General features: G+C 47.7%; 4 protein-coding genes across 4 annotated transcripts; 3 read left to right on the forward strand and 1 right to left on the reverse strand.

The window, feature by feature from the left end:
- The first annotated feature begins 13,205 nt into the window (after window positions 1–13,205).
- LOC144113589 (uncharacterized) lies at window positions 13,206–18,093 on the forward strand. Its single transcript, XM_077646758.1, has 3 exons — window positions 13,206–13,281; window positions 13,453–13,625; window positions 17,878–18,093. The coding sequence occupies exons 1-3, from the start codon at window positions 13,206–13,208 to the stop codon at window positions 18,091–18,093; spliced, it is 465 nt and encodes a 154-aa protein (XP_077502884.1).
- A 4,865-nt stretch (window positions 18,094–22,958) lies between these two features.
- Window positions 22,959–43,975, reverse strand: LOC144113596 (uncharacterized). The gene is made up of 6 exons (XM_077646768.1): window positions 43,834–43,975; window positions 42,668–42,888; window positions 38,102–38,312; window positions 36,111–36,555; window positions 23,234–23,389; window positions 22,959–23,141 (listed from the first exon to the last, which is right to left on the reverse strand). The coding sequence occupies exons 4-6, from the start codon at window positions 36,348–36,350 to the stop codon at window positions 22,959–22,961; spliced, it is 579 nt and encodes a 192-aa protein (XP_077502894.1). The 5' UTR covers window positions 36,351–36,555; window positions 38,102–38,312; window positions 42,668–42,888; window positions 43,834–43,975.
- LOC144116325 (uncharacterized) lies at window positions 24,023–31,855 on the forward strand. The gene is made up of 2 exons (XM_077651069.1): window positions 24,023–24,121; window positions 30,008–31,855. Exons 1-2 carry the CDS (start codon window positions 24,023–24,025, stop codon window positions 31,691–31,693), a joined length of 1,785 nt encoding a protein of 594 aa, XP_077507195.1. The 3' UTR covers window positions 31,694–31,855.
- LOC144116341 (uncharacterized) lies at window positions 32,507–33,566 on the forward strand (the record flags this gene model as incomplete). The annotated part of the gene is made up of 1 exon (XM_077651087.1): window positions 32,507–33,566. A coding segment is annotated over one exon (771 nt), but the record flags the coding sequence as incomplete, so codon positions are not given.
- Window positions 43,976–71,349: the final 27,374 nt, after the last annotated feature.

Below are 71,349 nucleotides of genomic sequence, written 5' to 3' on the forward strand. Positions count from 1 at the left end.
GGAGAAGGGCTGCGGCGTGTTGGAGGAGAACGGGAGCGGCGGCCTAATGGGGAAGGTGAGCGGCTGGAACCACGAGCGTGCGGAGCGGGCTCGTCAGGGTGCGGATCGGGTCGTGGTGTGAAGCGGTGCGGGCCGTAGTCGGTGCGGCGGTCGACGAAGGAGTAGGGGCGAGGTGGCGGGGACCAACGGCTGCGGCAGTGACGGGAGATGTGTCCGACGCGAGAGCAGGTAAAACAGATCGGCCTGTCATCAGAGGTACGCCATTCGGCAGGATTGCGATATCGGTACCGAGGCGAGAAGCTGCGACTGTAAGTGGCAGCTGCGATCACTGCAGGGTCCGGGCTGGCATGAGCGTTGTCCACGACGCGAGGAGAAGGGACGGCCAAGTTCGCAACCTCCTGGCGAACGACGGCTTGGATGAGGGCCAAGGTGTTGTCCGGCAGTGGCAAGTAAGAAACAGCGGCGTCATCGCCTCCAGTTCGCGGCGCACGATACGGGTTAAGTTAGCCGGGTCGGAAGGCTGCCGCAATGTTGGCAGATCTTCACAGGAGGAGCTAGCAGCAGTGTTCGGCAGCCGGTCAAAACGGTGAGAAATGCGCCGGTGTTTGGCTTGCTCGAAACGGCGGCACACCTCAAGAACAGAAGCGACCGTGGAACAGTCTTTGCATAGAAGCAGATTAAAGGCATCGTCGGCAATACCTTTCAGTATGTGGCCAACTCGATCTGCTTCGGACATGTCTTTATCAACTTTACGGCACAAGGCGAGGACGTCTTGTATGTAGGCTATGTATGGCTCGGAGGAAGTTTGGGCGCGGGACGCGAGTGCCTTCTTGGCGGCGAGTTGGCGGCCGATGGGTTTTCCGAAGAGGTCGCGGAGGTTCTGTTTACATATTCCCATGAGGTCAAGTCATCTTCGTGGGTTTCGAACCACACTCTCGCGGTGCCGGTCAGGTAAAATATCACATTAGCGAGCATCAGCGTTGGATCCCACCTGTTGTGCGTGCTGACGCGTTCGTAAGGGGCCAGCCAGTCGTCCACATCAACGTCGTCTGTGCCGCAGAACGTGCCCGGTTCGCGGTGGTGGGCGACGACGACCGCTGGCGGTGTTGACGGAGAGGGAGATAGCTCGGACTCGGTAGACATGTTGGCGAGACGGCGGCCACGACGGAGAGCCAGCTTGAGGTCGGGGATCGAATTTAGCAACCTCCACCAAATGATACGTGGCGGCTAGAAGCAGCAGTAGAAGGAGCAGAGGTAACCTGCTACGCAAGGAACCGATGGCTTGGAGTAGACTCTCAGCACACAAGCGCGCACCTCAGCGTCGTCTTCGTTACCAACCACTTCGTCGTCCTCCCAGCGTCCGTAATCACCAAAAATTGAAGAAACACACTCTCGAAAAAGGCTGGTCCGCCCGTCGTAACGTCGTGAATTAAATCCTGTTATGTTTTTCAATTTCTGATGATTTTATATTATATTGATCAACCAGCTGCCAAGAAATCACATTTGGTATATATCTATAATCAGACATGGGAGTAATAAATTATTTCTGTCAGTAACTTTTAATGGAATTCATTACTTTTCTAGGCTGGTAGTTTAGTAATGTAATAAATGGCTTTGGAGCAGCATTTTCCGGCAAAAGTAATTCAGTACTAGTGAAATTACTTCCGCTGAATAATGATTCCGCGCTGCTCGTTGTACCGGCCATGCTTTGGCCTCGCGTTTACGGAGTTCAGCATCTAGAAAGCACGAAAAACGCGTGACCAGCAACAGCAAGCACTCCAGTTGCCAGCGAAGAGACGCACGAGAGGTGATAGGCGCACGAGCATCAGTACCGCCTATGTGAAGTCTGTAGGACTGCAAAGCATCTTCCAGCACTGCCTACGGTCGTACACACAGATGCGCCGCAAGGCCACGAGAGCTTCAGATAGAGAGAGAGAGAGAGAGAGAGAGAGAGAGAGAGAGAGGGACCCTTTAATGAAAAAAGCAGAGAATTTAGCCGACATTTAAAAATCGTTGCCATGCTACTCTGCGTGGGGAAAGGAATTTAGCAGGTAGAGACGGAAGGAGAGGAGTGCGAGAAAGGTTAAATTAAAGAAAGAAAAAAAGGGGGAACATAAAATGCGGCCGTTAAATTACTAAGGGGCATCGGCGAGAAATGATGTAACATATGAAATGATGACGTGCAAAGTCTGATAAATAGCCAAACAAAGTTTTGTGAGAAAAATGCATGAGAGCAACATGCTAGATGAAATTAGAGCTTGTCGAGATGTCCAATTTCCTTTTAATACGCAAACAAAAAGTTCATTGCATGTCCTTGTCGCCTGGGGCAGGTTAAGGAACCAAAAACACTGTCCATTGTTAGAGGCACTGGGGAGAGCTTTTCTATGCCCTGCTAATAGTACGCACACTCGTCAGCATACGCAGGGCTCTCAAGCGGGATATGTTCCACAGATTCGATCGAGCCGCAGTTGACACAAAGCGGGCTGTTCGTTTGACTGAAACTGTATCGCAAGGCGTTCGTACAAGCAGCGTTCAGGCGAAGTAGGTGTTAAGTGTTTCCAGGTGCCGAGGAATTTCGGGTGGTAGTCTTGATCTCAGATGTGGGTCGACTGAGTAAAGAAATTGGTACAAGCTCCAGAGCCAATATATTTCTTCTGAAGCAAATCTTTTAGCTATTTGGGACGCATCAGATTTTGTGAAGAAGGTCCGAATGTATAGGCGATGTTGGTGGCCTTTACGGGCCGCTGTGATACAAGCACAATGTGGCCAGAATGCCACATTGTGCTTGTATCCACTGAAATGTTATGCAGTGGCCTGCGACAATAGCCAAATAATGTAGATACCCGATGTCAAGGAGAATGGGCCGATGATTGGTGTTCTTCAGCCCGTTGGTCAGTATCTGCAGGGATGCTTTTGAGTCGGTGAAGATAACCCACCGACTGGGGGATCGGCGCAGGATATAGGAAACAGCTTCATTAATGCCATGAAGCTCAGCTGTCGTGAGGAAGTCTTCCGCTGTAGGCGGTAAGAAACGGCATGGCTGGTTGAGGGCACATAAACACCACAGGAAGAAGTTTCTTGAGTAGTTGAACTGTCGGTAAAGACGTGAGGGTGCTGCGTATATTCCTCGGCTAAGTAGGCTAGAGTAGCTTGCAGTAGCGGTGCCTGTGGCATGCGGCTCTACACACCTGGAATAAGCTTCATCTTTACAGGCGAGAGTGTCCAGGGGAAAAAGAGAGAGGTAGTAGTTTCTGTGGCTGAATAATTGTGGGGATGGGCAGGAGCTGCACAGCTTGGCCAAAGCCAGAGTTGCAGTGAGTTAGGTGGACACAGTGTAGGAAGTGTTTCTTCCCTTGGATGACATGGTGGAGCTGGGTGCGCATAGTTGTCTGGGCGGCAATCACATCTAGCCGGAGACAGCCTGCTTCCGCCACTGTTGCTGATGCAAAGGAACCCATTGGGAGGCCAAGGCATATACGCAAGCAGTTGTTCCGCGCGGCCTCGAGGATCTTCTTGCTTGTTGGAGATAATCTTTGAAGCACCGGTGGACAGTAACGCAAAATTCCTTCAACGTAGGCTTTTTCAAGCAGGACTAATGACCCGCAGTTGCTGCCCCACCGTGTTCTCGCCATGAATCTGAAAACTTGCGATGCTGCGCTGATCATCTCACGAAGTTTTTTTTTAATTTTTTTATTTTTATTTCAATACCCTAAAGGCCCAATGCGGGCATTACATAGGGGGGGATTCATCAAGGAAAACTTAAATATACAACACAAAACATAAACGGCTGAACACAGAAATAAACAAGTTAAGAAGTAGGGTACAAGATAATAGGAAAAAGTGGCTATGAACAGATGCTTGGAAAAATGCACATGTAACAAATCCCACAAATCAAAATTTGAGGTGACCACGAGAGATTGCTGTCTATGACAACACCTAGGAATCGCTATGATCGCACATAAGGTGGTGACCGTCCACCTAGGAGGAGAGGATATCGAGCCATCGTTTCTCTTGTAAAAGCCATGGCAACACTTTTTTCCGGCGACAGAGGAATACGTAGGGGGCCCAGGTACATCGAGATGTGCAGTAACGCTCTCCGCAGACGTTGCTGGGTAATATAGTGTGAACTTGACGCGCCCTAGATGCAGATGCCGTCTGCATAAATCGTTATGCGCACTCCTCGCTGAAGGTTTCTCGTTAGGTGTATAAGGGTAATATTGAACAGGAGAGGGCTGAGCCCCGCTACCTGAGGTGCGCCCTTCTCCACTGCGTGAAAGAGTGTACGGGCCATCTGGAGTGCTCATGAAAATTTGCCATTCTTTCAGACTGTGTCCAATCCACTTGAACAGCTTTCCTCCGAGGCCAAGACTCGCCAAGGCAGCGAGATTTTCTTGGTGAAAAACAGAGTCAAAAGCGACCTTGATGTCAAGGAAAACGGCTGTCGGTATGCACCTAGCATGAAGGTACTCTTCTATTGATGAGACGAGGGCAATAACATGAACAGTCGCAGACCTACTTCAACGGAACCCGTTCATTTCTTCGGGTACTCTTTGCGGCTTTCAAGGAACCAGATAAGTTTGCAGATTATTCGCTCCATTAGCTTACCAACGCAGCTCAGTAGAGCGATAGGCCGGAAGGCCTCGTAGCTTGTTGGCTGCTGACAAGGTTTCAAAAACAGACACAATTTTCGCCAGCTTCCATTCTGTGGGGACCTCACCAGTCATCCACGAAGAATTGTAATATTCCAGAAGTCGAAGACGGGAATTGTGGGGTAGCTTTGCGATTGCGTCATTGGTCACCTCATCGTGACCAGGAAACGTGCGTCTGTGTGATTCCGTGATAGCTGCAGATAGCTTTTCAGTTGTGAAAGGCAGGTCCAACGCTGGCACTGCAGCCTGTGAGAGGCCTGAGTGACCATTTGCGGACAGTTTCAAAAGCCCTGACCCCGCTGACAGTATATCCTACAGTACTCTTCTGAGACTTCTTTTAGGGTTTTTTTTGTTCAAGCGGATAGAGTGCAGTGAAGGGGTGAAGCTTTTGAAGTCGTGTACGCATACCTCTAACGATCCGCGAAATTTTGGTTACTGGTTGGCCCACATCCAGCATAGAACAAAAGTCACGCCACCTTTGCCGGCCGAGTTTGCCCAGATGGCGCCGAATGTGACATTGCGCCCGTCTGCAGGCACGTAGGTCTTCAATGTTTTTTGTGCGCAAAGCTTTCATTTCAGCTCGCCTACAAATAGCGCACAGCCTTTGAAATACCTAATCTTTTGAAGGTTGCCTACCATTTTTAGCTATAATTCTTTTACTTTCTCTCAGGCAATGAGCCATTGTCGATACCATTTCCTCATTCCGGGTTGCGACATTAATTGCTCAGCTGGCAGCGTCCTTGTAGGCATACCAGTCTGTAGATGTTATAAGGAGTTTCTTTGGCGCCGTCTGCACGTGGACAGCAGATATGAGGACTGGGTAATGATCATTTCCACGTGTTTCCAAATCAGTGCACCAGGCAAAGTTGTGGGCAAATGAACTTGTTACAAAGGTCACGGCGATGCTGCTGGCAGTCGTGAGGCCCCGGAGGTAGGTTATGCTGCCGTCATCGAGCGGTTCAATCGAATGTGTTGAGAGAAGTTCTGCAAGCTTGGCTCCTCGGGCACATGTATGTGAGCGGCCCCAAATTTCATGGCGCGCAATGAAGTCTCCGCAAATCATATGCGGAGAGGGCGTCCTTCCTATCAAGTTTTCAAGCCTCGGAGCGTCGAATGGCTTGCCTGGCTCGAGATATACTCCAATGAGAGTGTACACTTGTCTGCCAATTAGCGTTACGGCGCACACGTACGCGTTGTCGCTGTGAGGCGGAACATCAACCAAGGAGGCCGGGATATCCATGTGAAAGCCTATTAGCATTCGGCTGACATCATCTGGCCGTTTTGAATGCTGAAAATACTATCCGTGCAGTCTAAAATTCCCCTCGACGTGGGACTCTAAGATCACTATGAAAGGTAAGTGGTACGCTCGTACGAGCTGCTAGAAATCGAAGAGCTTCGAGCGTAAACCACGAGCGTTCCACTGGAAAATGGTGCATGTGCGAAATATGTTTTCGATGGTCAGCTGCGGTGAAGCTGTCGCTGCGGAAGCCATGATTATTGCTGTCTAGTATTGCGACCCTGCAGACAGTAGGAGGCCGACACCAACGGCTCCATTGCAAGTAGAGCCTCTACTTCTGGGAGTCCTCGTGAGGACGGGCTGGCGCGGATAAGAGCTTTGATGGCTGCAAACCGCATCGGAATCAGTGGGCACGTGATGTCCTGTTCTGTTCCGCCGTTTTGCTGCCTTTCGGTGATCATCCTGTCAGGTAGCAGCGCCTTAGGCTGGGAGCGAGAGTGGCCGTTTGTCGGGACTTGTGTCGAGTGCTCCGACAGCTTTGAAGGAGGCGGTGAGCGGCGGGCTTTCCACGTTTCTTTTTTACTGCTGCTGCGTATGTGTTTCCAGCTCTCTTGTCTTGCTGCGTTGATGCACCTTGGTTATTCTGTGGCGTATTCGTGAAAACCATGTCAGGGCTAGGCGATGGTTCATATCGTTTGGGCAGTTTCCCTTGAACTTGCTCCGTAGTGCGTGCAAGTGTAGGAGCTTTATTTTTAATGCACCCTCCGTATGAAGCAGGGTGCGGTCCATTGCAGTTCGCGCAGTTAGGTTGCGATCTGGATGTCGATTCTTTGTGCAAATGGGGGACAGCACAAATTTTGCAGCGAACAGGCCCTGTGCAATGCCTCGAGATATGGCCATGCCATTGTGTTGCCACCCCAACATATTCTATTACAGAGTAACTGCAGAATCCAATTGTTACCCTTTTAGGTAGCATTGAATACTTAGCGAATTCCAAGATAAGTGTTCTGCGACGTACCTCTGATCTTGCCACCATCTTCAGGAACGTGAGCGGTGAGCCGCCTTGCTCAGATGACGCCTTGGTCGCGTAGGTACTCTTGTAGGTCTTCATTTGAGTACGTGATTTTAACATCTTGAATTTTTCCATAATTAGCCATGTATGGGTAAGGTACGCGGGCCTCCACAACCACTCCAGCCAGTGTAGTGACTGCGAGCAGGCGGTTGGCAACTTGCAGTGTTGACATTTTAACCATGAGGCTTCCATCTTAGTTAATTCGGTGGCTGAGAACTTCTTTTTGAGCCGGCGTTACAGCCGGAGACGCTATACGATGTTGGGGTTCACTTTCCATAAGCTTCCTCCTTCCAAGGTAGGCCTGAAGACCACAGGAACACCAGCAGGTCTTTTTTTCTTATAGGATACAACCATGAAGGATGCCTGGCCCATCTCCTCTGCATTATCGCCCAAGGGCTCGCAGATGGCTTGTTCTTCCCACAGTCTCTCGCTTGCCGGGCCTTGGTCTGCGGCCTGGGCTACAGTAGCCACCGGAGCAGCGGTTGCCACTGCTTCCGTGAGTGCAGCACGGAGCGCAGCCGGCGGGGAAGTTCCACGGCGGGGCGGGTACGGCGCCCAGACGATCGCTTGACAGGCTTCTCCCGGTGAGCCGGGAGGTCGTCGCACAGCGAATTACACAAGCCAGGAAAGAGTGCTCACATACTGTAGAGAAACACGCAAAATTCAGGAGACCTGCATCACCGTGGTATGCCGGTATTGCACCAAGGCACAAACACACTGCGAGTTCTTGAGCGAGTGCATCACTCTATAGACTGCTTCACGTATAATTGTCATGTCGCCACTATGACGTGAAGTCTCAGCTGGCGTCTAACAAGCTTGGTAGTGAGTTTTCGGGAGAACTGCCTTCTGTGGCCGGATTTACAGCCCTATTTTAAACTCAAGGGCAACATACACAATAGCGCCACCTCGACATGCAGTTTACATCGGCCAACATGCTCCCAGAGAACGAGTCGATTGAATAGCAGAATTGGCAGCTTGTCTGCGCCCCGGCGCCTTTCCGAGGCGAAGAGCGCAACAAACTGTCGAGGCGCTCCCGCTGCTTACACGAACGACAAATTCTGAACGATGAACTTCTGATTGAAGAGTGATGAAATAACACTTGTTTGCGATTATGTTGACCTCATATGCGCCAGCAAAGCGGCTGTACAAGGGACTAGGGATAGCTTTCATCAAAGTAGGTGAACTCTGAGACGCCATTTTGAATGCCAGTGGCAGCACGAACAAAGAACTCTCGGAATTTTCTTGGAAGCACGAACAATGGGTCGAAACTAAAGAAGTTATTTAAAAGTACTTTTCATTACTTTGGAAAGCAATTGTAATGTACTGTCATTACTTTGTGAGGGCGTTAATTTGTAATGCTATTTAATTACTTTTGCGGGATTTCTGGGGAAGTAATTAGTAATATAATTTGATTACTTTTCAAACGTAAGTTTGCCATGTATGATATAAACTGTTCTTATAGAAATGACTTTAATGGACTACCGAATGGCGATGAGTCCATATTCAACGATGAAGTCTTGATACGTCGTCCCCGCCTTTGACCCCAATGTAAGTCAGGTTAAGGCGCGCTGCCTACGGAGGCCACCCGTTTCCTTTTCGAGCCTGCCTCTGAGAATGAATGTTGTTAACGCAGCGCAAAGTGTCGTGATATGCGCGGAGAACGACTGGGCGTCACACGCTCTGTGCGCTGTTGAGAGTTTCATCTCTTTTGTCTGCAAAGGTAGCTCTTGCACTACTGCAAGAGCTACCTTTGTGACCCATGCTTTGTATCTTTTTTTTTTGCTGCGGACACGTATGAGTGTTCGAGATGGCTCGCAAGTAATTTTTTTTTTAAAGCCAACTTTGCTCCTCTGCTTCGAGGTTCTTTTCCGAGCCGGTGTGGAATCTTTTTCAAAGCAAAGGCGGTGCGGGACTTATCAGTGGTTCCGCCTTTTATGGCCGAAGGAGGCGCGTCGCGCGCCTTTCAGTTGCCCGTGGTCCGAAGTCTAACCTTTCTGGCGGGCCGCAGGCGCAGTGCACATCCATGGATGGTTCTAAATTGATCCACGATTGGTTAGCAAGTCCAGCATTGTTGGACATCAATTTTAATTGTGAGGCGACTGTGGAATATTGTAAGTGTACTGTAATGGAAATATTGAAGCTAATGACCCACCCTTCCGATGTGTATCAAAACCTTTCTTTTAAAGTTCGTAAATCACTCGCATCGAATAGTCAACACTGCCGCAGGAAACCATGAGAGAACGTTTTTGTCGATAACAAGAACGTTAATAGAAAAAAATGCCAGCCTGCCGACGGGAGATCTGCGCGTATATTAATTGTATATTGATTGTTATAGCAGAATTTTTCTATATATGAAAAAAAAATGCGTTCGTAAACAATTTCCCTTTGAAAAATGCGTTTGTCCAGAATATCTGGACATGGAAAATAGGCGAGATGACCTGATCTTACATCTCCGCCCAAATACCGAAGCTTACCTGAGGAGTTGCAAACGAAGTTGGGAATGGAGCGCCAACTGTCGATCGCAAATAGTGTGTCCCGAATGAATCATTTTCCAGCAGCGTGTTGATGAACCAAGATGCCAGGGTCTCTTCGCACCGCTTCTCCAGCCATCATACCGATTGGTTGCCCATTGCATCACCATACACCTTGACCGATCGCATTGATCGCCATCGAAGAATTCCCAACCCATCGTAATTTACCTGCCTTCAAACATGGGTAGTTGAGACTACCGCTATGCACGGCAGGCGCATCGGTACCTCGTCCAAACCTGTGGCACCTACCGTGTTGGAACAAGCGGGTGTGGCAGAGAACCATCCTAACGATCAGATTCCCAAGCGTTATATCAATGAGTAAATCCGCTATACGAAGTAGAGAATGAGCGTCGAACTTCGTGAACATGTGAATAAAAGTACATGAGCGAACGGTTAACACACAAATGAATGGGCCGAATGGAGAAGTGATTTTAATTAGTGTTCATTCTGATGTCAATATACTATGAGTGCCGGTGACTATTGCACCACGCTCTATTTGCTTCTTAATCTACGCGCACTTATTTATTTGCAGTGTTTTATCAAAAAGCAAATGACTTCATGATCTGCCTATGCCTCTCGTGCAAAAATGAAAACTTCAATATGAAAAATGTTATCCAAAGACTAGCATGTGTGGCAGCAGGATAACTTGTAGAGATCAAAAAATCAATGGCCGTCGGCTCTTCAAGTTTTTTTTTTCTTTTGCATGATTTCAAATGCAATCATTGAGACTCAATGTGTGCGAAATTCTTGCGATTTCATTCAAATTTAATTCTCTCTCTCTCTCTCTCTCTCTCTCTCTCTATATATATATATATATATATATATATATATATATATATATATATATATATATATATATATATATATATATATATATATATATATATATATATATATATATATATATATATATATATATATATATATATATATATATATATATCACCTGCTTTGAAGCTACGTTTGTCTCTGCTAGAGTAAAGGGTGTCGCAGTTCTTTCCAAGAGTACGCGAGAATGACGTGACACACAGCTTGCACTTCTCTTATTTTTTCATTGTGTGCGGGCCAGTGTGCGGTCCTGTGCAAGCGGTATTCTTGAGTTCGTAGAAGAGAAGCACCGGTTTTTTTTTTTTAGGCGTCCCGTGTAAGAGGCAAGGAGACCACGCTGCCACTATCCAGATTTCTGCTCACAGCATCTACACTCTGCACATACTAAAAATTTGTAATGCGAAATTCTCAAAGATTGAGTCGATGCACAACTATATGAAGTAATCGAACGGTGAAGGTGCTCATTGTAGAGGGGGTTCAATGAAAATTGAAAGCTGGTTTTCGGGAAAAGGAAATGGCGCAGTATCTGGCTCACATATCAGCGGACACCTGAACCGTGCCGTAAAAGAAGGGAGGGATAAAGGAGGGAGTGAAAGTAGAAAGAGGTGCCGTAGTGGAGGGCTTCGGAATAATTTCGGCCACCTGGGGATCTTTAACGTGCACTGACATCGCACAGGGCACGGGCGCCCTTTCCGTTTCGCCCCCATCAGAGGGGGTTCGTATTAATTTTTTTTTGCCTTGTTAAGCCGCGTCATGTTACATCCACAATATAGATTTTTCTGTGACGACTTTTTTTTTTTTGATCGCACAACTCGAGCTGTTGGGCGAGTTGGTCGGCGATATTCCTTAGAGGTTCACTGCTTTTATGTTATACTTCATTGTTTACTGCTGTTGTTGATCTACGTTTAATGAATAATTTTCTTCATCGGAAGAATCGACATCTCAACACGTGTGGTTGGTCGCTCTTGAAACTTCTTCCTTTCCAGATGAAAAGTGCTCGCGCTTAATGCCATTGCTTCTTCGGAAGGCTAAACATGCGTTGTTGCGTATAGACTGCGAAAGCGGCGTTATTTACACGACATAAGTAGTCACAGGTAGCTCAAATAGAACCTCACTGTTTTTTTTCTAGCATTGAGCCTCCAGGTCGCAATGATTCCACTCGGAATCATTATTATTTGCAAAATATTTTGGCTCTCATAAATGTGTTTTTCTGCAAGAATTTATTTTCAAGGAGTAACATGAGGCTTACTTGTACCCATCCATGTGATTTGAGAAAAACTAAAATGGTTTTCTTTCTTCTACATGGTGCAATGGGGGACTTAGCGCCGTGGGCGATGACGACAGCAATGCGTACGCAGTTTCTATATCCTTTTCCTGCCTACTAGCATATGTCGGTCAGGTGAAAAGTTGCTAACATATATTGACCAATTGCTAAATGCCCGAACTACTGCAAAAAAAGAAGCGAGACTTTCTCACTCAAGTCACGACAGGCTACCTTTAAATTTGATTATTCCGATCGAAATCACTGGGCCTGAAAGGGTTAAGGTTTCCTTCTTCCACCCCATAATTGTTGTGCTAGCATGTTCTCTTATTTTTTGGACGACAGTGTATCAGTGGCATGCTCATATGCCTTTTTATTAACAAATTAATAAGCGCGGCTTTATTCTTTCATATTTACAATTATCAACAGTAGCATTTATTTTCGGGCTTCGTTGCTGTCATCATTTCATTGTGCGCTCACGTACTGTCAGGACGCAATAAGATGTATTAAATGAAGAACTACATTCTGAAGGATCCTACATAATGTGAAATATTAGATTTGTACGAAGGTCAGACATACAATACGAGATTTATATTGGCATGCGGCGAATGTAGGCTTGAGATCGGCAGCTGCGTAGATTACCTGTATCCTGTGCTCTCGCTATTGAGCAATGACAATGCAAATTTCTCATCTAGGAGTGAGCAATGAGGGGCTAGTTGGTATGACATGGTTATAAAAACCTAAAACTACACAAAAGTGGTCCGGACGACCGCAGTCCTGTCCTTCTCTTCTGTGTCCTGTCCCCTGCGTAGCTTTATGTTTTTATAATTCCTCACCTAGCAACGGTCTATACTCTCATATGGGGAATAGGAACGCCAAAGAAGCCACCAGAAAAGGTATACTATATGTTTTGAGTACCGCCATCAAATAAAAAGATTGTACTCGGCTTTCCAAATGAAGAGAGGAAATAAAATTTCATGCCGATAAAAAAATATGAAGCGTGTAATTGACACTTTGCCAATAGACGTCGGGAGAAGAACAGCAACAACTTTTCCGCTGCTGGCCCGAAAGACGCGGGTTCGATCTCGGCCGTGGCGGTGGAATTTCGATGGAGGCGAAATTCTACAGGCCCGTGTACTGTGCGATGGAAGTGCACGTTAAAGAACCCCAGGTGTTCGAAATTCCCGGAGCCCTTCACTACGGCGTCTCTCATAGCCTGAGTCGCTTTGGGACGTTAAACTCCCATAAACCATAAACCATTTCATTGCCGCATGTCACTGGCTTTCACCCAACAGCCCTATTTATAGAAGCCTTCAGCGAGAGAAATCATTCTTCGATAGAAGTCCACATTAACACGGCTGAAGCACAATGGCCAACTACGGATGTATGACCTGCATTTCTGAACTACCTCTATAGTAGACAGGTGAGTTGCAAATCTGCACCAGCGATGCCTAAGCGCTAGCCGTACAGGAAAAGCAGTTGCATTGATAGACCCAGTGGATTTTCAACATGTGTAAAATCTGTTATGCCCAGAAGTTATTGCATTCAGTCCAATGAAAATTAGGGTGCAGAGGCAGGAACTCGCCAAACGACTCGGTTCTTGCACACGACTCTTGGAGCGCCGGTAATGCGCTCTCGATCAAGGGACAACTTCCTGTGGCTCTGCGGTCGCAGCTACGAACGCGAGCCTTCGGCTTACAGAGGTGCGCTGTCTTAACGGGCTCACAGTTCAATCGTACAGGTCTACAATCTGGAGGCTCTAGCTTGTAGCTTCTACTAAAGCGTGATAGGAACCTGTCCCGTAGTATCTAACTTTCCTAAGTGTGCTCGGAATGTGAGCAAAGTTCTCGTAAATAGCCGAAATTTCCTCGCAGTGAGCCATTACAGGCCACCATGCCACTGGGTGCTGTGTCACGGAGAGCGCATACCACCCAACGTTGTGCCCAGTGGCGAGGACAAGGGTGGAAGCGCCATATTCATGGCGCGCGCCGTGCACGAAGGTGACGTGATACCCGACAAGGTGGTGCCATCTCGGGGCTTCTGCTACGTGCCGTACACACACACACACACACACACACACACACACACACACACACACACACACACACACACACACACACACACACACACACACGCACACGCACACGCACACACACACACACACACACACACACACACACACACACACACACACACACACACACACACACACACACACACACACACACACACACACACACACAAGGGCCGCCGCGTCTGGAAGATGTTGAAGTAACGAGCGTTAGCTGCTTGGTTTACTAGATGAAGAAAGCGAAGAATGCGCCGCTCGTCTCGAGAAACGGAATGCAATACCTTTTGAAACGGGTTGGATTGCTACCATTCTCGGCTACGCGCGCATGCCGCCTAGCGGAACGATTAGGGTGCCTCAATGAGCGCGGCACCCCAGGAACGCTCGCCGCCTAGCGCCATCTATCAGAGAAATTACGATGCACGTCTACCCATTGTCGAGCTGCACCCCCTCATGATACATCCCAAACGGAATTTGTTTCGTTTGTGGGGGGGGGGGGGGTCAAGGTGGGCCTACAATTCGGCTTGCGGTGCAATATGGTAACGCTTACATTAGTAATTGCATGTATACAATGTTTACCTAATATTTAATTGTGGTTTTAGTTCTATACCACGACCTATGGGTTTTATTTGCCTACCAAACTCTGTACACAACTGTCCCCGAATGGGTGCCCGTTGTCGGAGTATATACAGCACAACGAATGCAGACATGTACAGCGGTCCCGTAACGGGAGTTTTCCTACGCGTTTTAGGATATTTTTTTGGTAAGGGGAGAGAGAACGGGATGAGAGGGCACAACCAATTTTAATGGCCGCCATCTCAGATTCGAGAAACCGAAACTATGCCGCCATTTCGTCCCCTGACGTCGTACTCCACCTTATTTGACCGCGACGTCATCATTGGCACGTGGCAGGTGGTTGTTTTTATACGATGCTATTGTAAATGGCACTACAAGTCTCAATGCGAGATGCGCTGTTTTCTAGTTGCAGCCACAGATGGCGCTGTGATCTCAGGGTGATACGAGACCTCACGAAGCGAACGATGGAAACTCTAATAAAAAAAGATTTCGCTACATATCAAAAGAATGGACTACTACCTTCAATATTAGCGTAAAAGTGTCTTGCAATTTTCCAATTTTAAAAATTTTTGCCCCAAATTGCTTGACATGTCCCCCCCCCCCCCAATTTTCGGCAGTGAGATCTAGGTGTAAGACATGTGCGCGCCTGTGCCTGTACCCAGATGCACAATGTTGTCACTGTGATCGTATCTTTATTTGCACACACATAATCATGCACCAAGTGATTCCGATGAGAGCCTGTTGCAACCTGCTTGTCTCGCCCTTTCCCGGTTGAGCGCTGCCTCGTTTTTCGATTCTGACTTCGCGCAGTGATCACATGGCCTTGCAACGTCATTGCCCTCTCAACCATTCAACGAATTGTGTGACTAACGCAGGGCATGAAACCTTACGATGCGCGGCGCCGCGGTGGGCAGGTAGCAATCGAATGGAATTCGATTGAATTAATTTAATTGCCACCTGCCATCCTGGGCACGTTGTAATGACGTCACAAGGTCACGCCACCTATCACAAGTGATCAGATACTTCTGTTAACGACGCGGGACGCGAAATCGCACGATGAAGTATAATGCTCCCGCATTTAAAAATTACGGCTTCGCGGATTGAGTGCAGTATGATTTGCCCCCTATGAAACACCCTGTTGTCGCCTGCATCCGTCCCGAGTCTTATGCGGTTTTTCTTCGTTATGTCTTACTAAGTGGCCTACAACTATATCTTCATACAAGATCTGCGAAGCCCTTCACGCGGCATGCAAATATAAAGCGACATATTTTGATTGCGTTATCCTTTCCACGGTGTCCACTTCTTTGCGCATTTGTAGTGAGGGAGTGTGCGTAGCTGCACAAAGTTATCCAATTCATTTCATATCACTTCTAGTAAGTTCTATAGTCCTTTGCATTTTTCATTTCCTTTTCTACTCTATGGACGAGGCACGGCCCTTGCTTAGAAGCCTCTCTTACTGTTAGAGGTATACGGGATATATGCGGTACCACGACATATAGCATCAGTGGTCGTGTGCTTGGAGATATACACTGCCCCTGAAGCCCAAAAAGAGTAATATTTAGTCCCTGCAGCTCCGAGAATGGTTTTCTTCCACCACGCATATTAACTATTTGAACGACCAAGTTACGCAGGAATAAAATTTTTAAAAATGTTCTCTACATTATACCAGCTTATCTATTCACATTCCAAACCAGCCGCCGCGGTGGCTGAGTGGTTACGGCGCTCGGCTGCTGACCCAAAAGACGCAGGTTCGATCCCGGCCGCGGCGGTCAAACTTCGATGGAAGCGAAATTCTAGAGGCCCGTGCACTGTGCGATGTCAGTGCACGTTAAAGAAGCCCAGGTGGTCGAAATTTCACTACGGCGTCCCTCATAGCCTGAGTCGCTTAGGGACGTTAAACCCCTATAAACCAAACCGAACATTCAAAACCCAATATCAGAATTTTTAGCCCGCTATAATTTGAGAAATCTGTTGGTCGCCATTAGGAACTATTAGCATTTGATTTAATTTTTTGCAGCTAGTCCAAGTTCTGTGAACAACCAAATCGAAGGTCTCGCACGAATTCTAGGGCCCAGCGACAGTACATGTTTTTGTCCGACAGATGTCATGCAACTAGTCCCACAAAAGCTGTCAGAAAATGAGCTACAAGGAAATTTTGGACGCTAGCTGAAAGTTGCACAATCATGCCCCTTTCTCTCGATAAAGTTTCCTCAAAGTGACGGGAAATGTTTTGATCCAGAAGCACTGGCTACTGCCAGCACGTTGACATCAAGGCTTGTATGCAAGCACTGTGCAGTAATGAGTACAGGGGGTGGAAATAGTATGTCGTGAATCCTTGACTCCGGGCAATAAATGGCCAGCGGACGTACTGAACTGCATTTCGAAACACCATTAATGCAGGCACTGCGTAACCACGGTATGGAAAAGTCATATGCAAAGGTGTTAGAAAATATCAGACACTACACAGCGACCATAGTCCTCCTGAGGGAGAGTGATAAAATACCTATCGGGGAAGTGGATCTCTCTGCTGGCATTTACCGCTTGTTTACAAGAGCTTTTAAGTGGGTGAGGTTGGGAGGAAGTTAATGGAGGACCCTTTAGTGACCTCAGATTTGCTTAATCCATCGCCCTGCTATTCAGGGTGCTGTAAAATTTTACACAAATTTTAAAAATAGGTTTTTTGAGTTAGAAGGACGCTTTTTTCGGCATAGCGTTGTCAGTGGTTTAGTACATCAGAATACAGCTAAGATGTGCTAACTAGCAGACTGGTTAACTAATAATGAATAGTTGACTTTTTAACTATTACTGTTAGACTCCTTAATTATTGGCAGGTGTGTAGCCCACCATAAGCAATACTGATATCAGTTTTTAGAATATCGAAAATGTGTTTACCCTCGGCACTGTGGCCCAACAAATTTTGGCTATTTCGATGAGTTACGTGCACCGGAGAGGTTGCTTTACCTACAAGCATCTCGAAAACGCACTTTTTTTTGCGCCATGTAGCCAAAATTTGCTCGGCCACAGCGTCAAGGGTAATCGCATTTTAAAAATTCTGAAAACTGATATGGATATCACTTAAGGTGAACTACACGCCTGTCAATAATTAAGGAGCCAAACAGTAATAGCTCAAAAGTTAACTATCCAATACATTTACCCAGCCTGCTACTTAGCACATCTTAGTCTTATTCCGATGTACTACATCGCTGACAATGCAATGCAGAAAAAAGCATTATTCTAACTCAAAAAGCCTATTTTTAAAAATTATGTAAACTCTCAGGTGAAACACCCTTAACTTGGCACAAGAGTTGCAGAACATGATTGAGGATCTAAACACTCAGAGGAACGGTGCAACTAAAGAACACCAAGAAATCTCACAGAAACCAGGTTAATTAGGAGATCAATGGGAGAGGCCTTTGTTCTGCAGTGGATGTAGTTAGGCTAATGATGATACCTAACCGAGCGAGAGACCGCACTACACCTGACAACGCAGTGGATTGTTACCCGCGGTCCACTCACAAGGCGGTTGTTCGGTGTAAGATAGACAACTTTAGGCGCAGGTGTGGAAGAAAGTTTGGTGCTGTTAATAAGCTCTAGTTAATTCACAGTGAAATGAAAGGACCGTCAATGCACTCTGCGTCCAAAATCTTTTTCGCAGGTGCTAGTCTCCGACGGCGCTTCACTGGCCTGGCTGCCAAGCTCTGGCGGTGATGTGCCAAGCGGAGCCATTCAAGGGGGCGTGACTTTGTCTGGAGAGCCTCTCTATGTTGGCCGTGGCCGCCACGAGGGCAATCTGACCATCGGCAAGTTCCACCCGTCTCGCAAGACCGTTCACGTACTTTTTGGTGGCGTCGAATATGGTTACAGTCAGTAAGAGATACTCGTCCGTGAGACAATCAACTTCCGAAAAGCAACGCAAAGACTGACAGAGTTCCAGGGAACACTGCGTCATCCTCCTGGAGGTCACTGACGAACGGTCGTTAACGAATCACAGCACTCATTTTGTGAGCCCAGACCAAGTCTAGGCAATGCAATGTACAGCGCTGCACAGATGTGGTAATTGAAGGCAGCCTCTGTTTACGTTATCGTTGCAATGAGAAAAAAAAATACTACAGAGCTGTCTTGCTGAGTGCTGCTTTGCTCTCCCTACCTGGGCTATAAATTATGAAAAAGAAATCCACTCGAAAGAAAATGACATGTAACGGTGGACTGTTTAATGAATGCTGTCAAGTTTAGTTTTTCTTTCAACGTACCGCATGTTGATTGTTCGTTCGGGCCTAATTGAACGCATAGTCTATTTTCCCTTCACAATTATGGAAGACTTGTCATTCGAAGTTACAAGCTACAATGCACATCACCAGCTGCCAAAAGTAAGCAAGCTTTGAAGATGTACAGACCATGATACTGACCCCTGAGAAAAAAAAAACCTGCCACGAGGAAATCAAAAGCTTTCCAGGCATTCTTTCACATCCACGAGAGGAGCCTTAAAACGTAGTGCTTTATAGATTCTGGAGCAGTTAAGTCTTCAAATGCTTAATGAAAGTGATAGCGGGGGGTCATTGACACCCTTGGACTAATCCCACGCCCTGGCGGTTTCATCGGCCGGCCCATCGTTGCGGCGTCTAAAAAGCACGCAGTCGGGCACGAAACGCTGCGCTACCTTGCGAGTATTACTTAACCATGAAGACATCTGCAGTGATGACAAGATTTGTTCCATGTAGAAATAGAGCGATGAAATATAATGTGACAAAGGGGAATCAGAATTATCCAAAGTATAATGTCAAAGGTGCGAATTTTACTGCAGATATGCTCACAGACATGCTGTAGTTAGACCAGATAAAATGGGCCGCACACCAAAACTTTTTCTAACTACATCCCAAACAGATGCAGCATTCTCTAGCTGTCGACATATACAGGCATTCTGTACTGCAATAGCAGCTTTAGGGGTGACTGCCATTATTTGTGGCATGTATTTGATTGTAATAACTTTTTTAGCAATCCAAATAACTATAATACTTCCATTTTTCTGTCTTCCTTCTCTTTTGCACTATCATTATCACTCTATACTGTGTGGGGTGATGTACCCGCGGCAGCTGCGGCTTGCTTGGAGAAGGCAGTCTTTTCCGCTAATATTGTGATCAGCGGTACAATCCTTGTGCAAACTGCTCAGTGCATGCTCCTTGATAAAATATAAAAAAGTGTGATCTTGGGCTTGCTTCAGCTATGGTGACAAGTTGACTTTCAGCAGTTAAATTTGGATGGTCCGATCAGACTTTGTCTAAGTAAAATCTACATGGATATTGAACAAGACCATGGCGAAGGGCTCTGGATAGACTCGAGTGCCTGCGGTTCTTCAACATGTGCTGACAATGCATAGCCGATGGGCGTTTTTTGCCTTCGGCTTTTCTGAAACTGCACCTGCCATGCCAGGAGCTCCATTCCAGAAGAAAGTGCAAATGAGATACAAAAGGCTTAAACCACACAGAGCTTCAACGCGATATTAGTTTCAAGCCGGGTACAACACCGCCTGTAAAGTGCCCATGTAAACTAGTTCGCTCCTTCCGTTTAGAGGCACGTCTGTATAACGTACGCTCATTGGTACACAGAGCACTGGCAGGTACCCTGTGCCCCCTCTCCACCTTCATGGCAGTCTTCGCTATGCTGGCTCTGAACACTTGCTTAATCAATCAGTTTGGTGCACCTTTCCGTGCTGGATATCTAGTTAACCCGTCATCGTACGCGACTCCTAGCACCCCCGAAAAACAAGCGAAAGAAAATGGCTGAGGTTTAACTAAGTTATCGCTAATGAGACAAGCGAAAGACCGGCCTCCATCACTCCCCCCAGTCAAGAACGAACAGCTCCGACTGAAGCGCCCGCTATATACGGCCAATCAAGTGGTCATGTCACGTGGTATAGCGGAGGCTTGGCGCAGCGTCGAGCGGCGCGTCTGGCGTGGCGGAGCTCGACTCCAGCTGTGGCCAGTCACGTGGTATGACGTCAGGCTTGTGAAGCCTGGCTCAGGGCCAAAATGAAACCTTGTTGATCTGAAAGTTGCAGCTAAGAGAAAGGAGCTGTTGCTCCAAACAAAGCCCTTCCTTTTCCACTCCAGCTCTATGTCCTTGTCACTGTGACGTAATTCTGTAGCCAGCTTTGGGGAGGACGTGGGGAAGTCTGCGGTTGCCATAAGGGCTGGTGCTTAACTTAGGGGCTGAAACTGGGTTACCAAAGGCAAGAGCTCCGTTCCTATAAGCGTTCTTGCAGTCATGACCATTAACCAACTAGCTCAACTCACTGGTTTACTGTTTTACTCTCGTAGGCAGTTGAGGGAGACAGTCGTTCTTCCCAGGGCCGCATGTCGAGAGAAAACGGATGAAAGAACTGGAACTGAGGCCGAGCCCGAACATTAAAGGGAAGCTGAAACGGTTTTCAAATCGCATGAAACGCTGTAGTTGGAAAGAAAGGACCTTGAAAATCATGTGTGTAATTTTTTTTCCCAATTCTGTCCGCAAACAGAGCTGCAATCGCTTCTTAAAAACCCGCCGCCGGCACGCCCTCGTCGCTTCCGGAAGCGCCGGGTGGGGGGACGGCAGAGACGGAGAACTGGCGGGAGTGACGCCATTCACGGAGAGTCGGCCGGCTGTCCGGCTGCGCTTGCTCCGCTGCGGCCCGCGCTTTGGCTAACGACAGATCAAAGCAACCTTCTGCCAGTGCCGTTTGCTTTCTCTCGTTCCAGCGTTCCGTGTAAGAAGCCTGCATATAAACCAGTTTTGGTATGGTACTCTTTTCGAACAGCGCTCAGCACACAGCTTGGTAGAATCTGTCGGTTGTTCTCCCCCAGCCTCTTCCACGTTAACCAAACAATCTGGTGGTACGCAGCATGCCGAAACTGCCTGCACAAAATATGTGATGAAATATTTCTCTTTTCGTTATATTACTTCCTTACCTGTTTGCAACTCTTTGCCTTTTCCAGCTGGTTCACATCCACGCTGAGCTAAGGCCACTTCCAGCACTGTCTTTAAGGCACACAGTCTTGAACTTTTTTGAGGTCGTTACGCACTGTGTGCCTTTTTGCTTTTTCCTGATTGCTTGCACCTCATGGCAGTATAAGCAATTCTCTTAATCTTTCATCAGCGCGCAGCACATGCAGCTGCACCTAACTGAACAAAAAACCGATTATATAAGCCTAGTATACTTGAGAAAAGAAAACATTCGCATTCATGAGTGCTTGGTCATGGCTGACGATCGACAATGATGTCAGAATTCATACAAATTTGTCCTTGAGTCAGAACGGCAAAGTGGTCGAACAGCGGTATGCATATATCTGCCACAAGTAATTCTGCTCGTTATCTCGATACACAGCAGCAGCAACTATATCTCGCAGCATACTAGTTTTGATGAGCAGCACTGCGAGCTCCGAAATTTCCGGCTTGCTTAGCTTCTTATCACAGGCGGTGGCACCAGTTTTCTGCTTAGTCTGTAGTTCTCAACAATTTCGGAATAGGTTTGCCCGCACTCGTCTAAATTCAGACAGTCCGGCAGTTCCACAGTTACCCAGAAGCAGAGAATATGGGAATGCGCTGTCTACACCGGAGTCGACGAAGATATTGATAGCAGAGAAAGCTGGGAAGCCCTGCTGCACAGCGAAGAACCCGCTCGGCAGAAACAAGCCAATCCGCCTGGCGGCTAATGCCGCGAAGAGACAAAATCTATTTGTTAGCCTTTAGTCACGGAGGCTCCGGCCCCCGCCCTCCAGGCCTGCGTGCCAGGGGCGGTGAGTAGTAAGGGGTCTCCATTTCCGGTGGAAATAAAAGCTGTCATCCACCCATCCATCCAATCGAGATTTTCAACACGTGAAAATGTCGCGAATTGACTTTCGCTGCCGGCGCACTCCGCGGCGTCGATCGTTGGTTCCGCCGTTTTCTAAAGCTGCTGATGGCTCGAACATGCATGGTGAAAGTCCAAACTGTTCAACACTGCTTGAATTATCCATAATTTCTAAAACGTAGTCCTTAAAAGCCCGCTGAAGCACCGTGCTACGCAGCAAAGCCGTCGGTGCCGGCCGATCATCTCCAAGGATGACGTCATTACGGTCCCGACCAACTGCGGGCAAGAGCGGCGTTCGCTCGGCGCCCTTAGGCGATGGGGTGTGTTTTCTTCTGAAAACAACTCTTTGCATTTATTTCCGCTCTTTTTGAATGAGATATTCTGTTTCTGTGGACTAAAAGCTACAAAATGACGTAGAGAACTCATTTTTTTCGAAAAGTTCTTCAGCTTCCTTTTAAAGGTTATTTGAACGCATAGAGTAATCCCGAAGTAATAACTCACCAGTATCCACCCATGTGCAGCTGTATGGCTACAAAGGGAAGCTAAACAGCAATTTCCAGAACTTCGCAGTTGATGAAAAATTCGTCCTGTCACGAAGATCGAACACGGAACCAGTTCCTGTCCACGGCAGGCAGTCTACCATCTCGGCTAACCTGGAAGCCTAGCAGACGGCAGGGCCAGTCCGTGTGGACCAACGATTTGAAGGGCTGAGCACGGGTTGCGCTAAGTGTAATTACCCCCTCACTGTACATTTCGTTCAATGCCAGTGATATATTAGCAGGGCTAACATTATGAGACTGGCTTACCTCCAGACGTCGCACACTCGAGAATAGCGTGCTTGTGCGGTCCATGACGCTTGACGTTACTTTGCTGGTCTTCCACAGTGGTCTTCCCACCACCAAGGCTATCAAAACTCAAGCCCAGATATTGTTGGGTGGGTTTTTAATAATGGTTGTTCTTACAAGAGCAGTTGATTGTAACCAGCTAAGAGATATGCTTGGCGACATCAGCAAAGAGGAACGTCTGGTCAGCGCCGTGTTAAGCAGTGGATCATAAGGCTCCAGAAGGTCGTGCATGGGTGTCTGCATCTCGATGAGCTGCAGGAAACATCATGGCGAGAAAACACGCTTAACGTGAGCTGGTTCTACAATGACCTCGTTCTCAGCAAAATATCAGTGCGATTCATTACCCAGCGGCTTAGCGGAGGTGCGGGCATCAGGTGGTAGCGCATGGCTTCGATGAGCAGCTCCTTGCTCTCCTCACTCGTGCGGACCAGTGGCTCCTCACCCAGTTTGGATAGCAGGAACTCTCGTCGCATCAGTGGTAGGCGCCAGCGTTGCAGCACCTGGCATTACAGAAATGGAAGCATCTCAGCACCCATCATCAACACTAAGTAGGGGTGTGCGAATATTCGAAATTTCGAATACGAATCGAATATGTTTGATATTCGATTCGTATTCGGATTCGAAAATTGATATTCAATACTTGCCAGCGATCGTACACTGTGCATACCTTCAAAAATTCGACTGTGGCAAAACCACAATATCTGGGAAAATTAGCCGATAATCGAGTTAAAAATTCCAGGAAAACAATACAGAGGTCTTGTCCGCTTCCTTCTCCGCCGTTTATCACGCGGGCCGACCGCATCCCGACGCAGCAAGGCTTCACCTCGTGAGAATTTCCCCAAGTGGGCTTTCTCACATATCACCCGCGCTGCGAACGATAGCCGACGGCCCGTTTCGAGCAATCGCAACGCGAAATCGCGCTTTTTTTTAATCCTTCGGTAATACGTTACATATTTAATGCCCACATCCGAAGAATGCGTCCTGTCGCCTTCATAACTCTCCGAGCGCGACTTCCGCCGTCCCGTTTTGTAAATTATGGTATGCGGGAAAGCCTACTTGCGAAATGCCGGGGAGCCCAACGTTACTAGATTCTTTCCAGTTCTCAAACTGTGGAGCCCGCCTGACGCCTTTCTATGGCGAGCCGCGTGGAGGCGCGCGCGACGGCGTTTGCCCGGCAAGGCGTCGAACCGGCCGCCCCCGCCGGTGTGGGCTGCGAGCGGCCACGAGCGGCAGTGTGTCCGTTTGGCAACGTTTGCGCTCGTATGCGCAGATGCGTAGAGTTTGTGCACCGTGCTTGCAACCGCATGAATCATGCCGCGCTGTTTCGTGCCAGGTTGTAAGAGCGGTTATGATTCTGTGCGATCTGCTGGAGAGAAGAGACATTTTTTCAGACCGCCCCGCGACGCTGAACGCCTTCAACTATGGGAGCGCGCAGTACCAAGTGTCGTGCGCGGCTGGCTTGGACACATCCGGAGCCTCAAGTAATCACGTACGGAACGCCGCCTGTATGTGGACAAGAGTGCGTACGCTGTGATCCATTTCCTTTTGACTCCACATGGAACTAACGAGTCAAGCGGACGGCGACGGAGGGGAGTTCGGGGTGCGCAGACGACCCAGCTTGGCCGGGCCCCATTGTTCGCAGCCCGCTCCGAGAAGCAGCAACGAAGGCGCATCGCCTTTCATCCCTACCGCGGCGACGCTGCCCAAGGCCATTACCCGGGCGGCGGTCGTTCAGTGTGTGGCTAGGAGGCAATTTTGAAGACGCGTTCCTCATGTTCACTGTGAGCGCTTATCAGCTCCATATGACTGCCAGGCACTTCCTGTGCACGTGAGGCATCAGGAAGAATTGGGGAGCGGCGGCGCCTTAAGTGGCACGGCTTTCGACAATCTGTGCGGCCCTCGCATGCTCTTTAAGCGAGTAATCATGCCGCCCCGCGGGGGAGGATGGAGTGATCCGAGAGGGGAATTGTTAGTATTCGTGACAGCGACCTGTCCCCTCTCCCCAATCTTTGATTGGGCGTGTTTTACGCTCCTCTGTCTCTTTTTCAATGTGTTTTCCTCTCCCATGTGTTTTATTGGATGTGTTTTCCTTTCCCCGGTCCTTGATTGGATGCGTGCTTGTGTTTTGACCTAATTGGTTGGTGTCCCCACTGAGGGCGGGGACTTAGGGATTAAAAGAAGACGTTTTGGTGGGACCGGGGGTTGATTTCGTCTGGTCACTCTGCGGATCAATCACTATGTACATAGTTGTTCTCCTTGTTGTACCTTCCGTTCTGTCTTAACTATTTTATGTGTGATTAAACAGTTTACTTCCTGAAGTTCCACGAGTAATGTGACTGAGCAAGTTTAGAACCTCAAGACGTCGGCATCCAACAACTTCTACCTTTCCCCTTCGGGCTGACATCAAGGAAGAGAAAGGGGTAAAAGGAACACAACTGGCGCAGTCGACAGAAATGCGACGTCTTCCTACTCGAGGCAACTGAAGGAGGGCGGAAGTACAAGGCGGCGGACGGCACGTCCAGAGGAGAAGATTTCAAGAGTGACAGCTGGTCAACGCCGACGTGACGGTGAAGGTCCAAGTCAGCGGGCAGCTGAAGGAACCAGGTGACCAGAGTCAAGGAGGGCGCTGTTGATCAGGAGGAGCCGACGACGACGCGGATCAAGGAGACGAGTTCCAACCGGGACCGTGCGGCGCAGCGACCAACTTCCGGGCCAGTCTTCCATGCTGGGGCACCGGCAGCCTCGTAAAGCGGAGCTTCGGTAGCCAGGCGAGTACCTTTCTGTTTCTGTCGGGCTTGTGCTTATGCCAAAGCCTTGGGTTTTGAGAAGCGACAGTGTTAAACAGAAAGAGATGGAGAACGGGGCAGGAAACGGAGAGTTGGCAGCCGCGGGTCAGGCAAATGAGGGTCCGACGCACCCTCTGACAGTTAGCGCGCCGGTGCAACAAATGACCGAGTTGCAAGTGCAATTACGAATTGCTGAACTAGCGGTGGAAAAGGAGCGGTTGGCTTTGGAAAATGCAAGGCTGAATCTTAAGCAGAGCGGAACAGCGGGTGGGCTTGGTGAGAGCGCGGGAGCGAGCGGAAGAATGGACGAGGACAGAAGGTTGAAATTTGCTAACCTTATGAAAGGCGTCCTCACGCCGATGCCGCTTCAAGAAGCCCTGGTACCAGGGTGGTTCGAGGACGTAGAGGCCACGTTGGGGTCATACGAAGCTCCAACCCAGTGGTGGGCTGGACTAGTTTTGCCACACCTAAGCGAGAGGGCACGCATGCTACTCACGCGGTTGTCCGCAGAGGAAAGGAGCGAATACGCACTCCTGAAAGCTCAAGTGTTAGACGGCTTGAGGCTCACTGCCGCCGAATACAAGCGTCTTTACTCATCCGCGAACAAAAACCCAAATGAGACGTGGGAGCAGTTTGCGGTACGCCTGCAGAACTACCTGGAATACTATTTAAACAGCTGTCAGGTAACTTCGTTAGAGGAGTTCAAACTGCTAGCCGTCGCGGACCGACTAAAGGAAGCCCTCAGTGCAGAGGCGAGAGCGCACGTTGCTCTAAATGATAAGCCAGGGTTCCTAAAACCTAGTGAGATTGTCACGCTGGCAGAAAACCACGACGAAAGCCGAAGATATAAGGTCGGGAAAGCAGCGAGCGCGGCGGTGGCGACGAACGAGGCAGTCGAGGTAACACAGCGCGACGGAACCCAGTCCCGACCAAACAACACGCGGCCCCGGGGACGTGGACAGTGTTTCCATTGCCACGGGCATGGGCACATCGCAAGATTTTGCCCGAAAAGACAAACCGCGGAAAAGCCAGACATGGGGGGCGGACGCGCAGACCAGAAATCAGTAATCGCCCGAATATCGGTCCCCTTGCATGACAGGGAGACAGTGCACGGCTCAGTGGAAAGGCAGCCCGCGGAGGAGAAGGTCAGCGCCGGAGAGGTGACATTGTTGAGTAGCGGGAACGCTATAAGTGCGCGCATTGACTCAGGGGCCGACATCACGGTCATCCGCAGGTCGCTCGTGCCGCGATATGAATGCGCGGGGGCAACAATAAAACTCACCGGGGCTTTCGGAAAGCAGGTTGTCGCGGAGCTGGCGTACGTTCCCCTAGTAACAACTCAGGGAGCACCGCGAGTATCATTTGACCCGTCGGAGCGGGGCATACTGTGTGCAGTCACAGACGAGCTTATAACTGGGATAAGCGCGTTAATCACTCCCGAAGACTATGAGCAGCTTCTGAGCGATCGTGTCCATGCGCAAGAACAGGGAGAAGCCGAGGGTTCTGACGAAGAAATCGAAGAGAGGGAGAAGCGGGTTGACGAGGTTCTAGCGGGCGCGGTAGCAGCAGATTGCAGCGAAGGGGAAACCGCGGTGGCACAGACGACGCGGCAACGGTTTCGCGAGGCGCAGATTGGAGACGAATCACTCCAGGAAGCGTGGGCTCAGGCTAGAGAGGGAACACACGGCATGGCGGTCCGGGACGAGCTTTTGTTCCACCAGGAGCCTGTTGCTGGGCATCCATGTACTCAGCTTGTCCTCCCAACCGAGCGACGCGCAGAGGTGTTAAAAATAGCGCAGCGCCGAGATCTAGAGGCACTGATCGAGGAGAATGGCCAGGTTTTCAGCAGTAGGCCCGGCAAATGCACGCTAGGAGCGCACAAAATCGTGCTAAAGGAGGGTGCTCAGCCACGGGCTGGCCATGCGTACAAGGTCCCGATGGCGTATCGGAAGGAAGTGGAGAGGCAAGTAGATGAGCTCCTGGAGTGGGGACTAATATATCCCGTTGAGAGTCCTCATGCTCACCCAGTGGTTTGCGTCGCTAAAAAAAGATGGGGGGCTGCGCCTGTGCTGCGATTATCGGAAGTTGAATGCGATAACCGAGCAGGACGCCTTTCCGATGAGCCTACCGTCCGAGCTGCTGTTCCGAGTAGCGAAGGCCAACTTCATCAGCCTAATAGACAGGCTGAGAGGCTATTGGCAAATATCCCTTGACGAGCAGGCACAGGCCCTCACGGCATTCGTCACTCCGGTGGGGCCGTACGCATGGAGGGTCATGCCCTTCGGCCTTCGAAATGCGAGTTCGACATTTCAGAGGGTCATAAACCAGGTACTAGCACCGCACCGCGAGTACGCATGCGCCTACATAGATGACCTCGCGATTTATTCAGACACCTGGGAGGAGCATTTGAGGCACGTTCGGGCGGTGCCCGCTTCGATCGCAGCCGCCGGGTTCACCGTGAACGCAGGCAAATGTCATTTCGCGAGACGAGAAGTCGAATTTTTGGGCCATGTGGTTGGGTCGGGGAAGCACAGCGCTAATCCAGGAAAGGTCAAGGCAATAGACGAGATGCCGAGGCCCCAAACAAAGAAGGAGCTCAGAAGCTTTCCGGGCTTAGCTAACTATTACCGACAATATGTCCCCGACTATTCTCGCGTCGTGCTCCCACTGACGAGCTTAACTAACAGGCGGACACCGCAGCGGCTCCCATGGGATGACGAGGCGCAGAAAGCTTTTGATGAGGTGAAAGCTTGCTTGAAGAGCGCATCCTCACTTCATGCGCCTGACCCAAGTAAGGAGTTCGTGCTCGCAACCGATGCTTCGGACTACGCGGTGGGTGCCTGCCTTGCCCAGTGCGATGACGAGGGCCGCGAGCAGCCTATCGCTTTTCTGAGCAAAAAGCTAAGCCCGGCTCAGACCCGCTGGGCGACTATCGAGAAGGAGGCTTATGCCATCATTTGGGCATTAGGGCGACTTGAAGTCTGGTTGTGTGGCGCACAAATTAGGGTCATAACGGACCATAACCCGCTCAAATATTTGACTCTGAGTAGTCCGCACAGCGCCAAGCTGACACGCTGGGCACTCGCTCTGCAGAGATTCAATATCCGGGTCGAGCACAAAAAGGGGGAGCAAAACGCTAATGCCGATGCAATGTCGCGACTCGTAGCTGCCAACTAGAGGCGTGGGGGTATCCAGGGCCTGGAGTTATGTCATGTATGGAGGTGTACCCTGAGGCTTTGGCAACGCATATGGTTCGGCAGCGGCAGATGGTGCTTCTTCGGCTCCGGGCCCGCGGCACGTTGGTCTGTTTTGGTTTTCTGTGTGTGCTTCATTCCAAGATGTTATGCAGCACACTTGGTGGGGAGGTGTCGTGCGCGGCTGGCTTGGACACATCCGGAGCCTCAAGTAATCACGTACGGAACGCCGCCTGTATGTGGACAAGAGTGCGTACGCTGTGATCCATTTCCTTTTGACTCCACATGGAACTAACGAGTCAAGCGGACGGCGACGGAGGGGAGTTCGGGGTGCGCAGACGACCCAGCTTGGCCGGGCCCCATTGTTCGCAGCCCGCTCCGAGAAGCAGCAACGAAGGCGCATCGCCTTTCATCCCTACCGCGGCGACGCTGCCCAAGGCCATTACCCGGGCGGCGGTCGTTCAGTGTGTGGCTAGGAGGCAATTTTGAAGACGCGTTCCTCATGTTCACTGTGAGCGCTTATCAGCTCCATATGACTGCCAGGCACTTCCTGTGCACGTGAGGCATCAGGAAGAATTGGGGAGCGGCGGCGCCTTAAGTGGCACGGCTTTCGACAATCTGTGCGGCCCTCGCATGCTCTTTAAGCGAGTAATCATGCCGCCCCGCGGGGGAGGATGGAGTGATCCGAGAGGGGAATTGTTAGTATTCGTGACAGTGACCTGTCCCCTCTCCCCAATCTTTGATTGGGCGTGTTTTACGCTCCTCTGTCTCTTTTTCAATGTGTTTTCCTCTCCCATGTGTTTTATTGGATGTGTTTTCCTTTCCCCGGTCCTTGATTGGATGCGTGCTTGTGTTTTGACCTAATTGGTTGGTGTCCCCACTGAGGGCGGGGACTTAGGGATTAAAAGAAGACGTTTTGGTGGGACCGGGGGTTGATTTCGTCTGGTCACTCTGCGGATCAATCACTATGTACATAGTTGTTCTCCTTGTTGTACCTTCCGTTCTGTCTTAACTATTTTATGTGTGATTAAACAGTTTACTTCCTGAAGTTCCACGAGTAATGTGACTGAGCAAGTTTAGAACCTCAAGACGTCGGCATCCAACAACTTCTACCTTTCCCCTTCGGGCTGACATCAAGGAAGAGAAAGGGGTAAAAGGAACACAACTACCAAGGCTGGACAAAAAGCTTTCAAGCTCGTGTTCCGTTTGTGATCTTCACTTCCAGGATGACGACATTTTGAAGGTCTTCGAGCACAACATTTCTGGTGAAGTGGTCGCGATACCGCGCGACAAATGGGCGCTGAAAGACAACGCCGTGCCTCGCGTGTTCCCGAATTGCCCGAAGTATCTTTCTAAACCGACACGGAAACGTAAAGCACCTTCTCGCAGACTCTCTCCTGCAAAAAGCAAACGCCGAAAAGAACAAGGTGAGCGTACGAGTGCAGCATTCGGAGATAGCTACGACGAAACAGAAAACGGTGTGTCGCTGGATGGTACTGAATCTTTGTTTGACATGCTGGCTCGGATGTACAAGCTCAGCATAAGAAACAATATTCCCCGTGTGGAAACGTCCGTGGCGCTGTCGGAAAACCTCGATTTGACCGTGTGTGCAAATGGTCGACTCGTGCCACGTAGTGTCTACGCCGGGAAGCAGGGCATTGAGTTGAAGTCATTTGATGACTTGAAGTGCTTGATACATTATCTGAAAAAGCTGAGGCTGTGCCAGGGATGCCCTGCTACAAAGTACCCCAAAATCACATCATCAGTGGTGTCAATAAAACAAGGTGAAACGTGGAGGCGCAACACATGCACTATATTGAGCCTTATTGCTACATGTGCTCAATGCCGAACCTTGGACAAGCTTTTTTTGCAACGGACAAAGCAGCAAAAGGAATGCAAGAAAAAGCAGAGGGCCTGCTTGAAGTCGCTGCGACGCAAAGCAATTCGTGCAACCTCAAGGCGAGAAAAACTGAAAGAAGAGCTTGTTTTGATGAAGCGGAAGCTTAGCGCAATCCCTGAGGAGACAATTGACAGCACCCTTAGCGTTCTTCCAGCCAGACAGCAGTTAGCCTTCAAGACAGCTTTCATGGCAGCGAAAGCAAAGTCAAGAAATGGGAGGCGGTATGATGCCGAGTGGCTGATGACATGTCTGCTACTGCACATCTCAAGTCCAAAAGCCTACACTTTAATTGCTGACATGCAGCTGCTACCGCTGCCATCAAAGGCTCGCCTTCGCCAAATAATAAAGGGAATTCCATGCAAATATGGTTTCAACCAAGTTGCACTGAACAGCATCAAAGGCCATTTCTGTGATAAAAGCCATCTAAGACGGCTAGGAGTATTGCTCCTTGATGAGGTAAAGTTAAAGCAGGGTATCTCCTTCAATAAAGCCTCATGCAAGATGGGTGGATTCGTGGACTATGGCGACGTTACAGCACCAAACGCAAATCAAGTTGCCGACCACGCATTGGTACTGATGTTCGTGCCTCTGTTTGAAGACTGGGTGCAACCAATCGCAAGCTTTGTGACAAAAGGAGCAGTACCCGCAAAAGTTCTTGCAGAACTCGTAATGAGTGCTATCCTGGAACTTCACAAGAACAATGCGTCAGTCCTGGCTGTGATCAGTGACGGGGCTGGTAACAACAAATCTATGTGGAGCCAGTTTGGAGTGTCAGGCAAAATGGATGCACCTCACCACTTTATTGAGCATCCATGGGAGCCATCGCAAAACATCTACTTCGTATGCGATGTGCCACATATCGTCAAGTGTATCCGAAATCACCTGAGGAAGCACACCTACGCAATGGTAAAGAAAAAAGCATGAGCAAATGTTCAGTGCAGTTTAACAGTTGGATTTTGTTTCTTACAGGCAGGCGACCTTCGCATCAATTTCCGGCATTATGTGACCCTGTATGAAGCAGAGAAAATAAGCATGTGCGAGTTGTGCCAAAACTGACCGAAGCACATGTTGCCCCTGATAACCTGCGCAAAATAAGCGTCAGACTAGCTACACAGGTAGACCTTGTTTTTGTAAAAGCATGCTGTTTTTATTTTCTGTCCTTATATGTGAAAAAATGCAATTCTTTTTTTCTGCAGCTCTTTAGCCGTGGGACGGCTATTGGAATACGCGTGTACAGGGAAGCAAAAGCCGCTGGCTTACAAGATTCAGAAGGCACTGAGGCCTTCACAAGAATGCTGAACGACGTATTTGATGCGCTCAACATCAAGCTTCCATCTAGGGGAATCAGGTGCTATTCCAAAGAGATAGAGGCAAGCAGCTCAGCTGCACTTCCTGGAGCCTAGGCTTATACTATTACATACGCCTTTGCGTGTCTGCATGGTTTGATTATTCACAATTTTTTTCAGATCATGAAGCAGTTCCTGGAAGTCTTGAACGTGACTGAGCGAAATGCAGTTGAGAAGGGCACAAGGCTCTTTGCCTCTCAGCTGACAACGGAGTCCCTACGTGTCACATTGATGTCGACGCTAGATATTATCAATTATCTCTTCGACAAGGGCGCATATTACGTACTCACCGCCAAGCTTAACCAGGACCCGTTGGAGGTAACATGAATTTTTTCACTTTTAGTTTGGACTTTAGAGACATTACGCACTTTTACTCAAATGCTTGTGATTTCTCTTTCAGCGGCATTTTGGCCTCGCTCGTTCATTTGGAGGTGATGAGTCGCACCCTACCGTCATGAACTTCTCGCAGATATTTCGCCTGCTGAGCCTGTACACGCCCATCAAGACAGCACTACGTGGAAGTGTTCAAGGCGAACCGAATGCTGTACTTGTCAGTGTAGAAGAAACATTGAAGACTGCTGCAGAGGCTCATCGATCAAACAAAGCTAGCTTGCGCAATGAGATTGAGGCTAGGCTGTTGGAAATGACAACGTTTCCATGTGTTACCCCTGACCAAATGAGCGATGAGCACAGCTACTTCAGAGGTTCACCAGATGACAGTGTTGTTTATTACTTATCTGGGTATGTTGAACACAAAGTAAGCGAGCGCACAGAGTGCCAGTTGTGCCTGCATGACATTAGCTCAGCAGCTCCTGTCGTCGGTTCTGACGCGTACTTGACCAGGTATCGGAGCTTTAAGGAAGGCAGCCTGAGGCACCCCAGCATCAAGATGCTACACTTTGTGAGGGTTGTAAATGAATCAGTGTCACTTTCTCTTGATGAGGAAGGTCTCTGCGGGGACCTGTTTTGGAAGGTCCTGGACGAGCTGGATGAGTGCTACCTAACGCGGCTAGGTTGTGATCAGCACAAGCCCACGTTCACGTGCCAAGTGCTATATTTTTTCATTGTCACGCGGATGCATTTCTATGCCAGGGATGTCAACCGGCGCCTTCAAACCCGTGAGAAAGTCGCCATCGCCAGCAAAAAAGCTCGTCTATTGTGAAGCAATGCTTAACAGTTTCATTGTGGGTGCGTCCTTTGTGCCTGGCAATAAATGCTTTTCATGCTACTGAGAAAAGGCAAGTTTCTTTGCTTTGCTTATTTTTCATTTTGAGTAGTATATGCATGCAAACAACGGCAGTGAATGAGTTTCGGGGCAGCATCGCTGCTGGTGCTTTCTCCTGTTCATTCCGTCAGTTATAGCCTCGCCCCAATGTTCAAAGAGGTCCCTAATTACTGTAAAAATCTGAGGAGCAGTGCATGACAATTTCAAGGCAAAGAATGCCATCTATAATACACAAACCGGCAGCGCTTCGCGCTGCGTAGCGCAGGGCACCGGGCTAACCGTGGCCGCCACGCCATCTGGCGAGCGGAAACGAAAATGGGCCACACATTGACGGCCGCCGCGGTGGGGAGTTTGACAACTGAAGGGATCTAGTAACGTTGGGGGAGCCTCCTGAAGGGGCGCGTCGAGTAGTCACAATAGGGCAAGCGATCCTGTTGAAATCTCGCCTATTGCATGGTGCATTGTAACCTGCACACCTTTTTAGCGGGCGTAACGGCAGGCGTGGCAACAATCGGAAGGCCTCTGTCCCTAGGGCAAAAAAATAGCCTGGCTGCGTAGCTTCGGTTTCTGAGCTTCACCGCTGCCCCGCGGCAACTTCAAATGTCAACCCGAGTCCAATCCCAGCTCCGCACAGCTTATTTCTTTTTCCTTTTTAGAAACCGCCTCGCCGCTCCGACGCCAGTGTGTGTTCCCCAGCCCTTTCAATTGCTTGAATTTGTGTTGTTCTTCCAGCACTCCAAAACGGGTGGCTCATCACGGGCTTACAGGTGTTAGCGTGATGCAGCTGCCTCATGAGGCCTTACTGTATCTTCAGCATTTTCGGCAGCATTTTTTAAGGGGGGGGGGGGCACGGGCAATTTTATTAACAGAGGCCTTCGGATGAACTGGGCATTTCTTCTGGTCCCTTGAACTACAAATGAATGAGGTTTAATAGTCATGTTATTTTTTTGTTGCCAGTCTTGTCGTTCTATGAATTTTGTTTTGCATGACCTCATTATAGTTTGCATACTTCTATGCTGTCTAATCAAGTAGTATACATTTCTGTGAACATCATGTCTTTTTATATGGTACTGAGGCAGTTTAGTTTTGTTTATTTTAGTTGCAAAGACTGTACACTATTTTGAAAAAAATAAGGCCAACAACGTTTGCTTGCTGATCGTTTTCTGAAAATTTTTTTTGTACTGAACAGATATTCGATATTTGATTCGATATTCGAAGCCATTTTTTCTTCATATTCGTATTCGATTCGTATTCGAACATTTCAATATTCGCACACCCCTAACATTAAGTGTTTACTCGCACATAACTTGTTCCTGCTTTTTTTCACAATCACTCTCTCCAAACTCAAGGTTCGACTAGCATACGCAAAAATTCTGGACAAAATCATTTTAAAACGAGAAAAAGTTTATGAACGTAATTTTTTCATACAAGATTTCAGTATAACAATCAATATATCCACCGATCATCCGTCGCAGTCTTAAACTTTTTTTGCTATTACCACTTTTCCTATAGACAAAAGCATTCCCTTTTGTGTTCCAATGAAAGCCTTTATGTTTGATGCAATCGATGGAAACATGTTAATGTTCTACTCTTACACATCAGAAAAATGGTTCATTATCTTCAATATTTCCACAACAGTATCTAACAATTTTTCAATATTCAAAATCTTTGTCTGAAAACACTGGGCATGTCGGGACATGAGAATCAATTTATAAAGTGCTTGGCAGCCAAATAGGAACCGACGTGTCCTGCAATCTAACAGACTGCGCAAAGGGAATGAATTTCTGCAAAGCAGGTAAATGGACTTTGCTGTACAAATCTCAATCACTTATGTTAGGGTCAGCCAATAGAACTTGATTTTATCAACTAGATGCATCCACAGAATTTACACCAAACCAATTTTAAACCAAATGGGTCGGAGGTGTATTTGCTCAAATGCTTAGCACCTGACCACTTCATCAGCGGCGCTGTGTCTACACAAAATCCAAACCGAGTAAATTAGTACCACTGAAAGCGGATTATCAGCTACATTTCCCGATTTTCGCTGGGATGTATCATTTTCCCAGAAAAGAAATTTACGTCTCCATAAATCTGAGGAGACACCTTAGTTCGTGCGAATCCCACCACGTGGCACACAGCCCTGTAAAGGAAGCAATTGCCGCATCGCATTGGCTTCTAGTTTTCTCGATAACACCAAGGACACAGCGTTATGCTCTACTTATTGTTTTTCTCGTGGCATATATTTATTTTTACATGCTGATGCCTTGCATAAGGTTATGGTGAAGAGGATTCTCAACAAAACTGGACTGCCTGCGTGGAGAAGGATTGTCGTAGTTTGATTTCTGCCTCCTTTATCACTTGTATTATCGATTGGTCACTTTTACGGGAGCTGTCCACTTGTGTCCCAAAGAATGATAATAAATGGGTGTTGATCTAGACTCAGAACCAGTGGAAAAAAAAAAATTAACACTCTGGTTTAAGCATGGTCAGTTCTTCAACTAGTAGATTACGTTAACAAGAAGTAAACCAAGCTAGCTAGTCAACACACTGTAAAAGTATGTAACGAAGGAACTGTTATGTATACGCACAGCGGCAAAGCCCCCAATCTTCGTGTCATGCCATATCTCTGTATTCTCGTCACTTAACAAGGCCCTGCAGCTAGCGCCACCTTCTCAGGAGCAACCAAAACTCAATCCTGAATAAACCTGATTTCTTTTTTGGTTCTGATTTCGCACAGTGCCCAAGCATGTCAGAAACAATAGATGCTTACGTGCGGACAACTGGAGACAAAGGGACGCAAGGCCTCTGGGGCTATGAACAAGTTGTCTATTCCAGTGTCAGGGGCACTTGCGATGAGACTCTTCAACTGCGGCTGGCTGGAGAGGCGAAGCCTTTCCCAACCTTCCGGTAACGTCTGTAGTCGGAGCTCGTAGTGGAGGACGAGATCGTCTGCCGTCTGGGGCCAGTTGACCAAGTTCACGACGTAGTCGCTTTTGATCCCAGTCACCATTGCGTGAGCATCAGCGAGGAACTCTGGGCGGCAGAGGTGGACGGCGGGCAAGAGTCGAAGGCAACCCAGGCCGCAAAAACGGCAGCAACGACGTGGTCTCCCGCAGAGGACATCGCAACCAGGGGCAAAACTCCCGGCTGTAGAATGTGGTCTTCTAACCCGCAGAAGTGGCCCAGGCCACCCAGTTCGTGCATCACCTTGAGATCTGCAGTGGGTAAGAAATAAGAGACAAAAAATGATGGTCGACCAGCGTAGTTAGGCGAGATGAGAATTAGGTGCGCTAGCAGTTCGCTTTTCACTTCCGTTCTGGTCTTCAGATAGTGTGTTCACGGATGGCAGTCGCTGAGATAGCGATAATGGGTTAATGTCCATATACACAACACAGCGAGCCATGAAAAGAAAAATGATAGGTGTAATGTTAGAAGAGGCCCGAAAGGGTAAGAGTGAGTGAGGGAACAAGCACGGGTTAATGACATTCTAGTCGAAATCAAGAGGAAAAAATCAGCTTGTGCAGTGCATGTAATGTGAAGGGAAGATAACCGCTGGTCCTTAAGGGTAACAGAGTTGATTCAAAGGGAAAGCAAACGCATCAGGAGGCGGCAGGGAGTTAGGCGGGCGGATAAGATTAAAGGGGCTGCGAAACACCACTTGAATGGATGCCGGTTACGTTTCAAATGGGTTCTTTATGTCACACAGATGCTGACACAAAAAGAATTACGAAAATCGATGCATAGGAACGGGAGTTATTCAATGAAGAAATTTCAAAATACAAGCAAACAAAATGCTGCCCTCAACTCGATTTTCGCGCAGCTTCCCATTCCCATTTCACTCTCCCAATGACGACACCCAGGGCGACCAATCAAAACAGCCTATCTTAGCACGCACATGGCGGAAGTTTGCACTCCATGGTTGCCTGTTCTCTGTAACTCGTTCATGCCAAGGCTGGCAGCGCTGTTTGCATGGTTGCAACAACCATGCGAATGCCTAGCTGAACCAGCGATACTTCACCATCACGTCGTCGGCGCAGAAGGGAACACTGATCAGTCACGTTCCCTTACTTATGGATCCGAACTCGAGCGCGAGATACTGCGACGGTGTGACAGCCTGCGCAAGATATCAGACACATATAGTATAGCGCGTACAGCTACTGCTTACTGCCAACCATCGCCCGTCGCTCGCTCCTAGCGCGCTGGTTGGCCACGGTGAGCAAGGAGTGCACGGAGTGCAAGGAGTGCAAGGAGGGAACGTGGCGCCATCAGGTGCCACCGGCCAGTGATTTTCCACAAACTGACGATGCGCACTACCTGCTAAATGTGAAACGAACGCATCCTACCATGGGACCGAAATGAACGCTTATAGAGTGCAATGGCTCGATCGGATCGATTCCGCAAAGCCGCTCTCAGATACATAGAGAGTAGCCATAAGTGTTTAGTGCTAGGTCGTAGGATGTTTACAGAGCAAAAAGTAGTCAGAGCCTCTGGTGGCGTGTTTTTGTTTTACTTGATTTACAGTGCTTTTATCTAGGGCAAATGAACTGGTTTTGTTAATGTAATATAAACACAAAAACTTGACAAAACATATGTCTAGTTATTAATCCAATTCGCAGTATATTAGCTAGTGCCACCTTCGCAGCAGCAACCAAAACTCAATCCTGAATAAACTAGATTTACTTTTTGGTTCTCTTTTCAGCTGGTCAATGTCATCAGTTTCTCGGACAGCGCCCAAGCATGCCAGAAACGATAGATGCTTACTTGCGGACATCTGCAGACCAATGCACGCAAGACCTCTGTGGCTATGAACAAGTTGTCTATTGCTATGGCACGGGCACCTCCGATGAGTCTATTCAACTGCGGCTGGCTGGAGACACCAAGTCTTTCCCAGCCTTCCGGGAACTTCTGGAATAGCAGGTCATGAGGTCGTGGAAGTTTACGAGGAGTCCCAGTTCATGCGTCATTTTGAGGTCTGCAGTAGGTAAGAAAAAAAATATGACGGTCGATTAGCGTAGTTGGGCGAGATGCAAATTAGGTGCGCTAGCAGTTTGGCTTTCACTTCAGTTTCGGTGCTTAGATTTAGTGTTCACGGATGGCAGTTGCTGAGTTAGCGATAATGGGTTAATGTCTATATATGCAATGCAGCGAGCGATGAAAAGAAAAACGATATGTGTAATGTTATAAGAGACCGGAAGTGGCCAGACTCTGAGGGAACAAACGCGGGTTATTCACATCTTAGTCGAAATGAAGAGGAAGAATTGGCCTTGTGCAGGGCATGTAATGCGAAGGGAAGATAACCGCTGGTCCTTAAGGGTAACGGAATGGATTCCAAGACAAGGCAACCGCAGCAGGGGGTGGTAGGAAGTTTAAGAAGAATGCGGGGATACGATGGCCGCAGCTGTCAAAGCACAGGTTAATTCGAGAGACATGGGAGAGGCCTTTACCCTTGCAGTGGGCGTAGTGAGGCTGATGATGATGATGCAGCGTATGCTTAATCCCGTGTAGCCGCTGCTCATGTATGCGCCCTGTGCCGAGTCGCCATTGCTCGCCAGCCAAAAAAGTCCACGTTCAACACAGGCAGCAGCGCTTTTAAAATTATGGCATTAAAATTTTGCTGACAGGGAGATTCTGAAGCTAAAGTACCAAAAAAAAAACAAGAGTGCCGTGAAAGGCTGTGACCAGTGCGTAAACAGAAAGCCACACATAACATAGGTGGGAGGTGCAGCAAATTAGCTAGCCCCACCTTCGCAGCAGCAACCAAAACTTAATCCTGAATAAATAAGATTTTCTGTTTGGTTATCATTTCGGCTGGTCCAAGACGTCAGTTTCTCGCACAGTGCCCAAGCATGCCAAAAATCCTGCATATATAACCTGCAAATCCTGCAAAATAACTGCATATATTTGCAACCAATCAGGTAAATGAAGCATGTAATTTCCCATTCCATGCCAAGTCAAGCAAAAAGGAGAAAGAGTGGCCAAATTGTGACATACAGCATACCATATGAGAAATGCTACAATCGAGGTGTTGAAGCGAAACTATTTGAGATGCACGAAGCATATTAGTCTATGAGTGGTCAAATTAATCAAGTCACACCTTTCAAGGCAAAGACTAAAATTTACACTAAACACAGCACGCATAGCACATTTAGCAGTGTACTGTTCACTCCAGCATGTTTTGTCCTTGTTGCAACAGATATTCTTAATAATGAGTATGAACGCACATGACCCCCTTTCACAAAATATGCCTTGAAGTTTGGGCCTGCCTTGTCCCTTCAATTTGAGATAGTGGAAGTCTTTTTCTAGTGCAATTTTAAGGGGGGACACGGGTCTTTGCAGCCGAAAAATCGGGAAAGAAATCAGTTTTTCAATTTTGGACTATTTGTTACCATGAGGCCATTCTCTATATGTGGGTGAAGTTTCCAAGAGGACAAACCCACAGTTTTTCAGAAAAAGCCAAATAACGGGAGTATTCTGACCGAAAGTCTCTCGAAAGTACCTCAAAAATGCTCATTTTGTGCCGTGCACCATTTTCAAATGACACGCCGGAAAGCCGCCATCTTGGTCTCATTTGAAAGAGTGTGTCGTCCTCTTTCTCTCCATCAGAGCTGCACGAGCAGCGTTGTTTTGTTAGCCATGAAAAGGAAAAAAAGGAAAGACAGAATCTCGCTGTGCCATCGGTCATTGCTCATCACATGTCAAAACCGGCGCAGCTCATTGGCCCGCGTCGCCGACGGATGCGACGCCATTTTGAAAAAGTCTCAGCCTGATTTCGGAAGCGAGCTATGTCTCCACCGTACCGAAAGTTCCGCAGTGTGCACAAGTTCGGTAAAAGGTGTAAAAAGCCTTCTAACAAGCAAAAGTATGCAGTGGAAGGTCGTCTGTGCGCTCTTGAAGCAGGTGATCGAAGCGAGACAGTTGAAAGTGTCGCGACGGGTGTCTCTGCGGCCGATTCCGATGACACGGGTGGCCGCCAGCAACGAATGTGCGTCGACACGACGTTTATGAGGCCCCAAGACTTGGAGCGACTACAAGAACGATGGTTTGGTTTATGGGGGTTTAACGTCCCAAAGCGACTCAGGCTATGAGAGATGCCATAGTGAAGGGCTCCGGAAATTTCGACCACCTGGGGTTCTTTAACGTGCACTGACATCGCACAGTACACGGGCCTCTAGAATTTCGCCTCTATCGAAATTCGACTGCCGCGGCCGGGATCGAACCCGCGTCTTTTGGGCCGGCAGCCGAGCGCCGTAACCACTCAGCCACCGCGGCGGCACGACTACAAGAACGAGCTAATGCCCGAATTTCAGAGCTCTCTTCTATATCTGCGACCGAGCGCAAGCTGCAGACTCTTTGCACTGAGAGAGGCGACAGAGGCCCGGCGGCGATGGCAGCAGCAACATACACGATCGTCGATCTGTCAGCAATCAACTGGCTGCTCGAAAAAAACCATGTGCTGCCAGTGTGGTGGCGACGTGTCCATCCAGAAAAGCACTCGCGAATATGGTGTTGCTGTACAGTTGCACTCGGAGTGTTCTGTTTGCGGCAATGTCGTGCGCGAGTGGAGTTCCCAGCGTCTACCTGGAACCGCAAAGTACAATCCATTCCAGGTAAATATTCTTGCTGCCTGGGCTGCGCTAACTACAGGGAACGGCCAAACAGCACTGAATGACTTTTTTCCAACCATGGGAATCTCCCACAGGGGTCTTCACAACAAGACCTACCAAGCACACCTCAAGTCCAAGTTGAAGCCTGCCGCGACGCTAGCTGTTGAAAGTGTGCCGACTGATTGTGCTTCCTCAATGAAAGAACTATACAGAGAACTGAATTTCAGTAATCCCGGAAATATTGCAGGCTGTTTTGATGCAACGTGGATGACGAGAGGGCACCAGTCCCACATTGGTGTGGGCTCTGTCATAGAGCTTTGTTAGACTATGTAGTGCTGTGCAACTACTCCCTTGGCTGCAAAAATGCACCCAAGGAGGAGGACCCCCAGTACAACGCTTGGAAGGCACAGCATGTATGCCAAAAGAATACAAATTCAAAATCCGGGCAGATGGAGGCGGATGCAGCTCTGATGCTCTTCCAACGATCATTGGAGCGGCACAGCCTGCGCTACACCACAATGCTCTGCGCAGTAATGGCCACATATTATCATGTGACGTCGACCAACAAGCGCCCAAACCATGGCCTATGCCCACAAGGCACCAACTCGTGGTGTAAACACAATGCTGCCATTATAAGGGGACAGCAGCCACCGAAACACCGTTAAAACCTGCCCGACCGGCCAGCCAAGCATTGCTACCTGCGTACAAGTGCCTTGCTCACAAAGACTTACTCAGCAGATGCCAACGAGGACAAACGCAGAATGCAAATGAGGCACTGCATTCAGTGATTTGGTCCTTTATGCCAAAGACAAAGCATGCTTCGCTGATATCTGCTGAAGCGGCTGTCGCTGAGGCAGTCATGTGCTTTAATTCTGGGACACAGGAGGCTGCGTCATGCATTCTGCAAGAGCTCCAAGTGGAACAAAACCACATAACCAGCCAGAGGGCACAGGAGAAAGACTCTCGCCGAGCTATAGGCTCCGAGCGGAAGCGTGCAGCCTCAGCCTGCTTCATCTGCCTGCAAAGCGACGTCACCAAAGAAAAACTGAAGAACGTTACTCGCCTAGGGCATTCTGAAGCTAGACGCTACTTTTCTTTGCACAACTGTGCATAAAGAAAGCATTGAAAGCATTGTAATTTGTTTTTTGCAATTTTCTCAGTTTGATAATTTTCGTCACATGGCAATCTACTGACAAGCCTATCTCTGCTTCGGCTCATCAGATTTTGGTAACTTTTGTGTCGTTTAGTACCTAAATAGGGTGAATGCAATAAAGGTTTCAGATGGTGCCAGGTGTAAACACTAAAATTTCAGTTCTTCAACCACAACTTTGGATGACCACAACTTTTGAACTAGAAGAGCTAGAAACATGCTATTACCCTTGCTGCAATCCTTGATCCTTCTAGAAACTAGCAACATAGAGATTATGAGAATCTCTTCAGCAGCTTTCTCTAGAACCATGTCAAAAGCTCTTCTCATAAAAAACTACATACAATAGAAAGAAAAAAAATTCTAGCACCTAATTTCATATTTGAGATCAGCATGCAGAAATATATGTACCTACACATTTTCAAGGCAATAACTTCAATATTAAAAATTTTTTCACAAAGACCCATGTCCCCCCTAACCAACCATACAGTCCTTTACTCTGTTTGCCAACATAAATTTGGGAAAGCCTAAACAGAGGGATAAAAGAGGAGGAAGTGGTCCACAAGCAAAACTCACGCGAGGAAGCTCCGTCTCGAGCCTCATTCTCGCCCTCATTTCAAGAAGAAGGCGGCCACCACAGTTGTTGAGGCGGGATGGGCCAGCAGCGCGTTTCTCAAACTCGAAGAACCGAGCCCACAGAGCTTCCCGCCACTCGACTTGCATCAAAATGGGCTTGTTTTTGGCGTGGAACTCCTTGAGCCTTCAGAGTTCTTCCTCCGGTTCTTCAAGCCTCTGGTCTGAAAAGGCAGGAGGCAGCATATATGATTGGTTTATGGGGGTTTAACGTCCCAAAGCAACTCGGGCTATGAGGGACGCCCTAGTGATGGACTCCGGAAATTTCGACCACCTGGGATTCTTCAACGTGCACTGACATCGCACAGTACACGGGCCTCTAGAATTTCGCCTCCATCGAAATTCGACCGCCGCGGCCGGGATCGAACCCGCGTCTTTTGGGTCAGCAGCTGAGCGACGTAACCACTGAACCACCACGGCGGCCTACTTGTTTTAAGGACAACGTAAATTCAGACCAAATTCTGCGACCACTAATAGAAGGAGCTGTTAATAACTTAAGCCAAAAAATGCCAATCGACATTCTTATGAAATCAAATTGACAAAAAAAGTCTTCACACCCCATTCAATCGTTACTTTTCAGAATCAGGAAATTTGCATCACACTTTTTCCTGGATAATATGTTTTTCTCAACAAGAATTTACTGTACTGGTTATGTCAAAGACTAGATGCTTTCTTCACTGGCCAAGGACTGTGCATGTCACGACCACTTTTGCCAAGATATTCTTTTAGCTTCCTGGAGTGACAGATTAACAAATCCGACTGGCTGCCACTACGAAGTTGCAACACTGTTCGAGCCAAACCAAAGTAAAAGCAGTGCAGACACCCTATAGGAGTAAATGCTGCTTTTAAAACACTAATCACAGGTCGAACATTGACTGCAACACTACCTGTTGCGACATATGGCACGTGCGCATGGGTCACCTGAGGCAGTGCCCCGAAGACCTATGCTAACATCGCTGTGAATGTGAGGGCGTACAGTGGCTACACAGATCTAGAATTCCTAGCCTGCGGTGCAAAGCGAAAGCAAAAAAATTTTTTGTTTGGCGGGCACCGAGTGTTAATCTGTACTAGAATACATGGCACCCTTTACTCTTTCAAAAGGTTCTCACCCTCTCCTGCCGTTCTCTGTCCTTCTCGAGATTGTAGGCATCATGCGGTGAGCAGAGGTGCTCCAGGAAGTCTATTGCCGATTCACTTAGGAACTGTTCCTGCCGACCAGTGTGCCTGCTGATATACGTCTTGATCTCTTCTTCAAGCTGGAACAAAAAGAAAAAAAAACTCAAGAAACCCAAGACACTAATAACAGCACTGAATGCAACAGCCGAGAAACAAGCTCAACAACTGATCAAGCATGCGCGATCCTCCACAAGCGGCGACTTCGAAGATGCCCGACCTCGGGCAAGAATTTTTCGATGGAAGTGGGCTGGTTCGTATGGGGACTATACAGTCAAAACTCGATTTAACGAAACCCGATTTAACGAAAATCTCGATTTAACGAAGGTATCCTAATTCCCCCTCAGACGCCCATAGGGTTCAATGCTTTGACTAACCCGAACTAACGAAACCGATTCCGTGATCTGTCCCGATTTAACGAACCTTTTTTCGAGAAATAAAGGTGAAAAAGTGTTAATTTTTGGTCTATTTTTGGTCTATTTTGTAGACAGCACCCCAAAATTTATTGATAGCGAGTCAGCGGTAACACCGCGGAGCATCTTCATCCCGTCGCTTTTTTCAAACTGCGCGGCGCAAAACGAGTTTTAATTTTGAGCCGAGCTCACAAGATGGCGCCTGCAGTAAAAAAGTTTCGTGCCACATTTCATAGATGGCGCTGTTGCAATTCGCGTGTTTTTTTTTGTGTGTGTTTGTGTGTTGTGCTCTGTGTTCGCTCTTGTGCGGATTTCCCCGTGCCTTTGAACGCACGTCTTTGTCAAGCTCAGCTTGTTAGGCCTCCATCAGTCTAGCCGTCGATAATTGTCAACTGCTTCAGGACTGCCGGTTTCGGGACACTAGGCCCTGAAACTGCCGAAGCTGGTCCGGACTGCGCGAGCGCCGTGCACGAGGATGAAGATGCCTGGGAACACCTTCGCTCAGTGGATGAAGTGCCCACAGGCATAAGTTTCTCAGACTACGTGAACGCCGACGCAAACGCAGCCACAACGGAAGTTTTGACTGATGCCGATATGTTGCGGCTTGTAGGAAGCGTGGAGGGAGTGGCGGCTGAAGACGCTGCCGACGACCCTGCAGGTGCCGAAGCTCCCGTGCCGACACCAGGTCAGGTGATGGATGCTCTCGATCTGCTGCGACATTTTGCCGGCGCACACGAGGGGACGGAAGACGCGCTGGACGCACTTCAGACCTACGAGAAATCGGTGCGGCCGTTGCTCACAAAGCGCACGAAGGCAAAGATCACCGACTTCTTTGGCGGAAAATAAAATTTGTAGTCCCCTCGGGCCTTTCTTGTCGAGTAAAAATTTTTGTTGTCTCTTTTCATACACGCTAGCGGCGCCGGTCGTGGTGTTGGCGCCACCCACTCGAAAGTAGCGCGGGGGGTCATGACGATGACCATAGGGACCCCCAAAGATTGCGCTAGTTGTATGATTACCAACTTTGGCGCCAATTTGTCATTAGCTTTGTGGCTTGCCGTCCCATCGGCGGTATTTAGGGAAGATTGTTGCGCCGCTAGCCGAACCGTCCTTTGGGTCGGTGCTACCGGCGTGAATACGTAACACGCGAGTGCGACGAAAAGTGGAAATGGTACGTGCTAACCGAAACGACCGCGATAAGCTGGTAAGGTTAATGCGGATGCAAAATGCATTATGTTCAATGGGTGCTCAGTCGGGGACTTGACTTTACTACTTTTAAAACGAAAGTACTGTTTAAGCGGGTACGTTTTAACGAGGTTTTACTGTAATCGAATGTACTGAATTATGTGCCCAAGAAATGCCTCACTCAATTTAACGAAGTTCTCGATTTAACGAAATAATTCACGGCTCCCCTCAACTTCGTTAAATCGAGTTTTAACTGTACTTCGTTTCATATATAAGGTGCAACACTGAAAGGTACGGAAGTAGTGCAAGTGAAAAGAAAAGAGAGGCTCGCTACTACGCACTTGTTTTCTGCTCGAGTGGTCTAAGAAACGAGAAAGCGACAGTGTCATCAGCAACAACAGTGCATTTACTCAAGCTCATGACAAACGATAACTGGTATAAAGATATATCGCTAGTAACAACAAATTCTTCAGACTTATCAATTCTTCCATTGCCGCCATGCAAAAACAAACCATACATAACGGTAAAATTATTGCCACAATAAAGCCTACAGCTATAGGATTCTGGCGATCCGGTAGGTGTTCACCAATAGAATGTCTGAAATCTGATGAAAAAAACAAAATATTTTGAAGCGAATGCCATGAAAACTCTGCAAAATCCATGAGGGGCTTTGCGTACAGCCTTGGGAACACAGCGCTATCGTCAGTGCAATCGCTGGAAGGAGGAGGGAAGAGCTTGCTTGGGCGCCGCCACACAACGCTTTTTCACACAAATGTAGTTTTCGTCATTTGTGCATATGTGAACTCTGCAAAAATTGGAGCGACTTCTCCCGCCAAACTGACCATGTAATTGTTGAGCAGCTCAGGGGCTCCATTGATAAAAACATTCTCGCAGCTGCTTGAAAAAACGCACCACATATCTCCACTCACGTCCAGTGATAACAGCATATATTTGCAACCAATCAGCTAAATGAAGCATGCAATTTCCCATTACATGCCAAATCAAGCAAAAAGGAGAAAGAGTGGCCAAATTGTGACAATATAGCATACCATATGAGAAATGCTGCAATAGAGCTGTTGAAGTGAAACTATTTGAGATGCATGAAGCATATTAGTCTATGAGTGGTCAAATTAATGAAGGCACACCTTTGAAGGCAGAGACTAAAATTTACACTAAACACAGCACGCATAGCACATTTAGCAGTGTACTGTTCACTCCAGCATGTTTTGTCCTTGTTGCAACAGATATTCTTAACAACGAGTATGAATGCACATGCCCCCTTTCAGAAACTATGCCTTGAAGTTTAAGCCTGCCCTGTCCCTTTAATTTGAGATAGTGGAAGTCTTTTTCTAGTGCAGCTTTAACCAACCATACTGTCCTTTATTTTGTTTGCCAACATAAATTCGGGAAAGCCTAAACAGAGAGATAAAAGAGGAGGAGGTCGTCCCCGAGCAAAACTCACACGAGGAAGCTCCGTCTCGAGCCTCTTTCGCGCCCTCATTTCAAGAAGGCACCCACCACGGTGGTTGAGGCGGGAGTGGTCAGCGGCGCACTTCTCAAACTCGAGGAAGCGAGCCCACAGAGCTTCCCGCCGCTCGACTTGCATCAAAATGGGCTTGTTTTTGGCGTGGAACTCCTTGAGCCTTCCGAGTTCTTCCTCCGGTTCTTCAAGCCTCTGGTCTGAAAAGGCAGGAGGCAGCATATATGATTGGTTTATGGGGGTTTAACGTCCCAAAGCAACTCGGGCTATGAGGGACGCCCTAGTGATGGACTCCGGAAATTTCGACCACCTGGGATTCTTCAACGTGCACTGACATCGCACAGTACACGGGCCTCTAGAATTTGGCCTCCATCGAAATTCGACCACTGCGGCCGGGATCGAACCCGCGTCTTTTGGGTCAGCAGCTGAGCGACGTAACCACTGAACCACCACGGCGGCCTACTTGTTCTAAGGACAACGTAAATTCAGACCAAATTCTGCGACCACTAATAGAAGGAGCTGTTAATAACTTAAGCCAAAAAATGCCAATCGACATTCTTATGAAATCAAATTGACAAAAAAAGTCTTCACACCCCATTCAATCGTTACTTTTCAGAATCAGGAAATTTGCATCACACTTTTTCCTGGATAATATGTTTTTCTCAACAAGAATTTACTGTACTGGTTATGTCAAAGACTAGATGCTTTCTTCACTGGCCAAGGACTGTGCATGTCACGACCACTTTTGCCAAGATATTCTTTTAGCTTCCTGGAGTGACAGATTAACAAATCCGACTGGCTGCCACTACGAAGTTGCAACACTGTTCGAGCCAAACCAAAGTAAAAGCAGTGCAGACACCCTATAAGAGTAAATGCTGCTTTTAAAACACTAATCACAGGTCGAACATTGACTGCAACACTACCTGTTGCGACATATGGCACGTGCGCATGGGTCACCTGAGGCAGTGCCCCGAAGACCTATGCTAACATCGCTGTGAATGTGAGGGCGTACAGTGGCTACACAGATCTAGAATTCCTAGCCTGCGATGCAAAGCGAAAGCGAAAGAATTTTTTGTTTGGCGGGCACTGAGTGTTAATCTGTACTAGAATACATGGCACCCTTTACTCTTTCAAAAGGTTCTCACCCTCTCCTGCCGTTCTCTGTCCTTCTCGAGATTGTAGGCATCATGCGGTGAGCAGAGGTGCTCCAGGAAGTCTATTGCCGATTCACTTAGGAACTGTTCCTGCCGACCAGTGTGCCTGCTGATATACGTCTTGATCTCTTCTTCAAGCTGGAACAAAAAGAAAAAAAAAACTCAAGAAACCCAAGACACTAATAACAGCACTGAATGCAACAGCCGAGAAACAAGCTCAACAACTGATCAAGCATGCGCGATCCTCCACAAGCGGCGACTTCGAAGATGCGCGACCTCGGGCAAGAATTTTTCGATGGAAGTGGGCTGGTTCGTATGGGGACTATACAGTCAAAACTCGATTTAACGAAACCGGATGTAACGAAAATCTCGATTTAACGAAGGTATCCTAATTCCCCCTCAGACGCCCATAGGGTTCAATGCTTTGACTAACCCGAAATAACGAAACCGATTCCGTGATCTGTCCCGATTTAACGAACCTTTTTTCGAGAAATAAAGGTGAAAAAGTGTTAATTTTTGGTCTATTTTTGGTCTATTTTGTAGACAGCACCCCAAAATTTATTGATAGCGAGTCAGCGGTAACACCGCGGAGCATCTTCATCCCGTCGCTTTTTTCAAACTGCGCGGCGCAAAACGAGTTTTAATTTTGAGTCGAGCTCACAAGACGGCGCCTGCAGTAAAAAAGTTTCGTGCCACATTTCATAGATGGCGCTGTTGCAATTCGCGTGTTTTTTTTGTGTGTTTGTGTGTTGTGCTCTGTGTTCGCTCGTGCGGATTTCCCCGTGCCTTTGAACGCACGTCTTTGTCAAGCTCAGCTTGTTAGGCCTCCATCAGTCTAGCCGTCGATAATTGTCAACTGCTTCAGGACTGCCGGTTTCGGGACACTAGGCCCTGAAACTGCCGAAGCTGGTCCGGACTGCGCGAGCGCCGTGCACGAGGATGAAGATGCCTGGGAACACCTTCGCTCAGTGGATGAAGTGCCCACAGGCATAAGTTTCTCAGACTACGTGAACGCCGACGCAAACGCAGTCACAACGGAAGTTTTGACTGATGCCGATATGTTGCGGCTTGTAGGAAGCGTGGAGGGAGTGGTGGCTGAAGACGCTGCCGACGACCCTGCAGGTGCCGAAGCTCCCGTGCCGACACCAGGTCAGGTGATGGATGCTCTCGATCTGCTGCGACATTTTGCCGGCGCACACGAGGGGACGGAAGACGCGCTGGACGCACTTCAGACCTACGAGAAATCGGTGCGGCCGTTGCTCACAAAGCGCACGAAGGCAAAGATCACCGACTTCTTTGGTGGAAAATAAAATTTGTAGTACCCTCGGGCCTTTCTTGTCGAGTAAGAATTTTTGTTGTCTCTTTTCATACACGCTAGCGGCGCCGGTCGTGGTGTTGGCGCCACCCACTCGAAAGTAGCGCGGGGGGTCATGACGATGACCATACGGACCCCCAAAGATTGCGCTAGTTGTATGATTACCAACTTTGGCGCCAATTTGTCATTAGCTTTGTGGCTTGCCGTCCCATCGGCGGTATTTAGGGAAGATTGTTGCGCCGCTAGCCGAACCGTCCTTTGGGTCGGTGCTACCGGCGTGAATACGTAACACGCGAGTGCGACGAAAAGTGGAAATGGTACGTGCTAACCGATACGACCGCGATAAGCTGGTAAGGTTTATGCGGATGCAAAATGCATTATGTTCAATGGGTGCTCAGTCGGGGACTTGACTTTACTACTTTTAAAACGAAAGTACTGTTTAAGCGGGTACGTTTTAACGAGGTTTTACTGTAATCGAATGTACTGAATTATGTGCCCAAGAAATGCCTCACTCAATTTAACGAAGTTCTCGATTTAACAAAATAATTCACGGCTCCCCTCAACTTCGTTAAATCGAGTTTTAACTGTACTTCGTTTCATATATAAGGTGCAACACTGAAAGGTACGGAAGTAGTGCAAGTGAAAAGAAAAGAGAGGCTCGCTACTACGCACTTGTTTTCTGCTCGAGTGGTCTAAGAAACGAGAAAGCGACAGTGTCATCAGCAACAACAGTGCATTTACTCAAGCTCATGACAAACGATAACTGGTATAAAGATATATCGCTAGTAACAACAAATTCTTCAGACTTATCAATTCTTCCATTGCCGCCATGCAAAAACAAACCATACATAACGGTAAAATTATTGCCACAATAAAGCCTACAGCTATAGGATTCTGGCGATCCGGTAGGTGTTCACCAATAGAATGTCTGAAATCTGATGAAAAAAACAAAATATTTTGAAGCGAATGCCATGAAAACTCTGCAAAATCCATGAGGGGCTTTGCGTACAGCCTTGGGAACACAGCGCTATCGTCAGTGCAATCGCTGGAAGGAGGAGGGAAGAGCTTGCTTGGGCGCCGCCACACAACGCTTTTTCACACAAATGTAGTTTTCGTCATTTGTGCATATGTGAACTCTGCAAAAATTGGAGCGACTTCTCCCGCCAAACTGACCATGTAATTGTTGAGCAGCTCAGGGGCTCCATTGATAAAAACATTCTCGCAGCTGCTTGAAAAAACGCACCACATATCTCCACTCACGTCCAGTGATAACAGCATATATTTGCAACCAATCAGCTAAATGAAGCATGCAATTTCCCATTACATGCCAAATCAAGCAAAAAGGAGAAAGAGTGGCCAAATTGTGACAATATAGCATACCATATGAGAAATGCTGCAATAGAGCTGTTGAAGTGAAACTATTTGAGATGCATGAAGCATATTAGTCTATGAGTGGTCAAATTAATGAAGGCACACCTTTGAAGGCAGAGACTAAAATTTACACTAAACACAGCACGCATAGCACATTTAGCAGTGTACTGTTCACTCCAGCATGTTTTGTCCTTGTTGCAACAGATATTCTTAACAACGAGTATGAATGCACATGCCCCCTTTCAGAAACTATGCCTTGAAGTTTAAGCCTGCCCTGTCCCTTTAATTTGAGATAGTGGAAGTCTTTTTCTAGTGCAGCTTTAACCAACCATACTGTCCTTTATTTTGTTTGCCAACATAAATTCGGGAAAGCCTAAACAGAGAGATAAAAGAGGAGGAGGTCGTCCCCGAGCAAAACTCACACGAGGAAGCTCCGTCTCGAGCCTCTTTCGCGCCCTCATTTCAAGAAGGCACCCACCACGGTGGTTGAGGCGGGAGTGGTCAGCGGCGCACTTCTCAAACTCGAGGAAGCGAGCCCACAGAGCTTCCCGCCGCTCGACTTGCATCAAAATGGGCTTGTTTTTGGCGTGGAACTCCTTGAGCCTTCCGAGTTCTTCCTCCGGTTCTTCAAGCCTCTGGTCTGAAAAGGCAGGAGGCAGCATATATGATTGGTTTATGGGGGTTTAACGTCCCAAAGCAACTCGGGCTATGAGGGACGCCCTAGTGATGGACTCCGGAAATTTCGACCACCTGGGATTCTTCAACGTGCACTGACATCGCACAGTACACGGGCCTCTAGAATTTGGCCTCCATCGAAATTCGACCACTGCGGCCGGGATCGAACCCGCGTCTTTTGGGTCAGCAGCTGAGCGACGTAACCACTGAACCACCACGGCGGCCTACTTGTTCTAAGGACAACGTAAATTCAGACCAAATTCTGCGACCACTAATAGAAGGAGCTGTTAATAACTTAAGCCAAAAAATGCCAATCGACATTCTTATGAAATCAAATTGACAAAAAAAGTCTTCACACCCCATTCAATCGTTACTTTTCAGAATCAGGAAATTTGCATCACACTTTTTCCTGGATAATATGTTTTTCTCAACAAGAATTTACTGTACTGGTTATGTCAAAGACTAGATGCTTTCTTCACTGGCCAAGGACTGTGCATGTCACGACCACTTTTGCCAAGATATTCTTTTAGCTTCCTGGAGTGACAGATTAACAAATCCGACTGGCTGCCACTACGAAGTTGCAACACTGTTCGAGCCAAACCAAAGTAAAAGCAGTGCAGACACCCTATAAGAGTAAATGCTGCTTTTAAAACACTAATCACAGGTCGAACATTGACTGCAACACTACCTGTTGCGACATATGGCACGTGCGCATGGGTCACCTGAGGCAGTGCCCCGAAGACCTATGCTAACATCGCTGTGAATGTGAGGGCGTACAGTGGCTACACAGATCTAGAATTCCTAGCCTGCGATGCAAAGCGAAAGCGAAAGAATTTTTTGTTTGGCGGGCACTGAGTGTTAATCTGTACTAGAATACATGGCACCCTTTACTCTTTCAAAAGGTTCTCACCCTCTCCTGCCGTTCTCTGTCCTTCTCGAGATTGTAGGCATCATGCGGTGAGCAGAGGTGCTCCAGGAAGTCTATTGCCGATTCACTTAGGAACTGTTCCTGCCGACCAGTGTGCCTGCTGATATACGTCTTGATCTCTTCTTCAAGCTGGAACAAAAAGAAAAAAAAAACTCAAGAAACCCAAGACACTAATAACAGCACTGAATGCAACAGCCGAGAAACAAGCTCAACAACTGATCAAGCATGCGCGATCCTCCACAAGCGGCGACTTCGAAGATGCCCGACCTCGGGCAAGAATTTTTCGATGGAAGTGGGCTGGTTCGTATGGGGACTATACAGTCAAAACTCGATTTAACGAAACCCGATGTAACGAAAATCTCGATTTAACGAAGGTATCCTAATTCCCCCTCAGACGCCCATAGGGTTCAATGCTTTGACTAACCCGAAATAACGAAACCGATTCCGTGATCTGTCCCGATTTAACGAACCTTTTTTCGAGAAATAAAGGTGAAAAAGTGTTAATTTTTGGTCTATTTTTGGTCTATTTTGTAGACAGCACCCCAAAATTTATTGATAGCGAGTCAGCGGTAACACCGCGGAGCATCTTCATCCCGTCGCTTTTTTCAAACTGCGCGGCGCAAAACGAGTTTTAATTTTGAGTCGAGCTCACAAGACGGCGCCTGCAGTAAAAAAGTTTCGTGCCACATTTCATAGATGGCGCTGTTGCAATTCGCGTGTTTTTTTTGTGTGTTTGTGTGTTGTGCTCTGTGTTCGCTCGTGCGGATTTCCCCGTGCCTTTGAACGCACGTCTTTGTCAAGCTCAGCTTGTTAGGCCTCCATCAGTCTAGCCGTCGATAATTGTCAACTGCTTCAGGACTGCCGGTTTCGGGACACTAGGCCCTGAAACTGCCGAAGCTGGTCCGGACTGCGCGAGCGCCGTGCACGAGGATGAAGATGCCTGGGAACACCTTCGCTCAGTGGATGAAGTGCCCACAGGCATAAGTTTCTCAGACTACGTGAACGCCGACGCAAACGCAGTCACAACGGAAGTTTTGACTGATGCCGATATGTTGCGGCTTGTAGGAAGCGTGGAGGGAGTGGTGGCTGAAGACGCTGCCGACGACCCTGCAGGTGCCGAAGCTCCCGTGCCGACACCAGGTCAGGTGATGGATGCTCTCGATCTGCTGCGACATTTTGCCGGCGCACACGAGGGGACGGAAGACGCGCTGGACGCACTTCAGACCTACGAGAAATCGGTGCGGCCGTTGCTCACAAAGCGCACGAAGGCAAAGATCACCGACTTCTTTGGTGGAAAATAAAATTTGTAGTACCCTCGGGCCTTTCTTGTCGAGTAAGAATTTTTGTTGTCTCTTTTCATACACGCTAGCGGCGCCGGTCGTGGTGTTGGCGCCACCCACTCGAAAGTAGCGCGGGGGGTCATGACGATGACCATACGGACCCCCAAAGATTGCGCTAGTTGTATGATTACCAACTTTGGCGCCAATTTGTCATTAGCTTTGTGGCTTGCCGTCCCATCGGCGGTATTTAGGGAAGATTGTTGCGCCGCTAGCCGAACCGTCCTTTGGGTCGGTGCTACCGGCGTGAATACGTAACACGCGAGTGCGACGAAAAGTGGAAATGGTACGTGCTAACCGATACGACCGCGATAAGCTGGTAAGGTTTATGCGGATGCAAAATGCATTATGTTCAATGGGTGCTCAGTCGGGGACTTGACTTTACTACTTTTAAAACGAAAGTACTGTTTAAGCGGGTACGTTTTAACGAGGTTTTACTGTAATCGAATGTACTGAATTATGTGCCCAAGAAATGCCTCACTCAATTTAACGAAGTTCTCGATTTAACAAAATAATTCACGGCTCCCCTCAACTTCGTTAAATCGAGTTTTAACTGTACTTCGTTTCATATATAAGGTGCAACACTGAAAGGTACGGAAGTAGTGCAAGTGAAAAGAAAAGAGAGGCTCGCTACTACGCACTTGTTTTCTGCTCGAGTGGTCTAAGAAACGAGAAAGCGACAGTGTCATCAGCAACAACAGTGCATTTACTCAAGCTCATGACAAACGATAACTGGTATAAAGATATATCGCTAGTAACAACAAATTCTTCAGACTTATCAATTCTTCCATTGCCGCCATGCAAAAACAAACCATACATAACGGTAAAATTATTGCCACAATAAAGCCTACAGCTATAGGATTCTGGCGATCCGGTAGGTGTTCACCAATAGAATGTCTGAAATCTGATGAAAAAAACAAAATATTTTGAAGCGAATGCCATGAAAACTCTGCAAAATCCATGAGGGGCTTTGCGTACAGCCTTGGGAACACAGCGCTATCGTCAGTGCAATCGCTGGAAGGAGGAGGGAAGAGCTTGCTTGGGCGCCGCCACACAACGCTTTTTCACACAAATGTAGTTTTCGTCATTTGTGCATATGTGAACTCTGCAAAAATTGGAGCGACTTCTCCCGCCAAACTGACCATGTAATTGTTGAGCAGCTCAGGGGCTCCATTGATAAAAACATTCTCGCAGCTGCTTGAAAAAACGCACCACATATCTCCACTCACGTCCAGTGATAACAGCATATATTTGCAACCAATCAGCTAAATGAAGCATGCAATTTCCCATTACATGCCAAATCAAGCAAAAAGGAGAAAGAGTGGCCAAATTGTGACAATATAGCATACCATATGAGAAATGCTGCAATCGAGCTGTTGAAGTGAAACTATTTGAGATGCATGAAGCATATTAGTCTATGAGTGGTCAAATTAATGAAGGCACACCTTTGAAGGCAGAGACTAAAATTTACACTAAACACAGCACGCATAGCACATTTAGCAGTGTACTGTTCACTCCAGCATGTTTTGTCCTTGTTGCAACAGATATTCTTAACAACGAGTATGAATGCACATGCCCCCTTTCAGAAACTATGCCTTGAAGTTTAAGCCTGCCCTGTCCCTTTAATTTGAGATAGTGGAAGTCTTTTTCTAGTGCAGCTTTAACCAACCATACTGTCCTTTATTTTGTTTGCCAACATAAATTCGGGAAAGCCTAAACAGAGAGATAAAAGAGGAGGAGGTCGTCCCCGAGCAAAACTCACACGAGGAAGCTCCGTCTCGAGCCTCTTTCGCGCCCTCATTTCAAGAAGGTACCCACCACGGTGGTTGAGGCGGGAGTGGTCAGCGGCGCACTTCTCAAACTCGAGGAAGCGAGCCCACAGAGCTTCCCGCCGCTCGACTTGCATCAAAATGGGCTTGTTTTTGGCGTGGAACTCCTTGAGCCTTCCGAGTTCTTCCTCCGGTTCTTCAAGCCTCTGGTCTGAAAAGGCAGGAGGCAGCATATATGATTGGTTTATGGGGGTTTAACGTCCCAAAGCAACTCGGGCTATGAGGGACGCCCTAGTGATGGACTCCGGAAATTTCGACCACCTGGGAATCTTCAACGTGCACTGACATCGCACAGTACACGGGCCTCTAGAATTTGGCCTCCATCGAAATTCGACCGCTGCGGCCGGGATCGAACCCGCGTCTTTTGGGTCAGCAGCTGAGCGACGTAACCACTGAACCACCACGGCGGCCTACTTGTTCTAAGGACAACGTAAATTCAGACCAAATTCTGCGACCACTAATAGAAGGAGCTGTTAATAACTTAAGCCAAAAAATGCCAATCGACATTCTTATGAAATCAAATTGACAAAAAAAGTCTTCACACCCCATTCAATCGTTACTTTTCAGAATCAGGAAATTTGCATCACACTTTTTCCTGGATAATATGTTTTTCTCAACAAGAATTTACTGTACTGGTTATGTCAAAGACTAGATGCTTTCTTCACTGGCCAAGGACTGTGCATGTCACGACCACTTTTGCCAAGATATTCTTTTAGCTTCCTGGAGTGACAGATTAACAAATCCGACTGGTTGCCACTACGAAGTTGCAACACTGTTCGAGCCAAACCAAAGTAAAAGCAGTGCAGACACCCTATAAGAGTAAATGCTGCTTTTAAAACACTAATCACAGGTCGAACATTGACTGCAACACTACCTGTTGCGACATATGGCACGTGCGCATGGGTCACCTGAGGCAGTGCCCCGAAGACCTATGCTAACATCGCTGTGAATGTGAGGGCGTACAGTGGCTACACAGATCTAGAATTCCTAGCCTGCGATGCAAAGCGAAAGCGAAAGAATTTTTTGTTTGGCGGGCACCGAGTGTTAATCTGTACTAGAATACATGGCACCCTTTACTCTTTCAAAAGGTTCTCACCCTCTCCTGCCGTTCTCTGTCCTTCTCGAGATTGTAGGCATCATGCGGTGAGCAGAGGTGCTCCAGGAAGTCTATTGCCGATTCACTTAGGAACTGTTCCTGCCGACCAGTGTGCCTGCTGATATACGTCTTGATCTCTTCTTCAAGCTGGAACAAAAAGAAAAAAAAAACTCAAGAAACCCAAGACACTAATAACAGCACTGAATGCAACAGCCGAGAAACAAGCTCAACAACTGATCAAGCATGCGCGATCCTCCACAAGCGGCGACTTCGAAGATGCCCGACCTCGGGCAAGAATTTTTCGATGGAAGTGGGCTGGTTCGTATGGGGACTATACAGTCAAAACTCGATTTAACGAAACCCGATTTAATGAAAATCTCGATTTAACGAAGGTATCCTAATTCCCCCTCAGACGCCCATAGGGTTCAATGCTTTGACTAACCCGAAATAACGAAACCGATTCCGTGATCTGTCCCGATTTAACGAACCTTTTTTCGAGAAATAAAGGTGAAAAAGTGTTAATTTTTGGTCTATTTTTGGTCTATTTTGTAGACAGCACCCCAAAATTTATTGATAGCGAGTCAGCGGTAACACCGCGGAGCATCTTCATCCCGTCGCTTTTTTCAAACTGCGCGGCGCAAAACGAGTTTTAATTTTGAGTCGAGCTCACAAGATGGCGCCTGCAGTAAAAAAGTTTCGTGCCACATTTCATAGATGGCGCTGTTGCAATTCGCGTGTTTTTTTTTGTGTGTTTGTGTGTTGTGCTCTGTGTTCGCTCTTGTGCGGATTTCCCCGTGCCTTTGAACGCACGTCTTTGTCAAGCTCAGCTTGTTAGGCCTCCATCAGTCTAGCCGTCGATAATTGTCAACTGCTTCAGGACTGCCGGTTTCGGGACACTAGGCCCTGAAACTGCCGAAGCTGGTCCGGACTGCGCGAGCGCCGTGCACGAGGATGAAGATGCCTGGGAACACCTTCGCTCAGTGGATGAAGTGCCCACAGGCATAAGTTTCTCAGACTACGTGAACGCCGACGCAAACGCAGTCACAACGGAAGTTTTGACTGATGCCGATATGTTGCGGCTTGTAGGAAGCGTGGAGGGAGTGGCGGCTGAAGACGCTGCCGACGACCCTGCAGGTGCCGAAGCTCCCGTGCCGACACCAGGTCAGGTGATGGATGCTCTCGATCTGCTGCGACATTTTGCCGGCGCACACGAGGGGACGGAACCCGCGCTGGACGCACTTCAGACCTACGAGAAATCGGTGCGGCCGTTGCTCACAAAGCGCACGAAGGCAAAGATCACCGACTTCTTTGGCGGAAAATAAAATTTGTAGTCCCCTCGGGCCTTTCTTGTCGAGTAAGAATTTTTGTTGTCTCTTTTCATACACGCTAGCGGCGCCGGTCGTGGTGTTGGCGCCACCCACTCGAAAGTAGCGCGGGGGGTCATGACGATGACCATACGGACCCCCAAAGATTGCGCTAGTTGTATGATTACCAACTTTGGCGCCAATTTGTCATTAGCTTTGTGGCTTGCCGTCCCATCGGCGGTATTTAGGGAAGATTGTTGCGCCGCTAGCCGAACCGTCCTTTGGGTCGGTGCTACCGGCGTGAATACGTAACACGCGAGTGCGACGAAAAGTGGAAATGGTACGTGCTAACCGATACGACCGCGATAAGCTGGTAAGGTTTATGCGGATGCAAAATGCATTATGTTCAATGGGTGCTCAGTCGGGGACTTGACTTTACTACTTTTAAAACGAAAGTACTGTTTAAGCGGGTACGTTTTAACGAGGTTTTACTGTAATCGAATGTACTGAATTATGTGCCCAAGAAATGCCTCACTCAATTTAACGAAGTTCTCGATTTAACAAAATAATTCACGGCTCCCCTCAACTTCGTTAAATCGAGTTTTAACTGTACTTCGTTTCATATATAAGGTGCAACACTGAAAGGTACGGAAGTAGTGCAAGTGAAAAGAAAAGAGAGGCTCGCTACTACGCACTTGTTTTCTGCTCGAGTGGTCTAAGAAACGAGAAAGCGACAGTGTCATCAGCAACAACAGTGCATTTACTCAAGCTCATGACAAACGATAACTGGTATAAAGATATATCGCTAGTAACAACAAATTCTTCAGACTTATCAATTCTTCCATTGCCGCCATGCAAAAACAAACCATACATAACGGTAAAATTATTGCCACAATAAAGCCTACAGCTATAGGATTCTGGCGATCCGGTAGGTGTTCACCAATAGAATGTCTGAAATCTGATGAAAAAAACAAAATATTTTGAAGCGAATGCCATGAAAACTCTGCAAAATCCATGAGGGGCTTTGCGTACAGCCTTGGGAACACAGCGCTATCGTCAGTGCAATCGCTGGAAGGAGGAGGGAAGAGCTTGCTTGGGCGCCGCCACACAACGCTTTTTCACACAAATGTAGTTTTCGTCATTTGTGCATATGTGAACTCTGCAAAAATTGGAGCGACTTCTCCCGCCAAACTGACCATGTAATTGTTGAGCAGCTCAGGGGCTCCATTGATAAAAACATTCTCGCAGCTGCTTGAAAAAACGCACCACATATCTCCACTCACGTCCAGTGATAACAGCATATATTTGCAACCAATCAGCTAAATGAAGCATGCAATTTCCCATTACATGCCAAATCAAGCAAAAAGGAGAAAGAGTGGCCAAATTGTGACAATATAGCATACCATATGAGAAATGCTGCAATCGAGCTGTTGAAGTGAAACTATTTGAGATGCATGAAGCATATTAGTCTATGAGTGGTCAAATTAATGAAGGCACACCTTTGAAGGCAGAGACTAAAATTTACACTAAACACAGCACGCATAGCACATTTAGCAGTGTACTGTTCACTCCAGCATGTTTTGTCCTTGTTGCAACAGATATTCTTAACAACGAGTATGAATGCACATGCCCCCTTTCAGAAACTATGCCTTGAAGTTTAAGCCTGCCCTGTCCCTTTAATTTGAGATAGTGGAAGTCTTTTTCTAGTGCAGCTTTAACCAACCATACTGTCCTTTATTTTGTTTGCCAACATAAATTCGGGAAAGCCTAAACAGAGAGATAAAAGAGGAGGAGGTCGTCCCCGAGCAAAACTCACACGAGGAAGCTCCGTCTCGAGCCTCTTTCGCGCCCTCATTTCAAGAAGGTACCCACCACGGTGGTTGAGGCGGGAGTGGTCAGCGGCGCACTTCTCAAACTCGAGGAAGCGAGCCCACAGAGCTTCCCGCCGCTCGACTTGCATCAAAATGGGCTTGTTTTTGGCGTGGAACTCCTTGAGCCTTCCGAGTTCTTCCTCCGGTTCTTCAAGCCTCTGGTCTGAAAAGGCAGGAGGCAGCATATATGATTGGTTTATGGGGGTTTAACGTCCCAAAGCAACTCGGGCTATGAGGGACGCCCTAGTGATGGACTCCGGAAATTTCGACCACCTGGGATTCTTCAACGTGCACTGACATCGCACAGTACACGGGCCTCTAGAATTTGGCCTCCATCGAAATTTGACCGCTGCGGCCGGGATCGAACCCGCGTCTTTTGGGTCAGCAGCTGAGCGACGTAACCACTGAACCACCACGGCGGCCTACTTGTTCTAAGGACAACATAAATTCAGACCAAATTCTGCGACCACTAATAGAAGGAGCTGTTAATAACTTAAGCCAAAAAATGCCAATCGACATTCTTATGAAATCAAATTGACAAAAAAAGTCTTCACACCCCATTCAATCGTTACTTTTCAGAATCAGGAAATTTGCATCACACTTTTTCCTGGATAATATGTTTTTCTCAACAAGAATTTACTGTACTGGTTATGTCAAAGACTAGATGCTTTCTTCACTGGCCAAGGACTGTGCATGTCACGACCACTTTTGCCAAGATATTCTTTTAGCTTCCTGGAGTGACAGATTAACAAATCCGACTGGCTGCCACTACGAAGTTGCAACACTGTTCGAGCCAAACCAAAGTAAAAGCAGTGCAGACACCCTATAAGAGTAAATGCTGCTTTTAAAACACTAATCACAGGTCGAACATTGACTGCAACACTACCTGTTGCGACATATGGCACGTGCGCATGGGTCACCTGAGGCAGTGCCCCGAAGACCTATGCTAACATCGCTGTGAATGTGAGGGCGTACAGTGGCTACACAGATCTAGAATTCCTAGCCTGCGATGCAAAGCGAAAGCGAAAGAATTTTTTGTTTGGCGGGCACCGAGTGTTAATCTGTACTAGAATACATGGCACCCTTTACTCTTTCAAAAGGTTCTCACCCTCTCCTGCCGTTCTCTGTCCTTCTCGAGATTGTAGGCATCATGCGGTGAGCAGAGGTGCTCCAGGAAGTCTATTGCCGATTCACTTAGGAACTGTTCCTGCCGACCAGTGTGCCTGCTGATATACGTCTTGATCTCTTCTTCAAGCTGGAACAAAAAGAAAAAAAAAACTCAAGAAACCCAAGACACTTATAACAGCACTGAATGCAACAGCCGAGAAACAAGCTCAACAACTGATCAAGCATGCGCGATCCTCCACAAGCGGCGACTTCGAAGATGCCCGACCTCGGGCAAGAATTTTTCGATGGAAGTGGGCTGGTTCGTATGGGGACTATACTTCGTTTCATATATAAGGTGCAACACTGAAAGGTACGGAAGTAGTGCAAGTGAAAAGAAAAGAGAGGTTCGCTACTACGCACTTGTTTTCTGCTCGAGTGGTCTAAGAAACGAGAAAGCGACAGTGTCATCAGCAACAACAGTGCATTTACTCAAGCTCATGACAAACGATAACTGGTATAAAGATATATCGCTAGTAACGAACAAATTCTTCAGGCATCAATTCTTCCATTGCCGCCATGCAAAAACAAACCATACATAACGATAAAATTATTGCCGCAATAAAGCCTACAGCTATACGATTCTGGCGATCCGATAGGTGTTCACCAATAGAATGTCTGAAATCTGATGAAAAAAACAAAACATTTTGAAGCGAATGCCATGAAAACTCTGCAAAATCCATGAGGGGCTTTGCGTACAGCCTTGGGAACACAGCGCTATCGTCAGTGCAATCGCTGGAAGGAGGAGGGAAGAGCTTGCTTGGGCGCCGCCACACAACGCTTTTTCACACAAATGTAGTTTTCGTCATTTGTGCATATGTGAACTCTGCAAAAATTGGAGCGACTTCTCCCGCCAAACTGACCATGTAATTGTTGAGCAGCTCAGGGGCTCCATTGATAAAAACATTCTCGCAGCTGCTTGAAAAAACGCACCACATATCTCCACTCACGTCCAGTGATAACAGCATATATTTGCAACCAATCAGCTAAATGAAGCATGCAATTTCCCATTACATGCCAAATCAAGCAAAAAGGAGAAAGAGTGGCCAAATTGTGACAATATAGCATACCATATGAGAAATGCTGCAATCGAGCTGTTGAAGTGAAACTATTTGAGATGCATGAAGCATATTAGTCTATGAGTGGTCAAATTAATGAATGCACACCTTTGAAGGCAGAGACTAAAATTTACACTAAACACAGCACGCATAGCACATTTAGCAGTGTACTGTTCACTCCAGCATGTTTTGTCCTTGTTGCAACAGATATTCTTAACAACGAGTATGAATGCACATGCCCCCTTTCAGAAACTATACCTTGAAGTTTAAGCCTGCCCTGTCCCTTTAATTTGAGATAGTGGAAGTCTTTTTCTAGTGCAGCTTTAACCAACCATACTGTCCTTTATTTTGTTTGCCAACATAAATTCGGGAAAGCCTAAACAGAGAGATAAAAGAGGAGGAGGTCGTCCCCGAGCAAAACTCACACGAGGAAGCTCCGTCTCGAGCCTCTTTCGCGCCCTCATTTCAAGAAGGCACCCACCACGGTGGTTGAGGCGGGAGTGGTCAGCGGCGCACTTCTCAAACTCGAGGAAGCGAGCCCACAGAGCTTCCCGCCGCTCGACTTGCATCAAAATGGGCTTGTTTTTGGCGTGGAACTCCTTGAGCCTTCCGAGTTCTTCCTCCGGTTCTTCAAGCCTCTGGTCTGAAAAGGCAGGAGGCAGCATATATGATTGGTTTATGGGGGTTTAACGTCCCAAAGCAACTCGGGCTATGAGGGACGCCCTAGTGATGGACTCCGGAAATTTCGACCACCTGGGATTCTTCAACGTGCACTGACATCGCACAGTACACGGGCCTCTAGAATTTGGCCTCCATCGAAATTCGACCGCTGCGGCCGGGATCGAACCCGCGTCTTTTGGGTCAGCAGCTGAGCGACGTAACCACTGAACCACCACGGCGGCCTACTTGTTCTAAGGACAACGTAAATTCAGACCAAATTCTGCGACCACTAATAGAAGGAGCTGTTAATAACTTAAGCCAAAAAATGCCAATCGACATTCTTATGAAATCAAATTGACAAAAAAAGTCTTCACACCCCATTCAATCGTTACTTTTCAGAATCAGGAAATTTGCATCACACTTTTTCCTGGATAATATGTTTTTCTCAACAAGAATCTACTGTACTGGTTATGTCAAAGACTAGATGCTTTCTTCACTGGCCAAGGACTGTGCATGTCACGACCACTTTTGCCAAGATATTCTTTTAGCTTCCTGGAGTGACAGATTAACAAATCCGACTGGTTGCCACTACGAAGTTGCAACACTGTTCGAGCCAAACCAAAGTAAAAGCAGTGCAGACACCCTATAAGAGTAAATGCTGCTTTTAAAACACTAATCACAGGTCGAACATTGACTGCAACACTACCTGTTGCGACATATGGCACGTGCGCATGGGTCACCTGAGGCAGTGCCCCGAAGACCTATGCTAACATCGCTGTGAATGTGAGGGCGTACAGTGGCTACACAGATCTAGAATTCCTAGCCTGCGATGCAAAGCGAAAGCGAAAGAATTTTTTGTTTGGCGGGCACCGAGTGTTAATCTGTACTAGAATACATGGCACCCTTTACTCTTTCAAAAGGTTCTCACCCTCTCCTGCCGTTCTCTGTCCTTCTCGAGATTGTAGGCATCATGCGGTGAGCAGAGGTGCTCCAGGAAGTCTATTGCCGATTCACTTAGGAACTGTTCCTGCCGACCAGTGTGCCTGCTGATATACGTCTTGATCTCTTCTTCAAGCTGGAACAAAAAGAAAAAAAAAACTCAAGAAACCCAAGACACTAATAACAGCACTGAATGCAACAGCCGAGAAACAAGCTCAACAACTGATCAAGCATGCGCGATCCTCCACAAGCGGCGACTTCGAAGATGCCCGACCTCGGGCAAGAATTTTTCGATGGAAGTGGGCTGGTTCGTATGGGGACTATACAGTCAAAACTCGATTTAACGAAACCCGATTTAACGAAAATCTCGATTTAACGAAGGTATCCTAATTCCCCCTCAGACGCCCATAGGGTTCAATGCTTTGACTAACCCGAAATAATGAAACCGATTCCGTGATCTGTCCCGATTTAACGAACCTTTTTTCGAGAAATAAAGGTGAAAAAGTGTTAATTTTTGGTCTATTTTTGGTCTATTTTGTAGACAGCACCCCAAAATTTATTGATAGCGAGTCAGCGGTAACACCGCGGAGCATCTTCATCCCGTCGCTTTTTTCAAACTGCGCGGCGCAAAACGAGTTTTAATTTTGAGTCGAGCTCACAAGATGGCGCCTGCAGTAAAAAAGTTTCGTGCCACATTTCATAGATGGCGCTGTTGCAATTCGCGTGTTTTTTTTTGTGTTTGTGTGTTGTGCTCTGTGTTCGCTCTTGTGCGGATTTCCCCGTGCCTTTGAACACACGTCTTTGTCAAGCTCAGCTTGTTAGGCCTCCATCAGTCTAGCCGTCGATAATTGTCAACTGCTTCAGGACTGCCGGTTTCGGGACACTAGGCCCTGAAACTGCCGAAGCTGGTCCGGACTGCGCGAGCGCCGTGCACGAGGATGAAGATGCCTGGGAACACCTTCGCTCAGTGGATGAAGTGCCCACAGGCATAAGTTTCTCAGACTACGTGAACGCCGACGCAAACGCAGTCACAACGGAAGTTTTGACTGATGCCGATATGTTGCGGCTTGTAGGAAGCGTGGAGGGAGTGGCGGCTGAAGACGCTGCCGACGACCCTGCAGGTGCCGAAGCTCCCGTGCCGACACCAGGTCAGGTGATGGATGCTCTCGATCTGCTGCGACATTTTGCCGGCGCACACGAGGGGACGGAAGACGCGCTGGACGCACTTCAGACCTACGAGAAATCGGTGCGGCCGTTGCTCACAAAGCGCACGAAGGCAAAGATCACCGACTTCTTTGGCGGAAAATAAAATTTGTAGTCCCCTCGGGCCTTTCTTGTCGAGTAAGAATTTTTGTTGTCTCTTTTCATACACGCTAGCGGCGCCGGTCGTGGTGTTGGCGCCACCCACTCGAAAGTAGCGCGGGGGGTCATGACGATGACCATACGGACCCCCAAAGATTGCGCTAGTTGTATGATTACCAACTTTGGCGCCAATTTGTCATTAGCTTTGTGGCTTGCCGTCCCATCGGCGGTATTTAGGGAAGATTGTTGCGCCGCTAGCCGAACCGTCCTTTGGGTCGGTGCTACCGGCGTGAATACGTAACACGCGAGTGCGACGAAAAGTGGAAATGGTACGTGCTAACCGATACGACCGCGATAAGCTGGTAAGGTTTATGCGGATGCAAAATGCATTATGTTCAATGGGTGCTCAGTCGGGGACTTGACTTTACTACTTTTAAAACGAAAGTACTGTTTAAGCGGGTACGTTTTAACGAGGTTTTACTGTAATCGAATGTACTGAATTATGTGCCCAAGAAATGCCTCACTCAATTTAACGAAGTTCTCGATTTAACAAAATAATTCACGGCTCCCCTCAACTTCGTTAAATCGAGTTTTAACTGTACTTCGTTTCATATATAAGGTGCAACACTGAAAGGTACGGAAGTAGTGCAAGTGAAAAGAAAAGAGAGGCTCGCTACTACGCACTTGTTTTCTGCTCGAGTGGTCTAAGAAACGAGAAAGCGACAGTGTCATCAGCAACAACAGTGCATTTACTCAAGCTCATGACAAACGATAACTGGTATAAAGATATATCGCTAGTAACAACAAATTCTTCAGACTTATCAATTCTTCCATTGCCGCCATGCAAAAACAAACCATACATAACGGTAAAATTATTGCCACAATAAAGCCTACAGCTATAGGATTCTGGCGATCCGGTAGGTGTTCACCAATAGAATGTCTGAAATCTGATGAAAAAAACAAAATATTTTGAAGCGAATGCCATGAAAACTCTGCAAAATCCATGAGGGGCTTTGCGTACAGCCTTGGGAACACAGCGCTATCGTCAGTGCAATCGCTGGAAGGAGGAGGGAAGAGCTTGCTTGGGCGCCGCCACACAACGCTTTTTCACACAAATGTAGTTTTCGTCATTTGTGCATATGTGAACTCTGCAAAAATTGGAGCGACTTCTCCCGCCAAACTGACCATGTAATTGTTGAGCAGCTCAGGGGCTCCATTGATAAAAACATTCTCGCAGCTGCTTGAAAAAACGCACCACATATCTCCACTCACGTCCAGTGATAACAGCATATATTTGCAACCAATCAGCTAAATGAAGCATGCAATTTCCCATTACATGCCAAATCAAGCAAAAAGGAGAAAGTGTGGCCAAATTGTGACAATATAGCATACCATATGAGAAATGCTGCAATCGAGCTGTTGAAGTGAAACTATTTGAGATGCATGAAGCATATTAGTCTATGAGTGGTCAAATTAATGAAGGCACACCTTTGAAGGCAGAGACTAAAATTTACACTAAACACAGCACGCATAGCACATTTAGCAGTGTACTGTTCACTCCAGCATGTTTTGTCCTTGTTGCAACAGATATTCTTAACAACAAGTATGAATGCACATGCCCCCTTTCAGAAACTATGCCTTGAAGTTTAAGCCTGCCCTGTCCCTTTAATTTGAGATAGTGGAAGTCTTTTTCTAGTGCAGCTTTAACCAACCATACTGTCCTTTATTTCGTTTGCCAACATAAATTCGGGAAAGCCTAAACAGAGAGATAAAAGAGGAGGAGGTTTTCCCCGAGCAAAACTCACACGAGGAAGCTCCGTCTCGAGCCTCTTTCGCGCCCTCATTTCAAGAAGGCACCCACCACGGTGGTTGAGGCGGGAGTGGTCAGCGGCGCACTTCTCAAACTCGAGGAAGCGAGCCCACAGAGCTTCCCGCCGCTCGACTTGCATCAAAATGGGCTTGTTTTTGGCGTGGAACTCCTTGAGCCTTCCGAGTTCTTCCTCCGGTTCTTCAAGCCTCTGGTCTGAAAAGGCAGGAGGCAGCATATATGATTGGTTTATGGGGGTTTAACGTCCCAAAGCAACTCGGGCTATGAGGGACGCCCTAGTGATGGACTCCGGAAATTTCGACCACCTGGGATTCTTCAACGTGCACTGACATCGCACAGTACACGGGCCTCTAGAATTTGGCCTCCATCGAAATTCGACCGCTGCGGCCGGGATCGAACCCGCGTCTTTTGGGTCAGCAGCTGAGCGACGTAACCACTGAACCACCACGGCGGCCTACTTGTTCTAAGGACAACATAAATTCAGACCAAATTCTGCGACCACTAATAGAAGGAGCTGTTAATAACTTAAGCCAAAAAATGCCAATCGACATTCTTATGAAATCAAATTGACAAAAAAAGTCTTCACACCCCATTCAATCGTTACTTTTCAGAATCAGGAAATTTGCATCACACTTTTTCCTAGATAATATGTTTTTCTCAACAAGAATTTACTGTACTGGTTATGTCAAAGACTAGATGCTTTCTTCACTGGCCAAGGACTGTGCATGTCACGACCACTTTTGCCAAGATATTCTTTTAGCTTCCTGGAGTGACAGATTAACAAATCCGACTGGCTGCCACTACGAAGTTGCAACACTGTTCGAGCCAAACCAAAGTAAAAGCAGTGCAGACACCCTATAAGAGTAAATGCTGCTTTTAAAACACTAATCACAGGTCGAACATTGACTGCAACACTACCTGTTGCGACATATGGCACGTGCGCATGGGTCACCTGAGGCAGTGCCCCGAAGACCTATGCTAACATCGCTGTGAATGTGAGGGCGTACAGTGGCTACACAGATCTAGAATTCCTAGCCTGCGATGCAAAGCGAAAGCGAAAGAATTTTTTGTTTGGCGGGCACCGAGTGTTAATCTGTACTAGAATACATGGCACCCTTTACTCTTTCAAAAGGTTCTCACCCTCTCCTGCCGTTCTCTGTCCTTCTCGAGATTGTAGGCATCATGCGGTGAGCAGAGGTGCTCCAGGAAGTCTATTGCCGATTCACTTAGGAACTGTTCCTGCCGACCAGTGTGCCTGCTGATATACGTCTTGATCTCTTCTTCAAGCTGGAACAAAAAGAAAAAAAAAACTCAAGAAACCCAAGACACTAATAACAGCACTGAATGCAACAGCCGAGAAACAAGCTCAACAACTGATCAAGCATGCGCGATCCTCCACAAGCGGCGACTTCGAAGATGCCCGACCTCGGGCAAGAATTTTTCGATGGAAGTGGGCTGGTTCGTATGGGGACTATACAGTCAAAACTCGATTTAACGAAACCCGATTTAACGAAAATCTCGATTTAACGAAGGTATCCTAATTCCCCCTCAGACGCCCATAGGGTTCAATGCTTTGACTAACCCGAAATAATGAAACCGATTCCGTGATCTGTCCCGATTTAACGAACCTTTTTTCGAGAAATAAAGGTGAAAAAGTGTTAATTTTTGGTCTATTTTTGGTCTATTTTGTAGACAGCACCCCAAAATTTATTGATAGCGAGTCAGCGGTAACACCGCGGAGCATCTTCATCCCGTCGCTTTTTTCAAACTGCGCGGCGCAAAACGAGTTTTAATTTTGAGTCGAGCTCACAAGATGGCGCCTGCAGTAAAAAAGTTTCGTGCCACATTTCATAGATGGCGCTGTTGCAATTCGCGTGTTTTTTTTTGTGTTTGTGTGTTGTGCTCTGTGTTCGCTCTTGTGCGGATTTCCCCGTGCCTTTGAACACACGTCTTTGTCAAGCTCAGCTTGTTAGGCCTCCATCAGTCTAGCCGTCGATAATTGTCAACTGCTTCAGGACTGCCGGTTTCGGGACACTAGGCCCTGAAACTGCCGAAGCTGGTCCGGACTGCGCGAGCGCCGTGCACGAGGATGAAGATGCCTGGGAACACCTTCGCTCAGTGGATGAAGTGCCCACAGGCATAAGTTTCTCAGACTACGTGAACGCCGACGCAAACGCAGTCACAACGGAAGTTTTGACTGATGCCGATATGTTGCGGCTTGTAGGAAGCGTGGAGGGAGTGGCGGCTGAAGACGCTGCCGACGACCCTGCAGGTGCCGAAGCTCCCGTGCCGACACCAGGTCAGGTGATGGATGCTCTCGATCTGCTGCGACATTTTGCCGGCGCACACGAGGGGACGGAAGACGCGCTGGACGCACTTCAGACCTACGAGAAATCGGTGCGGCCGTTGCTCACAAAGCGCACGAAGGCAAAGATCACCGACTTCTTTGGCGGAAAATAAAATTTGTAGTCCCCTCGGGCCTTTCTTGTCGAGTAAGAATTTTTGTTGTCTCTTTTCATACATGCTAGCGGCGCCGGTCGTGGTGTTGGCGCCACCCACTCGAAAGTAGCGCGGGGGGTCATGACGATGACCATACGGACCCCCAAAGATTGCGCTAGTTGTATGATTACCAACTTTGGCGCCAATTTGTCATTAGCTTTGTGGCTTGCCGTCCCATCGGCGGTATTTAGGGAAGATTGTTGCGCCGCTAGCCGAACCGTCCTTTGGGTCGGTGCTACCGGCGTGAATACGTAACACGCGAGTGCGACGAAAAGTGGAAATGGTACGTGCTAACCGATACGACCGCGATAAGCTGGTAAGGTTTATGCGGATGCAAAATGCATTATGTTCAATGGGTGCTCAGTCGGGGACTTGACTTTACTACTTTTAAAACGAAAGTACTGTTTAAGCGGGTACGTTTTAACGAGGTTTTACTGTAATCGAATGTACTGAATTATGTGCCCAAGAAATGCCTCACTCAATTTAACGAAGTTCTCGATTTAACAAAATAATTCACGGCTCCCCTCAACTTCGTTAAATCGAGTTTTAACTGTACTTCGTTTCATATATAAGGTGCAACACTGAAAGGTACGGAAGTAGTGCAAGTGAAAAGAAAAGAGAGGCTCGCTACTACGCACTTGTTTTCTGCTCGAGTGGTCTAAGAAACGAGAAAGCGACAGTGTCATCAGCAACAACAGTGCATTTACTCAAGCTCATGACAAACGATAACTGGTATAAAGATATATCGCTAGTAACAACAAATTCTTCAGACTTATCAATTCTTCCATTGCCGCCATGCAAAAACAAACCATACATAACGGTAAAATTATTGCCACAATAAAGCCTACAGCTATAGGATTCTGGCGATCCGGTAGGTGTTCACCAATAGAATGTCTGAAATCTGATGAAAAAAACAAAATATTTTGAAGCGAATGCCATGAAAACTCTGCAAAATCCATGAGGGGCTTTGCGTACAGCCTTGGGAACACAGCGCTATCGTCAGTGCAATCGCTGGAAGGAGGAGGGAAGAGCTTGCTTGGGCGCCGCCACACAACGCTTTTTCACACAAATGTAGTTTTCGTCATTTGTGCATATGTGAACTCTGCAAAAATTGGAGCGACTTCTCCCGCCAAACTGACCATGTAATTGTTGAGCAGCTCAGGGGCTCCATTGATAAAAACATTCTCGCAGCTGCTTGAAAAAACGCACCACATATCTCCACTCACGTCCAGTGATAACAGCATATATTTGCAACCAATCAGCTAAATGAAGCATGCAATTTCCCATTACATGCCAAATCAAGCAAAAAGGAGAAAGTGTGGCCAAATTGTGACAATATAGCATACCATATGAGAAATGCTGCAATCGAGCTGTTGAAGTGAAACTATTTGAGATGCATGAAGCATATTAGTCTATGAGTGGTCAAATTAATGAAGGCACACCTTTGAAGGCAGAGACTAAAATTTACACTAAACACAGCACGCATAGCACATTTAGCAGTGTACTGTTCACTCCAGCATGTTTTGTCCTTGTTGCAACAGATATTCTAAACAACAAGTATGAATGCACATGCCCCCTTTCAGAAACTATGCCTTGAAGTTTAAGCCTGCCCTGTCCCTTTAATTTGAGATAGTGGAAGTCTTTTTCTAGTGCAGCTTTAACCAACCATACTGTCCTTTATTTCGTTTGCCAACATAAATTCGGGAAAGCCTAAACAGAGAGATAAAAGAGGAGGAGGTTTTCCCCGAGCAAAACTCACACGAGGAAGCTCCGTCTCGAGCCTCTTTCGCGCCCTCATTTCAAGAAGGCACCCACCACGGTGGTTGAGGCGGGAGTGGTCAGCGGCGCACTTCTCAAACTCGAGGAAGCGAGCCCACAGAGCTTCCCGCCGCTCGACTTGCATCAAAATGGGCTTGTTTTTGGCGTGGAACTCCTTGAGCCTTCCGAGTTCTTCCTCCGGTTCTTCAAGCCTCTGGTCTGAAAAGGCAGGAGGCAGCATATATGATTGGTTTATGGGGGTTTAACGTCCCAAAGCAACTCGGGCTAT

This window comes from Amblyomma americanum, chromosome 1 (genome assembly GCF_052857255.1).
Source record: "Amblyomma americanum isolate KBUSLIRL-KWMA chromosome 1, ASM5285725v1, whole genome shotgun sequence".
In the NCBI taxonomy this organism is placed as follows: domain Eukaryota; kingdom Metazoa; phylum Arthropoda; class Arachnida; order Ixodida; family Ixodidae; genus Amblyomma; species Amblyomma americanum.

Excerpts from the sequence above, each read along its gene's own strand:
- LOC144116325 (XM_077651069.1), top strand. The coding sequence starts at position 24,023 with ATGGCGAGCCGCGTGGAGGCGCGCGCGACGGCGTTTGCCCGGCAAGGC. Across the intron at positions 24,122-30,007 it reads GCGAGCGGCCACGAGCGGCA|GAAGAGAAAGGGGTAAAAGG; the intron begins GTGTGTCCGTTT and ends GCTGACATCAAG.
- LOC144113596 (XM_077646768.1), bottom strand. The coding sequence starts at position 36,350 with ATGGTGACTGGGATCAAAAGCGACTACGTCGTGAACTTGGTCAACTGG. Across the intron at positions 23,390-36,110 it reads TTGTCTCCAGTTGTCCGCAC|GTGCTGCAACGCTGGCGCCT; the intron begins GTAAGCATCTAT and ends CTGTAATGCCAG. Across the intron at positions 23,142-23,233 it reads CACCTCCGCTAAGCCGCTGG|CTCATCGAGATGCAGACACC; the intron begins GTAATGAATCGC and ends TGTTTCCTGCAG.
- LOC144113589 (XM_077646758.1), top strand. The coding sequence starts at position 13,206 with ATGCGCTCTCGATCAAGGGACAACTTCCTGTGGCTCTGCGGTCGCAGC. Across the intron at positions 13,282-13,452 it reads CGAGCCTTCGGCTTACAGAG|TGAGCCATTACAGGCCACCA; the intron begins GTGCGCTGTCTT and ends ATTTCCTCGCAG. Across the intron at positions 13,626-17,877 it reads CATCTCGGGGCTTCTGCTAC|GTGCTAGTCTCCGACGGCGC; the intron begins GTGCCGTACACA and ends TCTTTTTCGCAG.